Source organism: Culicoides brevitarsis, chromosome 3 (genome assembly GCF_036172545.1).
Source record: "Culicoides brevitarsis isolate CSIRO-B50_1 chromosome 3, AGI_CSIRO_Cbre_v1, whole genome shotgun sequence".
NCBI lineage: Eukaryota > Metazoa > Arthropoda > Insecta > Diptera > Ceratopogonidae > Culicoides > Culicoides brevitarsis.
Window position 1 is genome coordinate 118,266 of NC_087087.1, and position 72,089 is coordinate 190,354.

General features: G+C 28.0%; 1 protein-coding gene across 1 annotated transcript; it reads right to left on the bottom strand.

Moving 5' to 3' along the window:
* Positions 1-370: 370 nt before the first annotated feature.
* Positions 371-38,493, bottom strand: LOC134834635 (neural cell adhesion molecule 1). Its single transcript, XM_063849371.1, has 13 exons — positions 38,362-38,493; positions 18,728-18,860; positions 15,583-15,791; positions 5,748-6,065; positions 5,401-5,552; positions 5,188-5,332; positions 5,001-5,131; positions 4,417-4,576; positions 3,962-4,255; positions 1,643-1,945; positions 1,282-1,574; positions 1,004-1,225; positions 371-938 (listed from the first exon to the last, which is right to left on the bottom strand). Exons 1-13 carry the CDS (start codon positions 38,432-38,434, stop codon positions 603-605), a joined length of 2,769 nt encoding a protein of 922 aa, XP_063705441.1. The 5' UTR covers positions 38,435-38,493; the 3' UTR covers positions 371-602.
* Positions 38,494-72,089: the final 33,596 nt, after the last annotated feature.

Sequence of the window (72,089 nt, forward strand, 5' to 3'; positions counted from 1 at the left end):
CAAATAAAAACTCTTATAAATATCTTACCATCAAAAATCGGTGGTAATGAAAACAGAAAAGGAATCGATATCTATATTTTATATTTTATTTTCTTTTTAATACTAAACACAGATTACCTATTAAAGAGAAAAAAGTATCAACGAGTTCAGTCCGAGATTTTTTATTTTGATTATTCTTTGTATGTGTATGCATTTACTTTTTTACTTTAAGTTTTAAATAGACTTGTCTAAATATCATATTCTAAACATGAATAAAGTTCGATTCTTTTTGACTAATTTTTTGATCATAATTATTTTTTATTAACAATTTCGCTTATATTTAATATTTAACTATTTTTGTATACAAAATTATGCTAAACTGTTTCAAAATGTACAAAAAACAAGTCTCAATGTACATGTAGTTCATATTTGGTTTGGTTTTGTAGAACGTATTGGAAGCCTTTGAGGCTTTTTCAACATTTTTTCTCATTTAGAGAATATTAAATATTTTTAAATACATGTTTTTTTCTTACCTTGAGTAAGTAACGAATACAAACAACCGAATAAAGAATTTGAACATCTCACAGGGCCGTATCTCCAGCGACCCTGTGAGATTCCTATAGTCATACAGTGCTCTCACGTTTTAACATAAGTGGCGTTTCTACAGTTGCATCATCTTCCAATAAGCAAGTTTGTTGGTTTTGCATCGATGGCGTTTGTTGTTGGTAGATTCGTGTTGATGATCGCCCGTTTGTTGGTCCAAGATGTTGCATTGCTATCGTCGACGGCGGAGGCGGCACAATATGATTATTACTATTCACACTTATATTTCGAACACCCGCAATGGTTCCTCCGTATGATGGCCAAGCATTTCCAATTTGAGAATGATTTGAACCAACAGGATGACGAGGCAATGTTGATGTATTGTGTGTGGTTGGATATGAATTTGGCACAGGACTCTGTTCATTGATAATTTAACCTTGAATCGGTTGAAATTAAAAATAAATAAGAAGGATAAACATACCATTGACACAGTAGTTGCTATTGATTGTGATGGTAAACCACCGTTACGTAATGTACAGTACCCATATGGAGTATGTCCTCCCATTGGATTACTAAATGACATTCCTCCCGTTGGAAGCGGAACAAAACTTTGATTCGAGGAATTATTTGACGCTAATATCACTCTATTAGGGCTATTTGTATCAATTGTTGATATGTGTTGTCTCCTTCTTATGTAATCAATCTGTATAAAAATAATTTAATGAATTTATCTGCAAACATTCATTACTCATCGCATACCTGTTCATCCGTTTCGATTGTATCGGGAATAACATCTGGATTTTTCTCATCACTCTCATTACCATCGATTTCTTTACTTGTAGCGCTCTTATCGCTTGGGCCGGGTGACGCTGTTCTCACTGTTGTTCCGCCGTGCGCTCTCACAAATTCTTTTCGCTTATTTTGGCCATTTCCTCCGCAAGCACATCTCACAATTAACACAATTGCACACGTTCCTATCACCAAAACCATTGCTAATCCGATTGTTAATGTTACCATTGGCCCAAATGGATGTAATGATGGTTTAGGACGTTCTTTATTGTAATGTGCAACGAATAAAACATAAATTAAAGACAAAAAAAAAATGCATGAAAATGCTTACCATTCTCTAATCTCTTCTCTGGCAAACGCAACATTGCTGCTTGTAATACAGCGGGATCGGATCTACCTTTTGGATTGTATGCAAAAACAGAGGCAGAATACAATCCGCCGGGTTGTAAATTGGCTAAAGTAAATCTTGGAATAGGCGATGTAATATTTGCACGCATTTCCTGAGTGTGCATGTCACGAACTTCAACTAAAAATGTTTGTGTTAGCCCGCCATTAAAGCCCTCAGTACATTTAATGCCCAAAGATGTCATGGATATATTTGAAACTGTACAGTTATGCACTTGATCGGGACGACCTGATGATATAAAAGACAAATTGTCGTTAGAATTACGTCTGGATTATCTCAATTTCTCACTCGTAAATTCACTCAAAAAATTCAACATCTCGCCTGACATTTCAAGCATCACGACAATGACAAACTACATTAATGCACATATAAACGTATCGCAGAGAAATGAAAAACAACAGCACCATAAAATTTATTGAATATTGAAATAATAAATAAATATAAAATCATGAGAACGGCAGTCAACCAGCAAAATGATTTATGGAGTTTCATACAATTTATGCATCGACAGAGCAAAATATCCATATGATAAACTGATATAAACAAAGCACAAGTCCTATTTAGTTAGTTTGCATGTGTGAGAGACAAACTTAGCTTTTGCCTCTTTCGTTGCTGTATTTGTCAGCTATGCTATTTATTTGATATTTGTTAGAGTAGAGTGGTTTGTGACATTTCCTTACTGTGTTCCGATTATTGAACCATACACAACAATAATAATTATATTGAATTTTGTTTTGGTGTGTTTATAAATATTGAAAATGTCAATGAAAACTATTGCTGTTTCGTTTCTACTTTCAGGTGTTAAAGTCTTTGTTTGGATGTTTTTACGATGATAACGCTCATATTACAGCTAAATGTCTTTCAAACCCAGCAATATTTCATTTTATGATTTCGAAATTGGAACGCAAAATAATAATATTTCTCAACTTATTTTGCATTTAAGTGCATGTTGTGTGTAGATGATTGTCATTCTTTTTTCTTCCATATAAATGCTTCACACACTGTCTGGTTGTATGAAAACGAAGCAAAAACTTTCATGCAAACTCCTCTCAAGCTATTCATTTATTTATGTTTATTGTATTGTCTACGATTTTATTATTTATTATTATGAATGCTCTTTGGCAAAATAAAGTCCTTGTTGTACGCTACCTCCTTGAAAAGATCTTGCTGTGAGAGGTTTCGTATGCTTGAAAATGTCTTTAGCAAATATAAATGATATTATTATTGTATTTGTCCTTTATGCATCGCCTCTCTTGGCTCAGTCGAAACAAGAAAAAAAGTAAATATTTGTAAGAGCCCCAAAAAGTGTGTGTTTTGTTTATATCTAAACAAAATGGTTTTGTAAAGTTGTAATAAAGAGACCAGATATCATAAAGCTAACATTTCTCTCGTACATCACGATAATCTCAAGTCAATGTAATATAGCATTTCTTATAATTCACAGCGTGAAAAAGATCTATTTGCTCTGTGGTTTAATAAAACCTTTTTTCTAAATTAAATAAAACAATCGATATTCTCATTAGATTTACATTTAATTTAGGGTTCGTAACTTTAAGAGTTTTCTTCAAGTCAGTTCTAATTATTCTTGATCGTACTCCGAGTTTGTTCGAGCATGCTTTAAAAATTTAATATTTTAAAAAATGATGCAAGAAACAATTTATTTAAGGCTCCAAAAAAAAAAATTTCATTGTATCTTATTTATATTTTGAAACATATACAACGTATATATGAATTGATATGTGTAAAGAATAAAATTAATTACATAATTCATAAATTTGTATATGTACATTATTTATATTAATTATTATATACTATTATTATAATATATATCATATGTATATTATACATATTTTAATTTAAGTTAATTAACACTATTCTTTTCAAATATCAATTCATCATATTACATTTTACAACTTATCAAACCTAATTCCGAATTTCGTAAGAACTTAGAATCTCACAAACTTTGATCGATTCATCCTGACATCCGGAAAAATTCTTCAAGTAAAATTTCGCTTGCTTTTATTTTAAAAATGCTTAAGCAGATTCGAATGAGGGTCAAAAACAATCAAAGCAGAGTACGAAGAGTACTTTTATTTAAAAATTACGAACCCTATTTTTCAATTTCCTTTTTTTTTCTGAGAAAATCAATATTGATTAGTTTTTTTTTCGACGTCAGACAATAGCTATTTATTAAATTATCAGAAAATGTACACAAAAAATTTTTACAAACAAAACTGAACTCACCTGCTGCAATAATATGAAAAACACACGGTTGCTTTTGTTTGCCAATTTTGTTTGTAGCCATACACAAAAGTGTACCGTAATCAAGTTCTGTCATTGGTGTGTACGAAACAATGGATGATGTTCCAAATCTGGCAACGTGATTCGCCGCAACATCAATACTCTCCGCAGAATTATTAAATGTCCATTTGAATTCTACTTCGGGTGGATTGGCATCTACAACACATTTGATTTGGGCATTTTCTTGCTTCGCAACGCCATATATACGTGGTTGGTTTGGAGCACAAGTTGGTGCATCTGATGATTTTTGTAATTATTTTATTATTATATTTTCGATAGAAAGGAAAAAAAAGAAAATAAAGATTAATTACATTTCGGCTTGGTTTTTTTTTTGTTTAGTTGTAGTTAAGCAGAGAGGAAAAAAAATAATCAATGTTAATAAAATCGAAGATACTTACACATCACATTCAATTCAAAAGGAGGACTTGTGCCATCGCCCTCAGAATTGAAGCCGACACATGAGTAGTTTCCAGCTGTTGTGCGTGATACGCCTTGTAAAACCAATGAATGATTGCTTATTATAACACCCTTGGATACATTTTGCGGCAACATTTCTCCCTAAAAGTATAAACAATGATTAATTGTGATAAATCAGTCTTTTATTGTCTACAAACTACAATCAGAACAATCTAGTTGGCAAAAAAGGTCATGTTCTGACATTTAATAAGGAGAAACGAGAAGAAAAAAAATAGAACATACAATTGGGCACAAGAAAAAAAGTTAAATAAGGCTCTAATGACAAACAAAAAGAAAACAACCGCATCAACACGCAAAAAAAAAGACGAAAAGAGTCGTAAAATAAAAGAGAATTATTTTTCTCCGAGGCAAAACTTTATAAAATAAAACAAATTTTGTCAAAAAAATAAAAGTAACGTAAACATTGCCTCAAGTCTCTTTTAGTACCTATTCCTTTTTGTTATTCGTCCATTTACTTTTATTTTACTTTCCGCATTTTCGTGAAAAAAATTTATAAAAAACTTACATTATGTCGCCATTCTACTTTATACACAGATGGATGTGCAGATACAATACAATCGAAATATAAATCTGTGCCCTCTCGAACTGCTTCTGGATCCAAGGGTGTTCCTAAACGCACTCGAGTTTCAGGAACATCTAAAGAACATCAATTTTAAAATAAATCAAAAATATTCAAATAAACTCTTCATTACATTGAATATCTAATCGCCATCCATCTTCAAGAGCTTCTGATGGTACAGCAGAATTATGAGCTCGACAAGAAAGATATTTTCCAGCATCTGCTCTGCTCAATGTTATTGATAACGTACTTGTGGTTTGGTTACCATCACTCGATGTCTAACAGAAAAACAATGAGCTATAAAAAAAAAACTAATCGTTTCAATAAGAAACTTAAAGTATCTTACCGTTTCCGTTGTACTGTCAAGACGCTGATTATCACGATACCATGTGATAACAGCTGGAGGACGAGATCCCGAACTTTGACATAATAAGTCATAACGTCGACCTGCTGATAATGGTTGATGTGCTCCCAATAATCTAATGTTCAATGGCACGACTAAAAAAAATTAATTCAATTGAAAATGAAGCAAAAACTTTAATTTTCGAGTACGAGAAACCTTTTTACATTACACAAAAAGTAGTATTCGTTTCACAAAAAAAATTGAAAAACAAAAAAATGTGTTTTTATTCGTAAAATATTCACGATTTTTTTTGTGTAATAAAATTAAAGAAAAAAGACAAGTTTTCTTACAATTCATATCTAGTTGGACGGTTGTTTCAATCGGCGTAGATTTCTGATGATTCATACTTTTGCATGTCAAACGAGAGCCTAAGTCTTGTCGAGTAAGAGGTCCAAGCGTTATTGAACTTCGCAAATGTCGTTCATTTGGTAAAAAATTTGTTTCGGCGCCTAACGGAATTCCATCGCGATACCACATTATTGTTGGTGTTGGTTTGCCTCCATATACATCGCATTTCAATTTAATTATATCGCCCTCGCTGTAGGGGCCAACAACTGACGTACGTTCAGTATTTGATTCATCTTTTATACTAATACGTTCGGGAGGAACTTCGTAAATAAAATGAAAAAAGGGAAAAAGTGTATTCAGTATTTTTTTTTCATTTTTAATTAAATACGGAATTAAGTATGATCAAGCAATGGAAATTTATGACTAAAAATAATTTTTGCACTGTTGGATTTTTTCACTAAAAATAGGAAAAAAATATTCAGATTCAGTTAATTCAATTTTATTTTAATTTTTCAACCCGCATGAAAACATCATTCTACTTATTAAAAAAAAGTCACATGATAATTACATGTTTCATACCTTTCTTTTTATTACTTTTCGTTTGTTTGTTTGTACTTTAATTACAAACTTAAAAAACAATTAAAGTACCATTTTGTGTTTAATGTTATCAAAACATCTACTTTTACACCTTTTATATTGATTTTATTTAAAAAAAAAAATAATAATAACAAATTAAACGATGATAGAAATAAGAAAAACCTACCGAAAAATGTCGCGAAATGATAAATATCAGATCAAAGTGAAAGCTTTAGAAGATAAAAGAGAGATTTTGTCCAATTAATTTTAAATTTTTTGTTGTTATACCTATTTTTCAAAAGGATAGAAAAGAAAATTAAGACGGATCTCGTCTTTTTTACTAAATGCAAAAAAAGTATTAATAATTCTGAGAACAGAAAAAATATTCATCAACCCTCATCTATAGGGATCAAAGTAAAATTTTACGTTTTGGAGCTCGAGCTTCATAAAATTTATCTTTTACATTTGTGTTTTTATAAAATTTCAATTTTGTCGTTAAATAACTGGAATATTTTTTTTATGGATGTATATACAATTCGCTTTAAAACTTTAAAACAAAGGAACTCATGCAAAACCCTTTTGCATCGCTCAAAGTTTAATATTAACAAACCAAAAAGTTCTTTATGAGAAGGCACTAAAGTGTAGTTAATTACGAGAAACTTACTCCCGTTCGATGCACGGATGCCTTTACGTTTTTTTGTGGTTTTTTTATGTGGAGCTTTTGCTTATGGTCATTCAAAGCAATTTTATAAGAACTTTAATTAAAGAATGAAATAAGTTTCTAATAATATAATGTTTTAGTCAATTCTAAAATTTGAGCTTTCGTTGGAATAAAGCATTTATAAATCTAATGATAAATTTGTATTGTTATTATGTAATTTCACACTCCTTATCTTGAACGAAAACTTACAAATCAATATCAATTTTAAATTAAGTATGTAAAACATTTACTATGTTTCGTAAGATGATTCCTAAAATATTGTTTCAAGTTCATTCTCATACACAAATTGAAACAATGACTGAGAGAAATAGAAGAGAAACATTGTAATGGTCATATAAATTACCTTTGACCGCAAATTAATCACGAGCGACACTGATATACTTTTAAATAAATTTTTATGTATTGGATGCTCGTTTGCTGACTTGTCAGAGTATAAAACAATATATGTATGTACAGTACATTTTGTATTGAAAGAGGATTGAGGAAAATGTTGCCAAGTAAGTTTTCTTGTTTGTTTGCGAGATTTCACTCAACTTCAATTAAGATTCGCATTTACCACTGAAATACGTGTCTTGGGTTCATTATGTTGACGTCGTATCCGTGCTTTCGAGCAGCAAGCAAAATTAGTAGCAGGTGAACGATTGATTTAGTTATCTTGTTCCTATGTATCATGTGAAAATCTTCCATAAGAATCACGATAGAAATGCATGCAATCGATTTTCTGTTTCTCTCTTTCATGGATTTTCATTTCATTTTACTCTCACCTTGACACGTTAGGTTCAATGTTCAAACATAGTAGAAGTGAATTGATGATTACTTTTGCTGGTTAGGCGCAACACTGTATTCTTTGCGGCGGCGGTGATTTTGTTACATATGAGTTCTCGTCATGAATATGTTAAATGAAATGAAAAGATGCTTATTTACGACTTCCGTTCTCCTTGTCTGAGTGTGTGTTTATTCCTTTTTTTATTTTCTTTCCTTCCGTATTTGTCGAAAAGAATTGAAGGTAACCTTGTTGCTTTTGTTTCCTAAAAAAAATCTTGTAAGTGTATTTCAAGTTGGTTACCGTATTTTCGCCTTTTCCTGACTCACTCACATTCGATGCATTAAATTTATGTAATCAACTGATTATTATGTAAATATGATTAGGAAATAAAGGGAAAGGCAACACACATTTTCATTTCATTTTTTCCTTCACTTCATCCCCTGAAGAAAAATGTAAATGTGCTCCTAAAAACGATACATACATCATCGATTCATGCGAATTGCCCTGAATAAACCCCGAATTTTCTTTTCTTTCGCTTTTTCACTCATATTGATTACAAAATAATATTGATGTTGTATAAATTGATAGGAAGTTGATTTAGGCCAATTTTGCGTGAAGCGCTTCACGGAAATTGCGTTAAAATGCAACAGTAGATGTTTTGTTTTTCCTCATGTTCGCACAGGTAAAAAAAACCCCTCATTTCATTACCCAAGAGCTTATCTCTCGTTTTTATTCATATTATTTCAGTCTTTTTCCTTCTTACTTTTATTACTCTTTGCGACAAATATTGTGTCTTTTGTTGTTTTCCTCGCGAATGCAAAAATCCATTCTACGGTCTCCATATTTTTATTATTATAATTATAATATTACAAAAGCTTGTTTATACACTGTCGCGCAATGCTTTTCTTTTATTAAAAATAATAATAATCTTTGAGTATAAAGCGACATTATATCAGCACAACTTGCCTACCGTATAATATGGAATAAGAACAAGAAGTATGCGTGATAAAATTAGTGCTTTGTTGTCTTTTGTGAAGTCAAAAGGGAAAAAGCGGGATAAAAAAAAAGAAATTATTAAAATGAAGCAAGTTTTTTTTCCTTTTAAATAGGAGTTATAATAAAAAGTAGGACAAACTTCCTTCTTTCCGTATTTTTATGTTTCACTTCAACAAAGTTTTGCTTCCTATGGGATCAATTCTTTTGATTTCCTTTACTTGTTTTATTTACGTGCCAGCAATACAAAGTCATAGTTAAAAAATTATTATTAATTAGGTAAAATTTTGATTTTCTCAAGAGGCACACTCATTTTAAAAATCTTTTCGAGAATGTTTTGTTATTACTTCATTATTCTATTCAGACAATATGTATTATTTAACTACAATTCAATACAGCTCATATTAATTACAAATAATTCTAAAAGTTCATTTAAAGCTTAAAGATGAAAACTTGAAATCTATATCTTCAATTTCATTATATCTTGTAAATCAACGTTGATTCAAAAACTTACACAAAGCCATAATTTTTTGAGTATATAAAAAAAAAACAGCAAAATAAACAAGCAAATTCGAATAATAGTATGTTTGTAACTTTAGTTTCGGATGTTAAAGTTAGGCAAATGAAAACTTAAATTAATATCTAAATGCTCTCTAAATGGATTCTGATATGATACATTAAAAATTTGTTTTTTTTTTCAAAAATCATTTAACTTTTTTAAAGACTTTGAAAAAGGGATCCATACCTTTTTTGTCCAAAAAGTGTTCATCAAATTTGAGTAAATTTGTCGATGTTTTCTCGATAGAGTATCACAACATGAATCTTTTGCATGCACGAAAAACAAAGTAGTATATGAAACATATACTACAAATAGTGAACCAATAACACATTTTATCAAACAATAAATTACAACCTTTTGAATGAACATAAATCTAGAAAATTGGGAATAATTGAGAAAACTTTTTACACTGTATAGAAACATAATATATTGAATTTACTGCTACTCAATTGTGACCTGTGGCTACGTTTAACGTACAATATCATTCGTTTTGCAACAATAAACCCACACACAGAAAATTTGTATTCGCTCGATATTATATTTCGTATTTAGTAAGCGGGAGAAAAAAAAAAATGAAAATTGCGACTGATTGTAACAGAACCAGCATCATCGCACAAAATATATATTTTTACGGCGAAACTTTTAAAAACATTTTTTTGTTCATTTTCAAATTTTTTATTTTGCTATTGTGTTTTGGTGTCTGTTCGCCAGAATCAAATGAATTTATATTATCGAAGACTTGTTCAAATCTACAATCCGGGCATTATTTAGAGGAGGTAGAAAGTAGAGGAGTCGAGAATAAATGATGGTACACAATATGAGAGGTTATTTATAACTGAATAAAAGCTCATAAATAAATTTTAAAATGGCAAATGAACAAATAAATTGAACGATAACAGTTTTTGTGTGAATGCCAATTCAATGGCAAAGCAAAATTCAAAGTAGATTTACTGAAGCGTGACTACTTGTCCTGTTTGTTTGCCAATATAGTATTTGTAATATTTTTCCAAACATTTTACAAATAAATAAATATAAATGGGAAAAATTTTTTTGGATTGCAAAGCGAGAAAATAACTCGAGTGAAAATACAATCTGTTTGTTTTTTCCTTTTTTATGTATGAAATTTTCCATTTTAAAGCAGACTCAATTAACTGTAAAGTGATATTTGATTAAATTACATTTGAACTTCTAATGTCGATCAGACACAATTTGTTAGAACCAAATGCCATTATTTGATATTTGATATTATCTTGCTTTAACTGCCAACTTTAAACCCATTATGCTATGTCATCTAAAGTACAGTTTTGGCAATGAATTAAGACAACACGACACGCAGTATATTAAGAGTTTAATGGGGAAATTGTGATCTTGTTGAGTATACCTACTTGAAATATTTTTATGTTACTGTTACGTTCATCTTTGGCTTGCCTTTACTTTCTCTTTAAAAGAAAGACGACAAAATAAACTCAAACATTTTTAACAATTTCGTGTTATTTTTCGTTTCAAAAATGTAAAAGAAAATAAACTCATTAAGATGTGAAATTATAAAGTGTATATGTGTGCCTGTATTTGAGTGAGTGTATCATCATTGAGAGACAAGGATTAAGTAGAAAACAACATTAATGATGGGCCATTAACAAGCCGACTTTCAGACACATTTTCTTAATTCTTTCCTTTTGTCGCATGCTCTATTTCGTCTTTCATTTTTCAGGCTGCGCCATGTTATGCCATCATCATCATGAACAAACACACATACACATTTAGATTTAATGTATTCCTGCAGTTATCCTTGTTGTTCTTGTTGAAAATTGAGTATATTCAGTCGAGTTTTTCTTATGCTAAATTTTTTTTGTCGTGTTCTCTATAAATTTGACGAATATTTCTGTCATAAAAAAGAAATTGAGGCTAATGCCGATATGAGATTCATTTTTTTTCAATTTTGTGTGAATTCCCTTATGAAATAAAAAAAGTGTGCATTGTAAATCAGAATATAATTTTCCGGGCTCGCATCGTATGTAACCTAATAATCGTGCCAAGCTATTGCCATTCGTTTGTTTGAAAGAAAAATACAATTTTCCAACTTCAATATTTAGGTTGAAAAAATATTACATTACATTACAATTTTGCACTGTTGAAAAAGTTTGTTGAAAATATTCATAAATATCAGACTTTTAATATGCAATAAAATAAAATAATAATAATATTTTTGAATGTGAATTCATTGAAACGCAATCTATCTCAAAATTGAGGTATATTACAATACGAACGGTGCCCACAAAATACAACGACAATAAAAATGAAATGGGTAGAGTTTTGGCTCTCGCGCATTTTTGTCTGTTTTAGTTTCGGGGTAGAAACAGAAAAAAAAAATCAAATAAAAATTGTAATATTCTCCAAATTCATACATTATTTATTTCTGATGACATTTTTGTGCGCACTCATGGGATGCTTTTAAAAACGCACGTCATTTAATTTCATTGAATGTCACTCATTGTCTCTTTAACACAGTACCTATATTCTGATATTTTGATTTAAATAAAAAAAGAAAAAAAAAACAAATAAAACCCTATAATAAAAATATAAAAACAAAGTGTTGCAAAATAAAAGTAATACCTTGAACGAATGTTTTTAATTTAATCGAGTACAAAAAAAAAAGGTTTAATCACAAAATAGGTCACTCCGGGGCATTAAAGTGCATTGTAATAAATGTTGATTTGTACTAATTGTTATATCAACCGTTTTTACATACATAGTTTGATTTTGATTTGGATTTTCCTTGTGACAATTTATTGCAATTGCAATTTGTTTGGGAAAATCTAAAACTTTCAGTGATGATTTCATTAAATAATTTTTTTTATATTAAAAGAAAATTTAGGTTTTTTTTTTTTTGTCTAAAAGTAGTAAAATGATATAGAGAAAATCAATTAATTTTTGTACAACTTCTTTTAATATCGTTCGTAATAATAATTTCAGATTCTTTCTATTTTAATTTCGACTAAAGCCACATGTACTATTTAACGATAAGCCACAGAGGAGTTTTTGCCATTTATATTTCTACAAATTTCAATTCAAATACTAAAAAAATCAGCTTGAAAACGAGCATATACACAATCACATATTAAATCCCTTAAAATTCTCTGAGGAACAATCTTGTTGATTAGATTCACTTCTTCTCTATATCGTGAGTGTGTCAACTCTATCGCTTCTCCGGCAAACAAGTAGGCGGGCATTAGAGAGCGAACGAATAAGTGAAAAATATTTTATCTCAAGACTGCTGCTGACTTTTTAGCAGTTGTCAGTTTTGTCATGGGGTAGATTTCGATTTAAATATACATGCGACTTACTTTGGAATAATATGTAAATAAGAACAGCAGTAATAAGGAAATTGTACAATGTTTTTCATCAAAAAAAAAAAAAAAGAAAAAAAAATTCAAAATTTGGATAAAGAAAGTTATCTCCTTCATTTTCATCTTGAACCATTTGATGGTTTTTAAGCTTGAAATTGATCAAAAGTTATGGAAAACTTGTTTGGATGACTTTTTAATGACTCTTTAGTTTGAAAATTGAAAAATAAAAAATAAGTAAAAAATACGTAATTTTCATTTTGTGAGCCCATTTGATGGTTTTCAAGCTTGAATTTGATCAAAAGTTGTAGAAAATGTATTTGGATGACTTTTTGATGGCTCTTAAGCTTGAAAATTGAAAAATAAAAAATACGTAAAAAATACGTAATTTTCATTTTGAGAGCCCATTTGATGGTTTTCAAGCTTGAAATTGATCAAAGGTTATAGAAAATGTATTTGGATGACTTTTTGATGGATCTTAAGGTTGAAAATTGAAAAATAAAAAATACGTAAAAAATACGTAATTTTCATTTTGTGAGCCCATTTGATGGTTTTCAAGCTTGAAATCGATCAACAGTTATGGAAAATGTATTTGGATGACTTTTTGATGGCTCTTAAGGTTGAAAATGAAAAAATAAAAAATACGTAATTTTCATTTTGTGAGCCCATTTGATGGTTTTCAAGCTTGAATTTGATCAAAAGTTGTAGAAAATGTATTTGGATGACTTTTTGATGGCTCTTAAGCTTGAAAATTGAAAAATAAAAAATACGTAAAAAATACGTAATTTTCATTTTGAGAGCCCATTTGATGGTTTTCAAGCTTGAAATTGATCAAAGGTTATAGAAAATGTATTTGGATGACTTTTTGATGGATCTTAAGGTTGAAAATTGAAAAATAAAAAATACGTAAAAAATACGTAATTTTCATTTTGTGAGCCCATTTGATGGTAAGCTTGAAATCGATCAAAAGTTATGAAAAATGTTTTTGGATGACTTTTTGATGGGTCTCAAGCTTGAAAATTTAAAAATAAAAAATACGTAAAAAATACGTAATTTTCATTTTGTGAGCCCATTTGATGGTTTTCAAGCTTGAAATTGATCAAAAGTTATAAAAAATGTTTTTGGATGACTTTTTGATGGCTCTTAAGGTTGAAAATTGAAAAATAAAAAATACGTAATTTTCATTTTGTGAGCCCATTTGATGGTTTGTAAGCTTGAAATCGATCAAAAGTTATAAAAAATGTTTTTGGATGACTTTTTGATGGCTCTTAAGGTTGAAAATTGAAAAATAAAAAATACGTAAAAAATACGTAATTTTCATTTTGTGAGCCCATTTGATGGTTTTCAAGCTTGAAATCGATCAACAGTTATGGAAAATGTATAAGTCAAAATGGTTTTGATGACTTTTTGATGGGTCTCAAGCTTGAAAATTTAAAAATAAAAAATACGTAAAAAATACGTAATTTTCATTTTGAGAGCCCATTTGATGGTTTTCAAGCTTGAATTTGATCAAAAGTTATAGAAAATGTATTTGGATGACTTTTTGATGGCTCTTAAGCTTGAAAATTGAAAAATAATAAATACGTAAAAAATACGTAATTTTCATTTTGTGAGCCCATTTGATGGTTTTCAAGCTTGAAAATTGAAAAATAAAAAATTAAGAAATACGTAATTTTCATTTTGAGAGCCCATTTTATGGTTTATAAGCTTGAAATTGATCAAAAGTTATAAAAAATGTTTTTGGATGACTTTTTGATGACTCTTTAACTTGAAAATTGAAAAAAAAAAAAAATACGTAATTTTCATTTTGTGAGCCCATTTGATGGTTTTCAAGCTTGAAATCGATCCGTAAGAAATACGTAATTTTCATTTTGAGAGCCCATTTTATGGTTTATAAGCTTGAAATTGATCAAAAGTTATAAAAAATGTTTTTGGATGACTTTTTGATGGGTCTCAAGCTTGAAAATTTAAAAATAAAAAATACGTAAAAAATACGTAATTTTCATTTTGTGAGCCCATTTGATGGTTTTCAAGCTTGAATTTGATCAACAGTTATGGAAAATGTATTTGGATGACTTTTTGATGGCTCTTAAGGTTGAAAATGAAAAAATAAAAAATACGTAAAAAATACGTAATTTTCATTTTGTGAGCCCATTTGATGGTTTTCAAGCTTGAAATCGATCAACAGTTATGGAAAATGTATTTGGATGACTTTTTGATGGCTCTTAAGCTTGAAAATTGAAAAATAATAAATACGTAAAAAATACGTAATTTTCATTTTGAGAGCCCATTTGATGGTTTTCAAGCTTGAATTTGATCAAAAGTTATAGAAAATGTATTTGGATGACTTTTTGATGGCTCTTAAGCTTGAAAATTGAAAAATAATAAATACGTAAAAAATACGTAATTTTCATTTTGTGAGCCCATTTGATGGTTTTCAAGCTTGAAAATTGAAAAATAAAAAATACGTAAGAAATACGTAATTTTCATTTTGAGAGCCCATTTTATGGTTTATAAGCTTGAAATTGATCAAAAGTTATAAAAAATGTTTTTGGATGACTTTTTGATGACTCTTTAGCTTGAAAATTGAAAAAAAAAAAAAATACGTAATTTTCATTTTGTGAGCCCATTTGATGGTTTTCAAGCTTGAAATCGATCAACAGTTATGGAAAATGTATTTATCTCGAAAATGTGTCTGGAAAATTAGTTATCTGGAAAATGTATTAAAAAATAAATTTATCTCTTCGTCAAACGCCTTCCTAAGAAACTTTTTAAGTAAATCTACACGAATAAGATTTTAAAACTTTATCAAAGCAAAAATTATTTTTAAATCATTTTATCCTAATTATTCCAAATGATAAAAAACGTTTATACTTACCAATTATTGTTAAATTAACTTTAATGTTTCTCGTTTGAGCTACTTTAAAGTCCACACGACATCGATAAATACCCGTGTCAGACTCTCTAACACTTTGTACAGCTAATTCTCCGGGTAATTTTTCAAATATAAAATACGCACGATTAGCAAATACAGTTTCATCCGACCATCGTTTTGCTGATTTTGTATCACGCTCACGTACATCAACGCTGAAATGACAAAAAAATCGATTTTAGGACATAGTTTATTCGAAACTGAAATTATACAACAAAAAAACGGACTTGTAATATTTGATAAATCTTTTATTTTTTTTTTCTTGAGAGAAGCAAAATTCTTGTTTTAAAAGTTTTTTCACAGATACTATCGCATAAGTTTAAATATTAATAAAAACTACCAAACTCACAAATGTTATCATTTTCTTTTTCATAGGTTTTTCAAGTACAAAGCTATAGCAAAAATTAGAAGAGAAGTCAAAGGTAAAATTTATGTTCATACTCTGTTTTTTTTTAAATAACATGGAAATTTTTGATTTGTATTGATGAAAATAATAGCAATAAATACAAAACATGATTGAAGTAGTACATATTTCGTGGAAGTAAAAAATAAGAGAAACTTATGGAAAAATTATGTAAAATAGACAAGAATACGATCCTCTTTACAAAAATAAACAATTTTTCTTACAAGTCGATTTCTCACATTTCACTTCACACTTTTTTCTATTTTATTTTTTAAAAGTTATGATAGTCCCGAAGTTAAAATAAAAATAATTTTGTCGCCATTACACAGGAATTTTCTATTATAAACAGACACTTTTCTAAGAGATTCTTGTTAAAATATAAAACTTTACAGCAAAAACTAGTGCAACGTAAAAAGGAATAAAAGTTTAAGTTTGTCTTTTAAAACTTTTCTTTTTTTCGTCAACAACGACCTCTTGTAGTTATATGAGATTTAAGCGTTCTGTAGGTATCTATGCAAAAAGAGATAGATGTAATAAAGTTTTGTATTACCAACACTCGAGAGGTAATAATAGTCAAACTGCTGCAAGTAAGTTTTTGGTGTAAGAAATACTTTTTTGTCGTTTTTTCTTGTTTTGAATACCCAAAAAATTTATGGTATTCAGTTAGTTTTAATTCATAAGTATGATGAAAAAAAATATAAAAGTAAAATACATAAGTAAATACTTTAAATAAGTTCAGTGTTGTCAATTTTATCTTTGATTAAAAGTTTTTTAAAATACAATTGTTGCTGAAAATCAGAAAAACGGGAATTCAAGTCGTTTTTTTCTAAATATATTTTGTTTTAGAAACATTTTTTTTTATTTTCCGCCTATCATCTTTTTTCCGCACTATATTTTTGTAATGTTTGTCGGTTACATTTTTTTTTATCTTTATATCCATTGTTGAAGTTCAACCAAACATAAAATTTAATAACAAAAGGTGCACACAATGTCATTGTACGAAAAACATTAAAATGCAATCCTTTTGTAAGACAAATTCCTTTTAATTCTCTACTGTATATTCAGCTTTTGTCTATTGTTATCTATAGGCATGAACTATTTGTCATTTTTTTTATATAGTTTAAAATAAAGGTTACTTTTTGTGCATTTCATTATCAATCATTGTGAAACATTAATTGCAGATACCTTCCTTAGATACGAAATGGGTCAGCCTTGTTGGTTTCAATCTCTTATCTTTTGCGACATAAACAACGAACAGAGTAAAATTAAATGCATGATCCATGTTTTGCATGATGCATTACAATGAGCGCATTGCCAATCTACGTTTTCTCTGCGTTCAGGATGATGATAATAATAATAATAATAAAAGAATGAAAAGTTTGTGCATGCATGAGAATGGCAGCTGCAAAAATTCTCTTAGAATGAAAACATTTTAGCATTTATTGTTCTACAATTGTGATATGTATGTTCACGAATACACATACAAAAGCATAAGAGACGTACTCGGATGACATAGATTATTTGCATGATGCCTGTTTGCTATTATTTTTTCTACTGCATCATTTTTATCTCTATGACGAATTTTTCCAAGCAAACAACAAACCAAACTATGGTGATGATGATGATGAGAGGAAAGATGTACACAAAAGGAACATAGACGAATAAACTATACGCCGTACAAACATTTAAATGCATTTTCGGTGAGATAAAATAATGAAAGTTGGTAGTTGGTGAATGGAAAAAATTATTTTTTTAGGTTTCATGCGGGAGAACAATATAAAGAATAGAGAATTAAATGTTTAGGTAAAACGGTATGCGTTACATCAGTTGAATACAAAATTACATGGATTTGTATGTGATGAAGGATTAAAATGCTCCTGCTTTAGACATGTTGTTATGAGGCTTTCTATTGTATTTTTTAAATTTCAAATTTTGGTTTCAGGTACCCATGCGGATTTATAATTATTACAAGATTTGGAAAAAAGAAATTCCCATGATTGTTCATTGTTGCAGTAAAAAGTAGAGCTCAATTTTATCATTGTCTTGCAGTTGCTCATTTTTATTCTTATTAGTTTTTTGTTCAAAAACCAACTAAAAGTCTTTTAACGCGCCAAGAGAAAACAACATTTAAAGAACATAATTCATAACCAAAGTATTAATAATAAAGAAAACCAACAAAAAGCATTTAAAATATTAAGAATGTATTATAAACAAAACAGAATTGTCTCGCGAAACTTTTGTGTACGCTCTTTTTACTTTGTTAAATAGGCAGTGTACATTTTTTTCACGATCGTAAAACAATCAAGATATTTTTTGTTCGTTCCTCAAACACATTTCAAACGTCAGCTCTACAAAAGCATCGTCGTCTGATATTCATTATAATTATCATCGTCATTGCTTGTCTGTGATTAAAGAAGAACGAAACTATTGTTTTCCTCTTACAACGCGGTGCAAAATGGAAAATTCTCATTATTGTTGCCGTTGCTGTGGCATGACGATGAATCATGAAAGGAGAAAATATAGGGATGATATACGTTTATAATTTTGGTGTCTTCGTCGTTGTTTATTTGTTTCGTGGAAATAAAAGGCATTGTTTTTGACAATAATGAAGAATAGTATAACACAATATGCAAACTGCAATGGTTTTATTTTTACAAAAGAGAGACGAGAATATTTAATTACACATACCTGTAAATTGGTGTTCCTTTATCTTCACGATACCAAAGTATCAGTATAACATCATCATTTATTTCTTGTGTGCTGATATTGCATGGTAAGTAGACCGTCTCACCGATCAACGCCTCCATATTTATCATTGGAACTGCAAATAATAATAATAACAAATGATATACTTTAATATAATTTTAAGGTGAGTGAAATAAATATTATTTTATCATTTCAGTGTGTGTGCGCGTTGAAAATTAAATTGGAAATCTGAAAATATACCGGTTATGTCAAGAGGGGATACAACTCAGACGCAATTATTTCATGCTACACACACAAAACTTTCATTGAATCTGCTCGATTATTATTATATGCACCAAATGAAATGTAAAATTTTTGTTCGTGTGCCAAAACTACTTTCGCAAAATAAATTCAAATATAAATTTTGAATGAGCTAGAATAACGGTGAGCGAACGGCAGAAAGAAGATTAAAAATGCTTATCAATTGAAGTGCAGGCATTGCAATTTATTTTTTTCATTGATACAGAATATTCTTTTGTTACAATTGAAGTGAACATATTGGCTAAAAATGTCTTATATAAATAGCCCTATTTTTTTTTGTTATAATCAGGTAGTTTCAAACATTGCCCATTCATTATGTATTTTAATTTTAATTTATTTATTTACTTTTTTTTCGGTAAAATAACCTTCATATATTGGAGAATAAGATTGAATATTTTTTTTCTTTTAATTTTCATATATTTTCACACAGTCATATCTTCAAACCATACACTTTCAGAATAGACCAATTCCATTATAATTCAATCTGTTCACCGAATATCAATTTCAGACGAAATTCAATTTAAATTAAGTGTTCACCGATATAAAATTTATTTTATTATTGTATGATTTTCGTTTTGCCCAAATATCATCAACACTCTCATCGCTGCTCCATTGTTACTCTTATACAAATTAAAATGGAATTTTATTAAACGGATAGTTTTCAATTCATTCATTGTTATTGGGTTTTCTGCTCGTGGCATGCGGTACAAATCACATATAAAAATAGGAAGGTAATAAAATTTTCGTGAGTAATTTTAATATCATTATCATTATTAATACCCTTTATTATCATTATAAACTTTTCTCTCTCTCACTTTTAGAATACTTTATTATTATTGAGATAGTGAAATGTGTCAAAGTGTCAATATATATAAATTAAGGCTTTAAAGTTGTTCAATTAAATTAATTGCCTGTCTTTTGTTGAAAATGACTCTGTAGAAGATTTTATACTTGTGCACGACATGGAAAAGATGAATTAATCAGAACGAGTGAACAAGACACTCAACAGAGCACGTGTCGTCGTAATTTCTGTCAAAATATCAATGCATTCACGAGTACTTTTTTGTTTTACCCTTTTTTACATTATGCATACAATTATGAACTTCTCTTTGTATACATATATTATATATCATCATTATAAGTACTATAACACATAAAATATTTCAATCGTATAAAAAAATATAGTACATTTGCAAGTTACATGTGATTTTGACGAGACTTTGAGATGCTTTAGATATTATATCATATTATTGAGGAGAAGTTATTTCTATGTCAAATATATTTTTACCTAACATCAGTTTCAATTATTAATAATATATTAATAATCTCAAAAAGATAAAACACAAAATGACAATTTTAAAAGTAAATGCTCAAAACAAAAAAAAAATATATTTTTTTTACTCTCAATATTCCAATTGTCATTTGCACGTCCCGTAAAAAAATAGCAATTAATTAAAACATTCTCACTCAGCAACGACATAACCGTGCACTGTCGGATGTTGATGAAGTAGGTACTTATAAAAAATACGCGACTTGGCAAAATGTTGATTTTCAATGTGTATTTTTTTTTTATCAGAGAGCTGCATTTTTCTCCATTTCTGTTAAACTGAATGATATTTTTGTTATTATGTAGTTGATGCCAAACTAATAGAAAGAGCTCTTGAGTCAAGGACAGCAACGTGGAATATTAATCATTTTTTCTCTACTTAAAAAAGTAAAGAGTGATGGAAATTTTTATTAAAATTTAAAGTTGGTTTTGGTTTCTAGATAAGAACCATTCATCCTTATAATTTATTTAATAAACGTGTACAATTTATTTTAGCAAAATACTTTACATTCAAAAATACAAAACAAATAAAACTGACCCAACTGAAGATAACGGATAATTATAAGTTTTCTTATTTTCATTTTGTACTAAAAAAACAACAAAAGAAAACCATTAACATGTAGAAAAAAACCGCACAAAATGAACCACAATCAACTTGTCAAACACATCTTTTCGAAAAGATAGACACACGTAAACGTAATTGAAAAATATATCTGCTTATAGTGCATCCTTCTATCTATTCACAATAGAGAATAGAAGAAAACTTGCAAGAAGCATAATAAAAATGAATCAAAGTTTTATACTCATCTCTCTTTCTATCTTTCCTTTTTTCGGTAAAACAGATGTTTTGCATGATGTTTTCAATAAAATGAAAGAGATAAGCAAACCAAAAACATGCCTAATATAACTTTACGATGAAAGACAAGACGACTTCAAACATCACTTTTTTGTTTTAATGTAATTAATTAGTGAAACATTTTTTGATGTTTCTAAAGTGAAATGTTATCCCGTCATTATAATTACTATAACAAAAATATTTTTTTTGCAATAATTTTGGGCCATTCACGCGGAGAACAGAGAAACTTTATGAACTTTTCTCATTAATATGGATGTTTAAATTATCATAATGACATGAATAATAAAATCTATAAACTAATGTTATATATGGAAATACGACAGTTTTGATGAATAAGTTTTTAAAATGGGCTACTGTGTGATTTGATGTTTCAACTACTTGCTTATTTGATTTTTCTTAAAGTTTCGTTCAGCAATGTTGATTTGTAAAAAGCAACTGTGCAAATTGTAAGTTTTTAGTTGAAGCATTTTAAACTTAAAGCAAAAATATATTATTATATTTTAACATATACAATTCATATTTCATTATTTTTTTTAAATGAAAAAACGTAATATTCCAAATATATCTTATTAAATTACAAAATATACTTTCCTTACAGGTAGTCAACATATATTGGTCGAAGCAACAAAGAAAAAATATAAAAGGAAGATAGATAAATTTTCTCTTAAATCTAATAAAATAAAACGCGAGCATTATGCTGTAATAAACATATAAAATGCACGTGTGTACAGAAAGATTATATTATTATTATTATTATTACATTATGAGACTCCATGAGGAATATATGTAATATGTATTACCTACAAACTTTTTTTTACAGTACCAATCTAAATATTAAATTTGATAGATTGCCTACTATTAAATTGTGGTAATAAAATTATGTTTCTTTCTTTACATATCTTATGGTCTGTTCAAATGAGGCGAGTTTGTGAAATCAACAACATTCGTGAAGGCAAGAAAAAAAAAACACATAAATTGATAAAACAAATTTAATTTCGACGTAGTCTGGCATGTTTACCTTACTTTGGTACATTTGTCATGACTTGACGACGAAAGATGGTTCTTTAAAATTTAAATATAAGGAAATTTTTTTTCTTTATTACATAATACGTTTAACAAAGTAAATGTTTTTTTTTATTCAACGAAAAAGAATATTATTACAAAAGTGCGAATCGTATATTAAAAGCGTTAAAGCTGAGAAAATATAATTGTATCAAAATTCGTTATGTAAAACAAAAAAAAAATCACTTAAATGCGTAGGCAATTTTATGTACGTTATTGTTCAATTACAGACGCCTCCCGCTTTTAAAGATGTAAAAAAAATAATAAAAAAACCGCAATTATCTTATACTTATTTATTTGTTTATATTCATAACGTTACTTTTCATCTTTTTTCTTCAGAATACACAGTCATTGTGGCATGGGGAAAACGTGAGGAAAATAAAATTTAAATTCAAGCTAAATATGGTTCTGTATTATATTTTTAATAAGTTTTTCGCATGTTTGATAGATCGTCTGTTCTTAATAGGTGTTATATCATACGAAAATTTTTAAAAATCAGAATATGAGAAATAATAAATACTTTAATTTGTATACCTACAGATGATAAAATTGCTCCCTATAATGTAAATTTTTTTTCGTACCTCGAAAAGTCAGTCATAAAAGATAAGAAAACCGAAATAAATCAGTGAACATGCGAGTGCCATCTACCATCCAAAGATCTAGAGAAAAAAAAAACATACTCGAGAAATATTTAGATAAAGTAAGTAAAATTGTATGCTCAAATAGAAGGGACGAAGTAAATTTATGTGAATTTTAGATGTACCGAATGTAGAAAAAACGGAAACTGCGAGTGATAAATAAAAGCATTTTTTCTTCATTTTCGTTTTTTATATTAGCATGATAGATATGAAAACAAGCTTAAGAAAGATAAGGAGTCTCTTTGTTAAAATTGCCCTATGAAAAAATCCAATACATCAATTCTCATACATATTTTTTTGTTGCATAAAATGTTTATAAACATATCAATTTGCTTACTTTAGAAAATTACTTTTCTCTCATGTTTTCATCTTTCTCTTCTATGAAATTACAAAAGCCTGAAGAGGATGATTTGCACTTATTGAAAATTAATGTCCAAACAATCAAGCAAACAAAAAGAAACCGAGTATCCGATGGAAATTCGTAGACTTAATTGACCTGTTTTTATATAAATGACAAAATTAGTACTTTTAAATATGTGAACTAAATATAGCTATCACACATCAAAGAGACATGAGAGGACCCTCAAACACCACAATATACACAAACTTGGTTAAAATATCAAAGCTAAAAACCAAGAACAGTTTCTATTTTGTCTTATACAGTGTTGAGTTGAATATTGTATAAATGTATAATATGTATAAAAATTAGGTTTTATTAAGATTCTTTGGAAAATCTAAATTTAATTTATCAGTTGAAATAGTTTTATTACACATCAAGTGAATACGCATAAAAGTTGCTAAATGTTTCTTCTTTCTTAAATTTGTTTTACAGTTTGTTTTGGATTGTGAAAACCACATATATGCATTAGAAAAAATGATTCTGAAAATCTACAAAATTAAACATTTTCCTGTGTGACGTGTGTATGTTGTTGTTGTTGTTTTTATAATATTGCATCTGCTGCTGTTCATAAATAAAATGGTGCCGACACAATTTTTCAGCAAGAGAGGGACGGGAACTTCTTGTTTCACGCGTGTACCTTTTGTATTTGACTTCGATAGTTGTATTTTGTAGTTTATATAAAGTACAAATAAAACAACTGCAAACATATGACCTACATGTTTCCTCGCTACTGTTCATAAAAGGAATTTCTGATGTAAGAGAGCATGTTTCGAACGACAGATTCATAATGGAAGTACCTATTGTCTTCGAGATACAACAACAGGAAGCAAGTTGTCTACAAAAATATGAGCGTTTGGTATGTATGTATGTTGATTAAATTTATTTGTTTGTATTTTCATTCTTTTTCTTGTATTTATTGTCGCTTTCTTTTTTTATTTACAAAGGGTTGCATCCTTTAAATATTTCACATACTTATATATGATATCAATTTTTCAATTTTGTGGCTTTCATTGTTCAACATTTTTTACTTAATTGCATTCAGTATTTTTATACGTTGCAAGCAAGCTTATTCAACATCATTTTAAATTACACTTTCAATTAACACACCAATTAAAACTTTCCTTTCCGCATATTAACTGCCTCTGGCTTTCTTTGTATGTTTAAGGATATTTTTTTATTATGTTTGAACTTTTCTACTGAAATTGATGTTGAAAATGAAGTAATAGACACAAAAACTCTTTACACTGTGCAATTTTTCAACAACTTTTTTTTCCCTCATTTTTATTTTATTATTGTTTACTTTGCGTTTCTTTTTAACTCTTTCTACATTTTTGGTTTTTTTTCTGTAATCATTATAATTATTAAGGTTGAAATTATATAAGAAAAAAGAAAAATAAGATAGAAACATTAAAAAGAACCAAATTATCTTTTGGTACATTTGTCACAATTTAAAAGTTTCGAGAACATTTTATTATCAAACTTATATAAAGATATTATTTCTTTTTATTAAATAATTATTTTTTTTAAACTCTTTTATATAAATGTGTGATAATGTTATATACAACTTGCAAGAAACTAATTAAATTACTATTTCATTTGAAAACACATGTCACAAATAATATTATCAAACATAATTGGCGATATACAGCAACACTTGTAGAGATTTCATCAAAACATACATAATAAATTTGATTTCGACTGACTGATTGAATTTAAATTTGATTTGATTGATACTTGAATTATTTATTAATCTATGGAATGTTTTAGTGTGAGAAATGTTTCGATATCATTTTGTAAAATTATTTGGTAAATTGATTTTAGTAGTAAAAGACAAAGGAAATAATTGCTTGTCGGAATATCATTCAAATTCAATTCTGCATTATATTTAAAAAAAAAGACTCATTGAGATAAAGTGCCATTTCATTCATTCTAAATGCTTTATATATTCGAAAACTTTCTTAACTTATTATGACGATACGAGTCAAAAATTAAATTTTAATGAATCAGAAGCAGGTAAAACCCTTCGAAGACGTGCTTTGTCGTCACTTTTTGTTTAATGTGGTTTTCCGCTGAGAACATTGTATAAATACTGCACACGAATTCCAGCACCTTTTTCAACTACTCGGTTATGCCTGAAGCAATGTAGAGGCATGCAATAAATAACATCACTCTCTTTCTTTATTTTAACATTGTAACAAACATGAACACGAACTCTCTCGCACACTAACAAAAGTTTTATCTTTGATGTTCCTACATATTTTCAGTAGGTACACAATGTAAATCATAGAAATTGCACACTACGAGCGATAATATCAAATGATAGACATATGACAGCATGTGTTATAAACAATATACCAAATAAAATTTATATTATTATTATTGTTACGCTTAGTTGTGTTACTGATGTGCCCGGATTGTGTTTATGTCAAGGCTGGAAAGCAAATGCTCATGTAATCGAATATAAAATCATTTTATGGTCCATTTTCTTCAACAAACACGAACCATTTCAATATGTCACGAATATATAAGCACGTTTCTACTGAATTAGCAAGTGAGACAACAACAGGTTGTAAAAAAACATTTAGCACAGAAATATATAAATGAACTATCTTTTCTCTTAAAAATTTGTCACATAAATTAGAAGTGCTTTGCTCTTGGTTTTTATTTTATCTTTCTTGTGAAAAAAAGGAACAACTAACAGTAACTCACAAAAGACAGATATGGATGGGTTTGATATAATATTTAGTATTTTATATCAGAATACATGGCGTCTTCTCTTTACTTGTTTGCGTGAGGATCTGTAACGATGACAACATTTATCTCAATTTTATCGCACAACTTCTCTTAATTTTAACAAGAAAATCTTGTACAATTCATGAGCAAAATGTACATCAGCATATGTCGTACACATTGAATTTATTTACCAAACAAACATGAAAACAATAAAATTTTGTTTATATGCCTGTATTATATACAACTGAATTTATATATATATACATGTGTATAAACATACACAATTTTCCAAAAAAAGGAGAAGTGCATTAAAAGCAATGCTCTTGCAAATAATAGCTTCTAAGCAAATAAATTTTATCTTTAATGCAAATGGAAAGAAAATGCAATCATCTTTTCAGTTACTGCCATAGTAAAATTCCTGCTTTGTCAAATTTTAATTGTTTATAAAGCATTCCATTTCGATGATACTTGAAATACCTCCAGAGGGAGACATTCCGGAAAATTTGGACTGAAAATGGATTGTTGATTAATAAATTTTATCTTTACACTAAAGAAATCCATGTACAATATTGTTGAATGTATTGAGCACATCAACAATTTTTATTTTTATGCTCGCTCATCGGCAATTAAATACTCATTTTTTTTAGAATGAATCGTGCAATGAAATACATTAAAATTTTCCATTTAAACATTATATTCTCATTAAAATAATCAATATTATCCGCATCATAATAATAATAATAAAATAATCATCACAAAAAATTGAAATGGAATGTACATCATTGGGGGACATTCACAAAGTCCATACACAATTTATATTCATAAAAAATCGAAATAATAATCGCATGCGGTTGACAAAAAACCTCGACGAAACATAATTCTAAGCATTTATTTATAGCACAGACAATGAAGAACCAATATGAAGCAGTTTTGGTAGTAAATGTTTTGAAAAGAATTATATTGGACAACACTGATGATATTCGAAATTTATCAGAATAAATATTACAAAAAAAAAACATTTATTCCAATCATTAATATCGAATTAAGTTTTTTTTTTGTTTAAATTTATTTTGCAGAAAATTTATTAATGTAGATGAAATGAACTATAGGTATGAATATTTTCTTTTCACTATTGCTATAGAAAAAAATAAATGAATTAAAATAAATACTAAATTGAAGTAATATATCAGGCAAATAATTTCAGTCAAATCGTTTAATGTTTTAGCTTATTTCAAATCTCAGTAAGCGACACAACTTCACACGAAATAATATAAAATTAAATTTTAGTTTACACTATCAGAAGTGCATTGCGATAGACAGATATACATAAAGCCAAGTCATAAATTTCTATTGCGTATAAAAACAGATGTACAGATTTGAGGTCAGCTTAAAAATAATTGGCGAAACTTTTTATTTCATCTTCTCTTTTCTCTCTCATATCTTCCCATTTTGTTTCAGGCTTTTGTATTTATATAGTACTTTATTTTATTTTAGGAAATTCAGTCTCGACAAAAATTGTCTGTTTGTAACAAGCGGCAGGAGCAACGTAACCACACTCACATACACAGATATGTATAAATATAAGTCGTTTTTCGTGAGTTTTAATGTAAATTGGAACAATGAAATTCGTATATTTGCACAAGAGTCGACTTTAAAGTGGTAACATCGTTCGTTTAATGTGCGGAAAATTCACATTTTTCGGAGATAGACTGTTGAACTTTTTCACATATTCACATTTGTGTGTGACGTTGATTAAGAGCTCAAGAAAACATGGATGCGGAAATGAAAAAAGTGGTAAAATAACATAATAATTATATTTAAAACATGATAGTGTCTGAAATAAGAGCAATGCAGGGTGTTTAATCGTAAACCATCATAGAGAGCATAATATTTGAACAAGTAGAAAAAAATTGTGGAAAACTTCAAGTTTTAATCTCTTATTTAATGTAATATGAGAAATTTTTTTTTTACGTAGTTTATGTGAGAAAGTTATGTTACAAACTTTTGTTTCAAATAATTTATTTATATGCAAGCATCAAAAGTTAGAGAAAGTTAATAATAAACAGGTGTTATTTAATTTTTTGAAAATGTGTGATTTTTAGAAAAAAAAAAAAAATAAATAATTTAAGGACTTTCAATTCCTATAAAAATAATTAAGTGCAAAATTAATTAATTATAAATTTAATAATTATGTTAAATATTAATTTTTGAACAATTTTTTCTAATTGATCATAGATAAAAAACAGGACACAAAAACTGTTAAACTTCAAGATATGTAGTACAAAAAATCACAATATAATGTAAACTAAGAAAGTTTTCAAGAACGTGTAACATCAACATAAGTTAGAGATGTATCGAAACTAAAAGTGTACTAATTAACAAGAGAAAACCATCTTTGGACAAAAATATAGGTAGTATAAAGTTTTCACAAAGAAATTACCTATGCGTTGTTTTGTTTTTCAAAACTTGTCTTCATTTGTTTTGTAGAACTTCTCAAATATGACTATTCTTTAACTTTATGGAAGAGAACTTACTGTGAAAATAATAATCAAACATTTTTTTCAATTTTCATGAAAACTTTGCTATTAAATTTTTGGAGTGGCCTGTGAAACTGAAAACAGTTTTAATTTTTGTATCGGCCTAATTAAATGTCATCCGCCATATTGGATTTAGGAGCAGATAAACAAGAGATTGGTAAGAATTTTCACTTTATTTAAAATATTTGTTTTTAATAAATATATTTATTTTTAATGGATTTTGTAGTTAAGAAGGCAAGACAAAGCAGGATAGGAAATGACGAAGAACAGCGAGAAGAGAAAACACACACAAAAAGGAAAACATGATGCAGGCGAAACATGATGGGAACGATGGCAGGCATTTAGGGTAAGTTATCAATTTCTAAAGAACACATTGTAATTTGGAATTCTTTGCGGCAATTTGCGTTGTCAAAAAGAGTTCCGAAAAATTTGTTTTTTAGCAAAAAAAAAAAAAAGAATCACATCGTGACGACGACAAAGACAACGAAAATGGCAACGACAGGAAAATTGGTAAGTTCTTGAAACTTTTTAGTTTAAAGTAGAAAAAATCACGCACTTTTCGTAAGGGTAGTTTTAAGTTTTTTTTTTCAGCTAGAATTAAGTTTAGAGCATTTGTCGCTCTAATAGGGAAAGTTTTTTTTTTTTAAATCAGGGAGAGCTTCAATTATTTTTGTAACGGGAATTGTTTTCCTCAACAGATTTTAAGGGTTTCTGCTATAGAGCGTTAGGTAGTTTTAAGTTATCTCAGGGAATTACACGAAAAGTGCGTTTTAGTTCAGGTTAGTTAGGTTCTTTCACAAAAAAAGTACAGAAAGAACTCTTGGGCAGCATTTGGGAATAAATTTCCTCATATTGCCTTCTTCTTTATTAAAATACAAATTAAAAACTCAAAAATTAGAAAAAACAAATTATTTAAAATGTTTTTGGTATGTTTTTTGAGAATTTCTTAAAAAAGGTAATTAATTTTGAGTATTTAAAATGTATTGATTTTATTGCTCCATTATTAATGTTTTAAACCTACATTGAATTGAAAAAAAAAGTTTTTTTTCGACCTTACAAATCAACATAAACAGATAAACAATAACAAAAAAGTATTTCTGCACAACTCAATGAACCTGTTCGACCTGTGTTAGGCATTTTTAAAAAGTCATAATATTAAAAAAAAACCTTTTCATACAATATTTCATAATTTAAATAAGAAGCAGATGTGACCAGTTACGTCGCAAAAATACATTACATCTTATTATACATTATGGTAGTTAGTTACACGTTAACATGGAGTCCACACATATTGAGTAACAAGGAAAAACTATGCGATGTGAGTGAATTATGTACTAAAAACATAGAAAAATTAAAACAAAATGACCAAATATTATTTCGACTTCCCTCAGGAAATTCAGTTGAACTCACTAAAAAAGTTTAAAATAAAATAAACGTTGGTTCGTTTATCTTTTATTATATATACAAAATAAAGAGACACATGTAGTAGGTTTTTAATTATGATGTGACTTTTCTTCTTCATAGAATGCGGAATTCATTAGAAAAAGTTTTTGCTTTTTATTAATTAACAATATTATTTTTCGTTTTATATATCATGAGGACAACGACGTAACATATGAAGCAGTGAAAAAAAAATAAAACTTTTTTCCTTACATCATCTAACATACATATATTTTTATTAGAGAATCCTTACTTGATACGAGTCTTCATTTTACTTCACAAAACCCTTGAAATTCACTAACTTAATAATCTAGTCAGTAATATAAAAACTCTTAGAAACTTTTATATCATCGTAGGGATGAACATTTTTTTTCGTTTCAACCAGCAAGTAAAATGTCAGTTTTGGTCAACCTACTTCAGTTGAGATATTATTAATTTTTCCTTGTATAGAGTTTCTGTTTACGTGTGGCTTCTTTTATATAAACATAAACACAACACACATACGAATGTGAGTTTAATAAAAAGTTTGTCTTGCAGATTTTTGCTTGAAAACACATATTACTTTACAACTATACAGGACCAAATAATAAGTTTTAATCAAAGTGTGAGAATGGATGAGAAAGAAATATAAAAATCTGTTGAGATTTTTACTTGAAGGAAAAATCGATCGCAATGAAAATATTTGATTTTGACCTTTGTTCAGCGTGAACATTGAATTTGTTCTGAATGAAGCTTTTAATAGGCAATGAGATTTATCCGAACATGAGAGTATTTCACTTCTTTCTCATACAGATTTATTAATATTGAAAATTCATGTCATATCGAGAAAACCGTGTTGATTTCATATGCATCGAGTAAATGTTAGAAGTAATTTTTGTCCTACTTTCACATAAACATTTTATCTCGATAACAACGACGAAGCAAAAAACCTCTAAAAGTGCATCATATTCGAAACAACTCAAAATACTGTAGATGTAAGCCATTTTACATAATAATACAAACATCAAGAGTGTGGCATCAAAGCAGAGTATACTAAATAGGAAGTCATTTTGGCATGAACTGTGAATACTAATGATATCTGACGTATATTTATTTTTGGATAGCTCTCGAGTGCAAGTCTGTGAAGAAAAATACTGAACTTCATAAAATACGAAATGAAAACGAGTTGAAAGCTAAATGAAAGAAGCACAAATATTATTGTTAATGAATTTTCAATTAAAAACCACTTAGATGATTGTATTTCCTTTTTGAATACATAAAATGACCTTTCCTCTAATACAGATAAAGAGTTATTGACCATGCAGAGAACAAATCCTTTGACATAATAATTTGAATAGCATGTGCAACAAGATTATTTAAGTGGAAAATATGGAATTAGACTTTAAATTTAAATAATGCATATTTGGCGTTTTCTGTGTAATTTTGTATTTTTGGCAACGAACTGAACTCCCAACTTTGTGGCTGGATCGTCGTACTACATGAAACATTCAGGGCAAAAATCGATTTTCCTACATATTTAACAGAAGCGAAATTTTCTTGTGTGTAAATAGTGCTTGAAGTATTTTGCGGATGAAAGCAGTGATTACAAATAAAAGAAAACAGACTTGTGATATATGATCATCTCATTACTAATGTTTAAAATAAATAATGATAAAATGTAAGAAATCTTTGAATAACCAGTCATGCGTAAAAAAGGTACTCAATGTGTATGTAAATCCAGAAAAGGAGTGAAAGGGACAAAATGATTGAAAGCCCTATATTCCGGAGGAATTTTGAACGTTTTCAAACAAACAATAATTTGTATTTATATTTAGAAATATACTTTTCTTCATGAAAACTAAAAAGGATACAACCCTCGTTAATTAAATTTACTGACACAGACTTTATTCAATCTATCATCATATATCATATGGTAATCCGTTTGCTTTGACTTTGTAATCTTACTTACGCCATATACTATGAATTGAAACCTTTATGTTTCAGTATTGGCTACCTGTAGACAGAAAAGTCAGTTTATGAAGAAATGAAAAAAATACATGTTACAAAAAAGTTCCTTTCAAAAACAAAAATATTCTTGTAACAAATGTAATGATGCTAAAATAAAAGTGCTTTCTTCGAAAATTGTGACATTGACTGTTAATGTACAAAGATGTAGACGAAAAAAAAAAAATAAGGAAACGCATTAAAGAGACCCATTAATCACTTAAAATAAAGTTGAAACGTTAATCTTATAAGTAGAGTAGACCTATTTTGTGTTGTTCGAACTCAATTTCTGCTTCTCGCAAGTTTTTAAGGCCTACCATTGCTGCTGACGAACAATAACAGGATAAAACAACACGACACGCTAATTCCATTAAAAAGTGCTTAGCAACTTTGACATTTATCTGATTCTCTGATTACAATAGTCGTCACGTCATGTTTCTCGAATAAAGGCGTAAACAAGATTACTACTTGATTTTTGCTCCTACAAAAAAAAATCTCAAGGTCGTTTTCAAAACCGCTTTTTGTCAATTGTTGCTTACTTCTTTACAAATAAAAAAAATGAAAATAAACAACACAATAAGTAGTGTCATGTTTTTTCCTTTTGTTAAATACGTTATTTGTATGCAGGAATTTCAATTATAATCCGTAATAAAGGAATATTGAAGTACCAAACGTGACGTTACTTGGTTATTTCATGAAAAAATGCAATAAAAATTAATGATTTAAATAACAGATAAAGCAAAATGTGACATCTTTCACGAAAACTAAATCGAAATGAATACAGATGCTGTCAATATCGTATTACATCATACAGTCAAACAAAAAAAAAAGGTTTGAAAACAAAAACAAGACAATAGAAAAGGATAAAAAACGTAAAATGGAAGAAAATGAAATGTTTGTTCAACAAAACTCAATATTGATACCCTGCTTTCTTTTTCTTTTCTTTTTCTATCTGAGCTTTACGCTTTGTTTCTTGCAAGTACAAGCAAACACATATAATGAATCGATTTTCAAAGAAAACAAAAGAAAGTGCTTCGTTCGCTATCTTTTTTTTAATGTAAAGAAAAAAATATGACAAGAGTTGGAAGAAAAAAATGTGTAAATAAACATTGAAAAATTCCTTGACGTTTTCAAAGTAATTGAAATGCGTGCGTATATTTATTCCCTTTGTGTGTGCATCAATTTTTTATATTTTGAATAAATTTTAATATAAAATATAAAAAAATTCAAAGATATAAAATTTATTTGATTCAAATAAGTTTTAATTTTAATGAAACGTGATTCCATTAAAATTGTCATCACATCTCATCATTTCGTGTCAGTACACCTTTCAACAGAAAGAAACCGGATATAGCACATTTAAAATAATTAGAACACTTAAGGATATCCTTAAAATCTGCCAGCTACGTTTTCCTTCTTTTATACGAAACGGTTAGCTTAATTCGAGTCAAAAAGATTAAATTTTAATTTGAATATAATTATCCTAATTTTATTGTGTCGTTTTTAATTAAAATGAATAAAATAAAATAAATTAAATGGAGTTGGACACACCCATTATTATTTTAATATTAAAATTTGATTCTTCTGCATTGTATTCTTTTTTTCACATAATTTTACAATTGTCAACGAATTGAATTTTTATGTGAAACAGTAACATAGCAAATAAAAAATTGAAATATTTATAATTATTTTTCATAAAATTAATTAATTAAAAATTATTTAAATCCATTTGCTTGTATTTTTTTTTGTTCAAAGTACATATGTTATTTTTTATTTTTTTATTTTTTAAAAATGAACAAATAATAATATTATTCTAATATAAAAAAAAATTTGGGTCAAAACTTTTAACATAGCTTAATGCAATTATATTGACGAGTAATTAAATCTCTATGTGTTTTTTTTTGAAAGAAATGATATTTCATATTTTTTTTAAATGGTTCATTTTACAGAATTAATGATAACGATGACTTTAGTGTTTGCTCATTATTTTTCATTTGCCACGAACTTTTGTGTTAAATGCATTTTATTTGTTGGTTTGTGTGTGATGAGGTTTTGATTGGGATTTTAACCACAATCAATTTTCATGTATTTTGTTTAATTATGTTGTTCGTTAAATTTAATTGCCCTTTTTTATGGAAAATGGTTTTTGGAAAAAATCCGTACTTACATCAACGATGAAAGAATGTCACAAAATGGGAATAAAAAAAAATGTGTTTTTTTGCTTCTTCGTTTAATCTAAAGTTATTGCTGTTGTCCTCAATTTCAAAAACAAACTTAAATATCAGACAAAACAAAAAAAAAAACATATTTTAGGTCTTTTGTCCTTTTTCACGTCAAATATTTGTTATGCAAAAAGACCCGAACGATATAATAAACACGTGCCATTCAAAATAAAAGTATCTCGTTTTCTTTTTATTCTATCTACTTTTTGTTTATTTTTATAGGAGAAAGTTGTACAAAATAGAAAAAAGTTTTATTTAAAAAGAAAATAAGCATTTTACCACAGAAAGTGGCTTCAGGAAGCAAACGACTTATTTTGCGTACAATAAAAGAAATAGTACATGTGTATAAATTCAAATGAGTCAGAAAATAAGTCTTCTTCTTCTACTTTTTAAAATACATTGCTATTTTATAATATATAAGTAAAATAATATAAATAATAAACTATTTTATAGATCCTTTATATTTACTTTATATGTACTAATTATTTTAATATTTTTGGAAGACATGTGAAAAAGTTTATTATGTTAAATTTACATAAAATATTACAATTTTTTGTTCCAAAAGAAATAACTAAAAAAAGCATTAAATTTATTTTTATCTTTGCTATTATTAACAATATCGATCCAACTCAAATCGAAACTTTAAAGTGTGGCGTTGATAAAAAATAAATACAGCGCAATTGATCATTGAAGTTTTTTTTGTATCAAAAACAATTTTGTAATATGCAAAAACTTATTTGCAATTAACACGATTAAAAAGGTTGTACTGAAAAGTATTTGCTCTAATAGAAATAATTGTAAAAACTTTCTGGGATTGTGACCTTTTTATTGTTTAGAGGTTATTGTTATTCGTTATGGTATTATAAGAAATGTTGTCATCATTATATTCTTTATCCGTTATGTCAGAAACCAGGCGTCTCCAGATAAATACCCACATAATGAAAATTTGATCCGCTTGATAAAAGCAAACACATTAGTCACTCTTCCATTAACTTAACAAGGCTATTACATTGCCATATAATGAAAATAAATAGAAATAAAACGAATAAGAAATTACATTACACTGAAAACGAAAAGCCCCAAATTATGACAAAGACAGACATGACGATTGACATATCATTTATTTGATAAACATTAACTGACTGCCCAAAATGAAATACTTTATCAGATATTCTATTCTGTTTTTATTATCATTGATATTTGCCAAGGCACCAAATAAAGATTTTGTCTGTTTTGTTTAAATTGAACATAAAACAATTATATTTTTTGTTAAAGTGTAAGAAAAATTGATTTTTTATTTCGAATGTGATTTTTTCCTTAAAAAAAGAGAAAATTTAGTATCTTACAAAATCCTCATTTTTTTGTCCAATTTTGTGCTATTTTTATTTTATCTTTTCACATTTATATAGCAAGTTTTTGCTTGTCATGATGCTTGACATTAAACCACAGTGTCAATATATAGCACTGCATAGTTTTACGCTTCTGTGCAAAAAGGTTGATATAGATAGAAAGAGGAAACACTTTTCGTTCAATATCCTTCATAATATTAAACTTGTTAGTGTCAATAATATCTAATCCAATGGATATTGGATTGCTGTTGATACTTTACCGCCTGATTTTCGGAATGCAACATCGTGCAACATCCAACCGATACCATAAAAGCAAGCAACAATGAGGCAAAAGTAAAACCATTTACTCTTGTTTGCTGTGCTGATTCTTAAATAAATACGGAATGTTGGATTGCACATTTTCTTCGTCTTTCACATCACATTGATTTTGCACGTGTGCTAATGTTTCAAATTGAATGCAAATCAAACACTTTTTAATTAACAAAACCAATTTAGAAGAACATGCTCAAAATGACCATATAATTAAGTCATTTACACAAAAGAAAACTTCAATAGCTTCCGGTTGTGCAAGTCTTTGTATTCCAATTAAAATAAATGTCATGATTTTAAGCATGTTTGAGTTCTTTCAAAAGAAACGTAAATTTGTTGCCTTTGTTATATGCAATAATAAAAGAGACAGAAAGTCACAAAAGATTTTACTGTTACTATTCAATTGGCCATAGAAAAGTATAATTGTTTGTTTTTTATTTTCTTTAACAGATTTTATGCTGCAAGGATTTCATATATAAAATGAAAAGAAAACTAATACCTCAAGGTATTTTGTGAATAATTTTATCTAAATAGATTGGCATCAAAGTTTGTTTCAGTTCAGGACCATTAGTTCTAAACCCATCCATTCATGACAAAATAGAACACAAGAGCATCAACATCGCTCGTTTGCTATCTGTTCTTTGTTACTCTCTCGTGCATTTAATCAAAAACATGAACCTCTCCATTCATGATTTAACAATTTTTGCAATAAAGAGATGGGTTGGAATGCACACTGTTCACTGTAAATTTCACATTTTCCATGCAAAGTGGATAATGAGAAAAATGTATGCCGCAGAAAGAAGTGATATGAGAAGGAAGTGCGACAAGATCGAAAACGATGACAAGTAGAAAAATATGTGTCTCCTTTGTGTATTTGTTCTCCGTTGTCTGTACTTACGGTTGGGCTGATACAGAATATAGAAAAAAAAACCGAGTGGAAAAAATGTTGAACAAAAGCAACTTTTTAATAATGCCGCATGCTTGCGTACCATTACCACATATATGACGTGTCCTTTCATGCCCGAACAAGGACTTTTCTCGTTTCATTCTTTTTTTTCTCATGTCAGCAGAAAAAATTTGCCACACATTTTCTCATACGATATTGATATTGAAAGAACGAGGATTCGATTTTTTTTTCTTCATACTAAATTTAACATTGATTTTATTTATTCATATATGAGTGAATGAACGAGTGTACAAGAAAAAGTGAAGGAAAGCAATATCTTCATTATTGCAATAACGATAATAATCTTAAAGCGACCCAAATTTGTGAAATAAAGAGTAAACTCAATAATTTAATTCATCTCATGTGGAAGTCATTACTCAAAAATATTTATCCCGAGTGAGATGATCACCCTCAATTCGGAAAATTGATCCTTTTGCTCATCAGTTTTATCAACAGCATCACAGAGAATGTCACAAAACCGTCATTTCACATAGTCTTAATATTACTTGATAATGCTCTTCGTATGTGATAATAATAATATGTGGTTGAGATACTTATTTATGTCAAGATGAAAATCATTACTTAATAATGGTAATAATAATGACAGACTATCCGCACGGAATTCATAAAATATTTATCTTTTTCCTTTCGACATTTTGGTACGTTTGATAGACGTACCAAACGATTCCTTTTTGATTTCTTTTTACTTACTGAGAATATGACAGAAAAGAAAACGTACATTAGCAAAGCTAAAAAAAAAGAAACGAAAAAGGACCAAGCAGAAGACCAACAATCAACGGTAATGGCAAGGGCATGGCAAATAGCTGAAATTATTACATTATTTGTAGAGGAGATGACGAGAAACATAAAAAATGTCATCAGAGACCATGGCTACGATAACCGTAATAACGATAAATAAATACAAATATGTTTCAGAAGGCATGCAGAATTTGGAATGTTTTTCTGCCGTGATTCTCTACCTAAAAAGAATATTTATGTTCAGAACTATCTTTTTATGGCATCCGATTTTGTTGTTTTCGGTTTTTTGTTATTTTTCACGTGATACGGTTTTTAAGTTGAAAAAATTAGGAATTTTTGACGGTTTACATTTAGTTATGTGAAAATTGCGGGAAATGTAAATTAATAAAACGAAACAAATGAAAATTCTCTGTACCTGCTTTTCACATTTTTGATGTTTGTTCATTAGTTCATTAAATAAAAAAAAAAATTAAAATGTTTTTAAAAATTTTGAAAAAAAAAAACAAAAAAAGATTTTTGAAAAAAAAATTTAAAATAAGAATTTAAAAAAACAATATTTTGTAAGTTTGCTAAATATACTGAATATGAAATATTTTGAATATTCTGAATCTAAAAGTTATCGGTTGAAATTTTCGTAATTTTTTTTAAAATTTCATTTGGATCTGCAAACTATTTTCATTTATGTATATTTAATAAAAAAAGGGAAGAACAATATATTTTTAAATAAATCATGTAAGAATGCTAATAACACTTACCATCTTTTACACTTGTTGAAATATCCACAATGATCATTAGTAAGAACCACACCTGAATAGTAATCCCCATCATAATTTGATCTCCAGATGTTACATCTGGCAGATGAATTATTTTTCTTCTCTTTCCTTTTTCTTCTGTTTTTTTTTTACTTGAATAACGTTTGATACTGAGTATGACGTTATAATAATAAATTATGACTTCTTTTCTGCATTATTAAAGAAGATTTTTCATACATATGTTTCTTCTTTGCTTACTTTAAAAAAACAAATAGTCAGACATATGAAATTATTTATAAGATGTTTAGTTTTACCAAACTTGAGTTTTACGTATTTTTAACTTTACTTCGCAATTATTTCACATTGCCAAAAGTTGTACTTAGAGAACGATTTTTGATCTTCTCTATTTCCATTCGCTCTACAAATAAACAAGTATTCCATTTTTCTGCTGTTGCTCCAAATATGAGAAAAATGTGTTATTTCATTGTCTCAAATGCACATTTATCCGTAAGTAGTGTATTTCTATTTTATACATTTTTCTTCAATTTATATTTTTGTCTCGTCGTTGCACACATTGTTTTGTTATCTACACAAGTTTTATCTACTTCCTCTGCATGTAGTACAAAATGTGTGCCAAGGCGTCTTTTTTCAGCAGTACACACAAAAATATGCGGTCACATATGTGATCTTTCTTTCTTTTTTGTACAAGAGTTTGCTTATTTGATTTGATTTCTTATGCTTCTATGTATTAGATTAGACTGCATTTAAACTTGTGTGCAAATCTATGTCAAAAAATCACAAGTTTCTGTTTTGTTCGGGTAAAAGTTTGAATTTTTATTTGCTGCTGCATACTTTTTCTCTTTTCCTTTTCAATTTAAGTCATTCAATGTCTGTGACAAAATGTCCCTTTTCGAGCAGCTTGTTCACAATATATTAATAATGAATGTTTATCTAGTTGTGTTATTGATTACAAATTGAGAATTTCTGGATTGTGATCTGAAATGAGAAGAAAAAAAAAATAATTAGCAAAATGAAATAGAAAGTTGCAAATAAGTGTAAAATTTTTATTTGACTCGAGGCTTTAATTTTTATTAAAAAAATTCTTTTAACAATTCCATTAGAGCTTCAATTTTTTTTTACATCTTCATAAATTAGTAATCGAAAGCAGATGGTACCCTATAAAATGTTGTTCCTCTAAACGGGGCTTTACAGAAGTTTTTGAGCAAGAGTAAACTCGTAAACTCGTTAAAGCACATAATTTAAATAGTTTTCAAACCATAAATAAAGTGTAATCAACTAAAGGGTTTATAAAATTAACATTTTGCATGCGATGTCGTATTTTTTCACTTCTTAGACAACGGCGACATAAAAAGGCATTAAGTTTATATATGTATCTCTAATTATGTAATGTGTCTGGAAAGGCTTTAGTAATCTCTTGTGCATTAATTTTTGTTTCAACAACAAAATGTCTTGTAAAGCAAAACAAACACTGAGAAAATACATTGATCTTATGAGCTTACATGAACAAAAACTCCAAAAGTCATTAAAAAAGTTTTGATATTTTATGATTGTTTTAATCCTATATTTTAATCTTTTGGATTTGTTCGTTATAATATGCCATCAGTTGCCCACACCTTCCCAAAATTGTTTTGATTTTTTTTGAGTAAACAAAAAATATTAAAATATTTTTAATGCGCAATCTGTCTGAGATACGGTTTTGGTTACAATATATAGCGACAAAATAAAATAAGCAGAACGCTTTTTATTCTAAATAGTACAGCGCTTACAAGAGTCACAAAAATTGAATACTTTCTTTTTTATCTTCAACCATTGTGCTTTAAAACAGGGATTAGCAAAGATATTGGATTGTAATTGTATTATATATAAATGGAAATGTCCTTTTATGACGTAGTTTGTATACTTAGTGAACAAAATTTGTTTTTACGTGTGGCATTCTATGTACTTTTGCCTGTTTTTAGCTAATTAGTACTTTTCTTTTTTTTCAATTTCTTTTTATTTGAATAAAAATATGCAAAAACAAATTAAATAAAAGCAAAATTGAATAAATACTTATATTTTTGAAGAGAGAGAGAGGGAGAAAATAACATTAAAAAAATAAAAGTAAAATAAATATATAGGGTTTTCTATAGTTGTGTATGTATTGACAAAATAGATGGATTTTAGAAGGATATAACAAAACGCCTGCCTTAAATTTATTAATTATAGGCATTGCAGTTGCAATTTTTTTATATTGAAATCTGATCAGAAAGCTCATTAAACCAACAAAAGTTACTTATCTTTATATTGGAAACAAATTCTGTATTTCAATTTCCCAATACAAATACAAACATGTATGACAAAAAAAGCGACCAAAAGAAACACAATTTAATCTCATTGAAATATCTAATGACGATATGTTTTTTGCTATTACTACATCGTTACAACCATATTATTACTCTCTGTTGTGAAATTGCCACAGTATCATTTTCAGTTTATTGCCAAATATATATGTTTAATTTGGAGAGACAACTAGATGAATTTAATGGTATCATCGTACAAACTCACAAAGTATCTGATTCAGTGATACAACAAGCGAAAATCAATCATGAACGATTCTTGCGTCGCAAACTGCCAATTTTGGAGCTATCATGATAAAATATCTAAATTTCTCATCTTATTCGCGCAATAATAACTACCGTCAGCATAACAATACTTTATGACAAGTACAAGTAGTATGAAGAGACATTATTTTTGCTTTGATATAAAAAAAAAATAATGGAAACACGAAAAGAACATGATCATTTTGCTCTTTTTTGCCCTGTTGTGATATTGATATTGCGTTCCATTCATCCATATCAATCAAATCATCACAAAAATTTTAGAATTTGCACCTTGCTCCCCCTTTTTGTAGTGTCATTCACAAAGTTAATCAAGATGATGAATACACTGAATACAGAAAAGAATATACGATAGGGTGTCTACAACATGACCTAATTTCATTAATTTCAGCATGACAAAAGTGTTTGCTTGTAACTGTCCTTATTATCAATATTACGTTGAGAGAGGCATACACTAACAGACGTTAAGGAAAACCCAGATATTCAATATTTTTGAGTGCTTTCACAGAAAGAAGAAAATTGACAAACAGTAAAGCTGTTCTTTTCAACGGAAAAAAAATCGACAATGACTACGCCTCAAACCACGAATCCGCATATACACAGATAATATTACTTGAATGTCATTCAAAACCAATCTTTTATCGAATTTCCCATGAGAAAAGCAAATGCGTAGAAAAGTGGATAGATTTATTTTTGAATACACATCTCAAGAGTAGACACGATTTTGTATGTGTGTGTTTTATGTATGTCTGGGGAAAAGTTTTTGGTGTTGTGAGAGAAGTCTATTTTTATTTTTAAAGGCAAGATATTGATAGTAATACGATACTTTTTGATTCGAACTTTTTTCACAGTGATTTTGATCTAATTTCATTCGTCAGTGGCGAGCAAATTTAAAAAAAACAGTATAATATTGTATTATGCTTTCGAGGTATAGTTGAGAATGTTGAATACAAATCAGTTTCTTAAAGCCGCAAGTTCCTTTGTATAAATAATAAATAAACGAAATGTTGGCGTGTTACAAAACTTTTTTGATTTGAACATAAAAATTCAATAAAACTTGAGCACGAGCAGAAAGGGACAGATCGTGACTGTAATTTATAGATAAAAACTTTTGAAACAATTTTTTGAAGCTGTATTTTTTCTCATAATTTGATTAGTTAAATTTGGCTTCAGGCGTTAATAATAATCTTGCATGTTTTCCATCCGGTAAAAATCTCTCTTGTGGCTATATATCTAAATTACCGAAACATAAATTGACGGTTCCCTTCACGTCACATAAATATTTACAAAAACAAAAAAGAGCAAAGAACAAGGTCATATGAAAATTTTTGGTAAAAAAACGGTAAAGTGTTTGTATAATTTTAAAGTAGATAGATCTTTCTTTTCCTTTTCACTCTATCATATTTGTAAATTGTAATTAATCTATTATACTCATTTTTATTCACGTTCCTTTATTTATGTTCTTTAACTAATCTATTGAGATTTTGTACTTTTAAAATTTAATTGACAATTTTTAAATATTTTATTTTAGTTACAAAATTTGTGTAAACTTTTATTGATTTTTTTAAATCAAATAACGTCTCTAAATATATTGCTACATATTCAACAATACATATAGCCCAAAAAAGTAGCTGCAAACGAATTTTGTAATTAATGATTTTATGGTCATAGTTTAATGTTAGTAAATTTATCAAACCATTTTGCTAAATTAGTTAAACTCTGTGTAATTTCGACGTATCAAACTCTTCTCATCGCACTCTCGTACACCTTTTTAATATAGTAACATCATTTGTAACAAAACGTGTCCTATAATAAGTAATTAAGCAAACGGTGCACAAGAGTCACAAGACTAAATTAAAAGTTTCCTTTTTCAGGTTTCTTGTTTCCGTACGCATATACCTTTGTCCCTTTTTTATTTTATTAATACATTATTTCATTTCATTTACTATTCATTTTGGGTACCTTTGTGTTTTCTCCATATATTTTACATGTTAGAAAGGTGAAAAAGCATCAAAAGAGCACCGAAAATTTAAGTAGGTTGTAATTTCTTAAAAGTGTATCAGATTCGTTTTGGTATTCACTTTTTAAAATGAAAATTATAAAAACTTCTGATTGTGAGAAAATGTAGAAATATAAGTTGGAAAGTTTTTGGCATTCAATCAAAGTTGAAACGCAAAAATGTGGTTACTCTTCAGTAAACCAACAAATGACAAACGATTTTTCTCTTCTTTTCTTTCAATTTTTTTATTTCCAACATTTTATTCTATTATTATGATAATGTTAAAATAAAACAAATGTTCAACTGACTACTCAAATTATTCTATTTGTCTACAAATGTCGTACGCCTAATGAATTTTATCTAAATTATTTTCCCTCTTTTTTGCTATTTCAGTCGTGTCTTTGCATTCCAAAAGCAAAAATAGCATTGAATATATGTGTTCCTCATGAATTGCAGATGATATATCAAATTTTTTTTTGTGCATACAAAATGAATGAGTGTGCCTTTCTCTCGTTTCTGTTCAAGCAAATTGGGTTGTTGAATTATTTTTTTTTACTTTTGCAGACACAATGTAAAAATGAAAAGGTCAGAATTGTTCAAGTGAAAAAGTGTTTCTTGCCATTTTTTGACAAATTTTGAGATTTTGTTATACCTACGCATAAATATAATGTAAATATTGATCCCGTTAGAGGGTAGGTTTTCAGCTATTAAATAATGTAGTTAACTAATGTTTGTTTCACAATTCAACCTTACCTACATATTTTTAAATTTATTACCAACATTTGACAAAATTTTCAAAATAAAAATCGAGTTTTGCCGATAAGTTTTCAATTCAATTTCTTTTTGGAATCAAATTCTATTATAGAAAAAAACTTTAGTCACGCAATGATCCACAAACAGAAAATGCATTTGATTCAATTTCTAAAACACATAAAACATTCTATGGTATATTTTACAACATCACGTTTCAAGTCTCCCCGAAAAAATCTTTCTATTGTTTTGCAATACACTGAAAAAAGTAAAATGAAAGGAAAAAATCATTCGACATGTATCGACAATGCCCATTTTCCGCCCAACTACATCGAAAATTAGGTCGTTATTCGCATATACGCGCACTAACAAAGCCGGCATAACAGTCAGGCACACAATAAAAGATAAATACTAAATGACAAGATATATGAGTTTTCAACCCATAAAATAGATATTTTATGTCATTTCATTTTGCGAAATTTTCCCCGGCATTGCGAAATGTGACTCAAATATCAAATATACGACTTTTGTAGAACTCGAAATGGTTGAATGACGACGAATGGTAGCTAAGTGTTCGAATGAAATCTCGTGTGAACATAAAGAAAAGACGTCTATAAATTTACGCTTGTGGTTTTCTGTTCAACTTTATTCCGTTCTGTTTAGATTGCAAGCTCAACTACAACAGCAAAAAAGATATGTTCTCACTTTCATGGTCGCTGAACTGCCGAATCACTTTCTTTAAATCAATAAGGGTTAAAAATATGTAGATACTATAAAAGTTTAAATACAATATTTCCTTTATCATTTTTTTACTCTAAAGAAATTTTAAACAACTCGTGAGATTTTGCTAAAGTGTACTAATTTTTTATATTCAAACCAAAAAGGACAAAAAACATTGTGGATTATATTAACAAAATAAATTTAATTTTTACGATCAATATCTCAACACTTTTACAAAATATTGTTTTTATTTAAAAGAAACAAAAAATAAAAAGTTGAGCACAACAAAAAAGTGATGATAAAAAATCTACAAAACATTTGTTGTATCCTCGTATACATTATTAATATATATACAAAAAGAACGAAAAAAGAGGTAGCAAAACACACACACCGAAGAAAAAGTGAAAAATTTCCTCTGCTTCCTGATAGGGAAAAAAAGTAAAAAATTGTTAAAAGCAAAAATATTCGATTAGGATATGGTCCTGTTTCAGTTTATTTCTTCGTTCTTTCTCGTATACTTTGAAACTTTTTCAAGAGGAAGCACATGATTTATACGGTTCTCAAGCGTCGGCAAAAACATATATGTTCTGTTTATTGAAGTCGAAAAGTATACGAAATATTAAGTACTAAGAAAAGAAAAATATTAAAAAGAAGAAAAATGTAATCTAATGTTCCGTTACGTTGTGTTTTATTCTTCATCTGATGATGTCTACTACATCGAAAAATATATTAGTTCAAGGACAACTGTAAAGAGCATGTCTACATTTTTGGGAATTGAAATGTTTTGCAAAATAAAATAATAATCAGTTACGAAGAGGCAAATTGAATTAAAAAATATATGTTTGAAAAATTTTCCAAAAAGAATATCATAAAATTAAATTGGACAGAAAATGTCATTTGATTCGGCTTTTGGTATTTTCATTGTGGTTATGATATGATTATCATGATGTACAGAGTAATTTCAGTTTATTTGACAAAGGTACACATTTGTTGCTTATTGAACTCTGACAAATTTTCCACAGATGCCACACAATCGATTATATGAACCATGGAGCAAACACAAACTGATAGAAAAGTATTTTTGTACAAAAATGTTTGACAATAATAATTTTTTTGGTGCCGTTGGCATTATCTCTATATTATATTATTATTTTTGTCAACTCGTATTCGAACCTTTTTTTTTTCGAGTGATGGTAACACAGACTTGCTAATAGGATTGAATCATGGTTTCTGTGGTTTATGATCCGGATTTTGCTCAGTACTTTCAAATTGATTGAATAAAAACTATTAGCAATGTGTGAAAACAAGGAATTCGGTTTCGTTTTGAAGAATTATGGAGGTACATAAAAATCTTCTCGTTTTCAATACAAAGACACACTCAAATTCAGCAACATCTTTCAGGTCAATTTTTTTCCCATAAAAATCATCTCATCGTATTAGGTATATAATAACCATAAGCAACCCTTTGTTGGTCATAATAAACAATCTGAAACAGTAACCTACAAGACTCCCCATTTTCAAGTATAATAAAATTAAAATAAAACAAGAGAAGAACATTAATTTTTTATGACACTCTGCATGTTTCGTGTGTAACTTCCATTCCAGCTCGAATAGTGTAAACACATCATTTACATATTCATCATTTATATTATATCCTTTTTCTGCTAACCGGCAATACTAACTGCTCAAACCCATTTATGGAAATGTAGGTGCTTGCTTTAATTTAGTAACTGTTGTATTGGATTTTTTCTTTATATATCAACCGATCCAATGTCATTTTATATGTTTAATAAAATATTCTGTGACCACAATTTATTATTATTTATTTAATGTTTCAACGATATCAACGTATGATGAAAGTATCTTTTAAGTATTCTTCAGATAGCAGCGCGGTATTCATTATATATTATTATTACTATGATCATTACTAACTGTCGGTGTCCAAATTTTTGCCTCGCTTTACTTCCGTAAATAAATATATTTATGTTTACGAACGTAATCAAGATCGACCCTCTTGTATGTTACATAAACATTAATGTATGCGGAACGGAATCAAAGAGCAAAGCAAAAAAGCTAACAGCCCAAAAAATAATAATTACATAATGATAACAATTTAATTATAAATCAGATGCTTTTGCCAGACTTTTTTCCCTTCCTTTATTTCATATGAAGTGAACAGACAGTTGTCGAAAATTTTCGCGGTTCATGGAGATTTTCCAAATGAAATACTACTGAAGAAATACTTGTCAAATTTAGCAAAATTTTTCTATTTTTTTTTCAAATAAATACAGGCATGTTTTTTTTTGTCGTAACTACATTTACGGTAGATCTTTACATTCATCTAATATTTGACTATTCTTTTTTTCGTTTTGTTTTTGCCTTATCAACTTTACCCTGAATTTATTGCTTTGCAAACTCGTAATATTGTGGTACGCTGCTTGCGCCGCTAAATAATTGCAAAGTTTATATCCCTTCGGTACACGATTTTAATGAAAATTTCCGTTTCATATTAATGACTTGAAATTTTATGAAACAAACGGGCTTGTTGATGGTTTAAAAGGATGAACTTTGGTTTCAGCTTGTTTCAATCCTTTACTCAAAACTAATATCATGAATACAACTGTAAATAAATTTCAAAAACCAATTTCTCTTACGTGTGTTAAAGGTATGAAAGGTTCTTATATGCACATCATATAATTGACTAAAAAAGTACACACATTTCAAAAAAAGATCGAAGAAGCATATTTACGTTAAATAATTAACATGCAATGACACATTCAAAAAGTGTTGACAAAACTGTGCGTGGATACATACTGAGAACAAGCAATTTAAATTGATCTACTCGAAGCTTTACCATCATAATACTCATAAGTTGTCATTCACTTCTGTTCTTTTTATGTATAAATTTGGCGCAAAAATAATTTCAACCAACTTCTTCCTTTCTTAATATTTATAAACCTAAATTAGGAAATTTAAACTCTGTGGGAATTATAAATAATGAGTTTTATAAAAAAAATTAAGAAAAAGAAAGTTGAAGGCAAAATTGTGTCATACAAAAGAGTTTTTAATTAGTTGAACAGAATTGTTTGCTCTCTTGTTTGATTATTCCATTTGCTTTGCTTTAGTTTTGTTTTTTAGGTTTTTTGAATCGAAAATTTAAAAAAAAAAAAATGAAAAACAAACCAAATGACTTTTATCTGAAATTTAAAAATTCTTCTTAATGATTAATAATTTTTTTTTAAGTTTGAAAAATAAACATGAATTGGAAAACCTTTGAAAAAAAAATTATTTTATATGCCAAATTGAAAATATAATTATGTATAAAAAATACAAGGAGATTTTCTTCCGAATCATCTGATACCTACATTAAAATAGAACATTCTTTAAAATATTGAAGCTTAATTAAATTTGTTTTGAAATTTACGATAAAATAAAGAATATTATTATTGAATAAAAAAAATAAAATAAAAAAATCTCAATTACATATAATTTTTATGCATTTTAGATATTCGATTTCAAAATAAAAATTATGCAGAAATAGTGGCTATCAAACTCACACGACTTTTTTTTACTCATTTATTAAAATTTCAGTTCGAACAACATTTTCATAATCGTCATCATTTTATTAATAATGCATAATATAAAACTTTTATGTTATGTTTTAATATAGAGAGAAGGATATGCGTAAAATTAGAACACATGCTTTTACCTGTTTTGCACACAATCAATATCATTCAATATAATGTTAATGATTTATTTTTTTTGCATATTTTCTGTCGTTCTGAATTTTTATTCATTAACTTGATTGAAATTTTTATTATATTATTATTTATTTTATTTTAATTATTATTTTAATGTCAAGATTATTTGTGCGATATACCGTATCAAAGTTAATTTAATTAAGCCAATCACTTGTTTATTACTATATCAACGTCGAAAATTTCAAAGTAGTATGAGATTGAAAGCAGCTTTGATAGTGATTTACTCATCAAAATTTCTCTCTTTGATGTTGTTGTTGATGATTAAACCAATTATTAAATTATTTATTATTAATGAAATATATTTTACGAAGCAATATTTTGAGTTTTCAGGCTCCTTTGTTTGATTATTATTGCATTACTTTTATCTTATTTTAACTCACTGATAGTTATAAACTATTTCAATAGTAGATTCACAAAAATTATTCTTATAAAATTAAATTTGTCTATTAATTATTATTTTCGATATCAAGCCGGTTTAGATATTCACTAATTTCTTTTTTCATCTTATCCCAAGTTTGAAACACCTGTCACATTCAGGAATTTTACATCTTTTGGTAGCTTTTCTCGTAACGTTTAACACGTGAATTTTATGACTTCACTTCACTTTTCTACTAAAAATAAAAAAAAAATTACACACATCTCTTTTATTATTTTTATGTCGTATGTGTATACGATGTCTGTATATTTGTGTATTTAATGTGACACAATCATAATAATAACAACCAAAAATGTGATGCTAGAGATGAGAGTTCCCTTACACGATCAACAAGAGCACGTCCGATACGAAACGATGTTTTATCTAAACTAAGTTAAAATGCTTGTCTTTTCAACAACAACTTACCTACCGCACCCCAATGTAGGTATTTCCATGTACTATATGATGGTGAGATTGCGCATTCAATATGGTACATGCAAAAATTACACAAACTTGACGAAACAATTTCCCCAAAAACTTCCATTTCATCGATGGAACATGCGCTTACTTGTTTTTCTCACTGACAAACATAATATACGCAAAAACATTTATTGGAAGTTCTCCGCACTTTTTCCATTTACTATTACCATTCATCTCAACTAAAATCTGCGGTCTTGAAAATATGAAAGAAAATATCGATAAGGCTCAGACTGTAAATTTTCGATCAAATATTAACAACTGTTATAAATTGTAAAGAATATTATTGATACCAATAATTTTAGAAATCACTTGTTCTGATACTCACACTCAAAGAAAAAACTCCCTTATCGGCGTTGTTAGGAGAATTTTGCAGCAACTTTTTACTCGCAGTCGGATTGCATTCAATATACGATCCGTATTTTGCTGATGATGACAAACAGCTAACAAGACTGACGACATTTTGTTGGTTCCATACCAATTCGCATACGCTTTCTGTCACGTCGACATGGCAATGCATCAAATTTCCATCGTCATGTATTGTTTAAGCATTATGTTTCTTGTGCTTTCGTGCAATTTTGTAAATTTACTAAAGAGCTGTTTATTTTGCAATAGTTTTTGTCCAACTACAATGCCTCGCTGGAATGCAACGACATCAACGACGAGACTGAAATAGTAAGAGCCTAATGTTTTGCATTTATTTTGTAATAATAACAAAACATTGTCGAAAAAACTCGAGCACAGTTTTTCATTATCCAAACAAAATCATTTATCTTCGTTAAAATTAATAATAGGTCGGATAGAAATATTCGTTCTCTTTGCATTTGGTGCATGTTTTGTATGACTCGCTATCTTCATTTTCTAATTTTATGCATTTTTTGCCATAGTCTCGATGAAGAATGAGTTGAACCGTTTAATGCGTTTTTAACAGAGACTGTGAATTGTAAATTAATGCATATTGTAATGCAGTAGTAATTTACTGTTGGACAAAAGATTATTTCAAGTCATTTCATAAAAAAATTTGATTCTCAAAAATTTGTGTTCTTTCGTCTTATAGATAAGTTGTTGTTACAATTTTACAACGATGCTACATAGATGATATTTCATTTCATGACTACTGTAATTGTATTGTAAGCAACAAGAGAAATAAAAATATAAAATTACGTGATGAGTTTTTTTTATAAAGTTTATCATCAGTTGTGTTCGTTTCTACATCATTTGCGAGTGACTATAAAAAATTATTAAAGAAAAACTGATGTAGTTGTTTTATTGGAACAAAAACTGCAATAAAATATCATTTTACTAAAGTATTTAGAGTGCTAACTTAGTGTATATTTTATAGAAAAAATGTAGCTCTGTGTTACAATTTATTTGTATTTGTTTTAAGAGGAAATTTATGTTGGGTGTCAAGTTCGATACATCAAATAATATTCATACCATTTGATCAACTAATAAAGAAGTATTCAACATAATATCAGGAGACAATTTTCGTTTTTAAAATCCACGCGTATTCTTTTAAATTTTATACTTAATTTTTTCTTTAAGTGCGTACAACATAAAACGAAGAAAAAGGTAAAATAAGAAAATGGTTAATCCATTTCCGATACATAACCGATTGAAATTACCTTCGTGCACTGCCAGATGAAACATTCTGATCCTTAAAATGCCAATAAAAAACACTGAGTCTGAAAACAGCAAAATTATTTTATAGTACCCAATAATTGTTATTGCTTCCATGTTCCTGAATAACAAAAGCAACAATATTCGATGAGATATTTTTTCAGTACAAACTACAATTGGATTTCAAGTATTTTTCGACACGCACTTTACGTGAACTGTGTTGTGATGATGCATGCTCAGTTGTGCTTTTGTCTGTAGGTGCTAACAGTAAAAGAGAAAAAAACACATAAAAATAATGGAATGAAAAAAGGTATGAATGGCAATATAATCTTTAAAGGTGCCCTTTTTCCCTTGATATCACTCTTTTTTCGTTGTCTTATGAAACTGAGACAAGTATGAAAAAAGTACATAAAAATGTTGTTCTAAACCCAGAATGTGTGTACGAACAAATAATAGTACTTAAAGCAATAATATTGGGTTGAATCCATTCATCCTTTCAAGGGACCTTCAAATATAAATCTTTATACATATGTATATGGATAGAAGCAAAAAAGGGCAAAGCGTGAAACGATTTTTATTTTATGAGCTTCCTTTTAATTTATAAAAAAAATCGAATATCGAAATATATGTATTTCAAATGCTGTGTTTAATAATTTACAGTACTTGATTTTTTTTAAATAAATCATATTTTGCCTGACAAAAATGATTTTCTTATTCTTTATAAATAACATTATTTGACCCAGTTTTATAAAAATCCCGGTTCATTCTTTAACACACTCATAAAAATAAAAATTGTAGTCATTTGATTACAAACGTCATAAAACGACGTTCTTTTTTCTTTATTGTCTAAAGCTTACAATGAAATATAATGAGATGAGCCATGGTGAAACAATAAAAAGGATTTGTAAAAAGGCAACGGAACAGAAAAGTTTAAAAAGAACATATAAAATAGATAATTTTTTCGGAAAAATAAATAAAATTTTAATTAAGACCTTCTGAAGACCTCCGTTAAATCGTTAATTAAAAACACTACTGTTTTTTCCATAATGAAATCTCTGTTTGTAACGCAAAGGAAACGTTATATTGAAATGCTTGTAGCTGTCAATATTGAATACATCGCAAAAAAAGGTTCGATTTTTCAAATGAAAATGCAATCAGGCATTGTCAAAGAGAATGCGTGGAACGTTTTTTAATCTATTGTCTCAATGCTTTGGTAGTTTTTTGTATGTTTTAGAATGTCATATTTCTTTGTGAAGTTCTTTTGAATTCGTTTTTATTGTGGATGAATTTATTATTCGAAATAAGTTTAATTAACCGCAAAACTTTGATGTATTGTTCAAAATATTTACAAGCTTTATCAAATGAACTTCTTTTTCATAGAAAAAAAAATTATAACAAAAATACAACATCATTAAACGATGTGCTATTTAACCTCATAGAATGACCGTCTGACGAGAAAAGATAAGACAAAACACTTGAACGTGTAATAAAATGTGATGTGCCCGAAATAATTTCTATAAGACTTTTGTCGGCATTAATTCTTCTTTATTTCATTATACATATAAGGGAAAAAAACATTTCCTCATAGTTGTTGTTGTTGTTGTTGTACAGCTGAGGAAAAATAGTTACTTAATGCTCATTTCATTAAATTAAGCTAAAATACTCGATTCTGACAATAAATACTTTTTTTCATTTTGTTGGTCGAAAAGAGGTCTGTAAATGGTTTTATTATGTCCTCAATTTAGTAGATAATTGCAGAAAATACTTTTATTTTTTTGTGAAGCATCAACAACTTTTCAAGATATCATAAACATGGTCTGTACAAAAATTTGTTACACAATTATAAGAAGATTATTTTTCTTGTTCTTGATTTTGACAAATTTGAGAGTTTACCTATTTTTGAACTCTCTAAAAATAATTAAATTCTTGACTTAATTATCTAACATTTCATAATGTTTGAAACATTTTGCCAACTATATACAATTACAGTACTATAATTATCACTTAATAAAATCAGTAAAGTATCAAAAGGCAACAAAGTGCTGACACGAAGGATTTTATTGTCAGGCTTTTAGAGAAATGAGCGCGTAAAATTATCATTATTATTTTAATTTCAGTAAAACTTGATGCCTCCAGAAAGGACAACGACAAAAAAGGGTTAATTTAATTACTATCCTTTTTTTCATAATAATTGAAAGAAAAATAATTCTTCAAGGTCATTGGTTGCGGAGAGTAAATAAACCACAATATTCTAATCAAACAATGAATCTTGAACAAATTTACGCCTATAGCTTTTTTAAAAATTTTTTTCTAAAAAAATATACTAAAACAAAAATTTATCAATTCATTTTCAAAGTTATCTTTTTCATGTGACGAGCAAAATTATTTTTTTTATATTACATATATGTATATTATATGCTTATAATTTGTATATTATAGGATGTCATACAAGGAGAATGAAAGAATCAGAAGGATGAGGAAAAAAACGAGACGGATCGAACGACGAAATATCAATGGGTTGTTTCGCTGATTGTACAGCAGGTAAGACACAAAAATTGAAATTTTAAGATTCTAATTTATTCCTCGCGATGATTATTTGATTTTTTCATTTAAATCGCGAGGAATATTTTTTTTTAGCAAAAACGATTAAAGATGGATACAACATCAATGTTAAAAGCACATCTTTCGACGATAGGATGACAACGAGACACAGGAAAAATCGTAAGTTCCTACCCTTTTAGTTTTTTAAGTTAGAATTTCCCCGCACTTTTCGTATTAGGGTAGTTTGTAAGTTTTTTTTCAGCTAGTTTTAAGTTTAGAGCACTGTCGCTCTAATAGGGAAAGCTTTTTTTTTTTTTGAGGGAAAGCTTCAATTATTTTTGTAACAGGAATTGTGTTCCTCAATAGATTTTAAGGGATTCTGCTATAGAGCGTTAGGTAGTTTTAAGTTTTACAGGAAAAATGTACGAAAAGTGCTTTAGATCAGGCAAGTTAGGTTCTTTCGAAGCAAATAAAAATTAAAGAAAGAACTCTTTGGGTAGAATTTGGGGAAAATTTCCCTCATAACACCTTCTAACATTAGTTTCTTTCAGTAGAGACTATTTAAAAAAAAAAACCATCTCGAATGTGTTGAATGTTTAATTAGTTTCGTTATTTTACAAATGGGAGTCTAAAATGCTTTTCTTCTCATTGTGTATTTGAAATGTTGTTTTTCAAAATCGTATTATGCTTATGATTTTTAGTTGAAGAAAAATCAAGAATGGGCAATAATGTTTCTTTTAAAGCTTAAATTGACTCATTTTCACGCATTCATTTTGTTGTTGCTGAAAACAATGAAAATGAATCGAACTTCAAGGTCTTTTAGATGAAAAAAATTTCTGAAATTAATATAAAATACATATAATATAAAAAAAATAATTTTATCCGCAGCTTCATGGTACATAGATAGAATTTCAAATATCAGCAGTTTTTAATGAAAATGTTTATTATTGGCATAAAAATTATTACGTTAGGACCAAAACTAGCACAAATAAGCGAATATTAGTCGGGAATTACTGTGAAATTATTTTGTTAATAGGCTAAATATTTTTATGTTTATTATTTTAAATAAATAAGCTCATACCTACTGAAAAAATTTTTGCTTCTAACCGCAAAATTTTAATTTTTACCGTTAAAAAGGGTTGACAACAGAGTTGATTTTTCTAAATTAAAGAAAATAAAAATAATATGTAGAAGAAGTTGTATTAAAACCCTTGAACAGCAATGATCACAAATAATTTCATTATCAAAGCATATTTTATGCAAGTTGTGAACAGAAAACCTCAAGAAGAAACGCCGCGGTCTGTATGTGTGCTTGTGTCACTGTGATTATGTTTATTCTGCTCTAACTGTGTGAAAACATTTGATATACACAACTCATGCTAAGCAAAATACTCAAGTAAAAAGAGAGACACAGAATGAAAATTAAATAAAAATCTTAATTTATACTTTCAAGATAATTTTTCGAACAGGTGTCTTAATTAAAAGACATAAAAATAAAAACGAGCGAGAGAAAATTAAAGCAACAGTTTTTGCAGAGTATGCGAAAGCGTTTTATAAAAGAAGAAAGTCGATTGAATTTTGATGATATTTCGGATATGTTTCAACTTTTATGTCTTAATAAGGATAAAGGCAAATGAAATGTCACCAATACACATTATTCTGGTAAATCATAAAATTCTCATTTTCTACTTTCGTTATTGCTTCTTTCATATTTTTATGTGTTGCTGCAAACCATCATTTTGTTAGACAATATATTGATGTTTGACGTCGTAAAATATAAAATACGCTAATATCGCACAAAATTTCAACCCATTTTATAGATTCTCTTCTACTCCTGCATTAAATTTTGTTTAACATGCAGCCAAAAAGCTGTAAAGACAATTTTGCTGAAGTCTCGAAATTCATTATATATTTTTACATAATATTACAAAAGTGGTCCTTAATATACTGTTTGTACTTGCGGTATATTATCAATTTTCTGAGGATAAAACCAGCACATATTCAACTTCAAGTATCATTCAAAGTATTATAAGAGGAGAAAAAGATATGCATGCGACAAAGTTTTATATATTTTACCCTTACGTCGCCGTTTCAAATAGTATAGAATTTACGCATTTTTGATTGAATAAGCAATTTTCACCCAATGTGTTATAAAAGAGACAGAATCAGAAAATCCAACATCTAAAAAAATATTTATTATGCCTGAAATGTATTTCATTTCATAGTAAGAAGAAAAGTTGATTCATCAAATTGTAGTGTACATGAAGAACGAATTTAAAAATTAAAAGATTTTGAAATAATTATTAATATGAAAATAAGGAGAAAATAAAAAAATTTTCTTTGAATATCTATTTGATGGTTCTTAAGCTCAAAAATTGACAAATAAAAATATGTACAAAAATTTTTTGAATGTTAACTATTTTGTTTAATGTAGACTATGAAACATGCATTTCAACATATGTCGATACATAAATGCATGCATTTTTTCATGCTACATAGTGTTCTCAAATTGTTTTTTGGCTTTAATTACCCTTATCATTCGAATATCTTATCTTTTCAGAAAAAAAAATGTTTTTAAATAAATATTAAAATGGATATGTAAAAAAAAATGTTGGAGATAATCAAGAGTCCTCTTTCACAGTAACAACCTGTAACAACATAGAGTAATTCTACAGAGGAATAATAAAAAAAGCATAGACAAACCATTTTAAATATAAATAAATTTTTAATCGGATTATATGTTTTTTTTGTCCACGTTTTTGTATTTGTCGCACAGGAACCTTACTATGAAATTACCTGATATAATCCACTCACATTTATTTTATAATAATATTAATATTAAGCGTAATAAAATGAAATGAGAAAAACATATTTTCTGTTGTTGTTGGAAACATTTTACAAGTACGCTTCTCCCTCTCTTCTTTAGTTAAAATTCATTTTTGTTGTGACATTTTATATTAAAATAAAAAATAAACTGAAAGCCCCAACGATGATTATTATTATTTTAATTTTGAAACTGCTGATGTAAGCTATTTAAAAGGGATGAGGATCGCCACAGGTACGAAGCTCATTTTGCTTAATTGAAAATTATTTTTTAAGATTTGATAACGGGCAACAAAAATCAATAAATTTTGATTGTTCAGTGCATATCTTATAATCTAAGTCATTGAAAAAAAAATTGTTGTTATTACGCGTTGCCTTATAATACCTATCTGCATAAAAAAAGAATGATTAAGAGCTTTCTATTCATTTAAATTATTTTACTCACTTTTTAAGAGAACCAACTGAATATGCATTCACGCATCATGAGTGAAGGCGACAATAATATTTTGTCCGCAACACATACTGTCAGGCATTTAGCGTTAGTTGCAATACAATAATTATAATAATGCAACACTTTTAAAATTTCAAATTAGTTTTTTCCTCCATGCTTAATTTTCTTGATAAAGTTTATTTTTAAGTAGTTGACAACTATAATATTAAATTAAATTTGAGGAACGTATCAGGAGCGTTAAATGTATTGGAAAAGCAAGGAAAAAAAGAAATCATAATATCAGAAGTGCGACTGCAGAGAAGTGTGTATGTGTTCCGAGGTAAAAGTTTTTAATTTTCCTGATGAATAGTGCATTAAATATTCATGAAGTACCTACTTCTTTCATTTAGTTTTTCTTCGTGTATAAAAGTATGAGAAAAAGATTAAAAAAGTTGCGCTGCGAGAAATCTATATATCTATAAGAGATTGAACAAAAACGCTTTTCTACTTGATTTGATTTGATTGAATTGTATCATTTGCATTTGCTTTACTGTGTAACTTTTATAGGAATTTTCAATGATGATAGTGTAGAAATGTGACAAAACTTTGCACTTCGATGTTGAGTTAATTTCTTTCAATTGCCTGAAAATTAGATAAAAATATATTAAAAGTGTCCTGAAAAAGTTGATCCTACGAGAATCCTTTAAAACTTTTCTATTAAAATATGTTAATTTAATATTGAGAGATCATCTTATTTTACTTTTAATGTTAAAATATCTTTCAAATGCATTTTTGTGATGATGTTTAGACACTTAAGGAAATAGAAAATATGTCTTCATTAAAATTTCATAAAAAATTTCTTTTGACTACTCTTTTGGAATAAAAATGTCTATGTAGTTTGATTGAATGTCTTTTTATAAAGCAGAAAAACCCAAAGACGTATTCAATGATATGCCTTATTTAATTTCTTCTGAAAAAATCATCAAAAGAAACATAAAAATATTTTCTCATATTTGTATAAAAATGCATATGAAAGTCAACTTTTTAGAGTTTAGACTTTTTTCATTTGACACATTTGTATTTTTGATATTGCAGAATTTGATAAAGTATTTTAGTTCGCGTAACATAAAGTATATTTTTTTCATTTCAAGTCGAGTTAGACTCTTGAAAAATCTCGTTCAAATTTTCGATCACAATTTCTTTTTTCAGCTTAACATCAGCCGCTCATATTTATTCAATTTGAAAAAGACATTGCTAAATTGGTGTAAACATTATAATTTTTAATAATTCATGAATTTTATAATGGTCTCTCGTTTCTTTTCAATTTAAATAGATGATAATAAAAGTCATCGTCTCTCGGTTTCTTTTTTATTTTATTTATTTATTTTTTTGTGATCATATAAATAAAGTGACAAGAAAAGTCAAGAGAGTTGTTGTTGATATTTTAAATGTATGAAGGTACAAAATAAAAATAAAAGAAATTTAATTGGCCGAGGAAAAAGGGTGATGATAATGGAATTCCATTAAAACCCACTTAACTCCTTGCTCTATGACATCAAAAACATACGACTTAATTAAAATTGCTCTCAATTAGAAGAAAAATAACTTTAGTGGTCATGCTATGGTTATTTTAGTTCAGGACTTTATTTAATATGGCAAGTAAACTTCTTGCTCCATTTATAATATTTGTAGTATATATCCCATATACTATTTTGTTTTCGATGCATGAATTTTTAATAAATATTCAAGGCAAAACTAAAAATTCGCAAATTTGATGAACATTTTTTGTACAAAAATATCCTTTTTTTTAATAACATATCGAAAATAAAATTTTCAAAATATTTATTCAAAAATTTTTAATGTTTCAGTTCAGAATCTAAATTTCAAAAGCATTTAGACTATCAGCATTAAATTTGCAAAGCATTTAATTTGCTTAATTTTTACATCTTAAACAAAAAAAAAAACAAATACTACCATTTGAATTTCTTGCTAATTCAAGGTAGTTTTCTTTGGTTTTTTTTCATTTTTTATCAACATTTTTTGCGAGTAAAGTTAAATTAAATTCACCTTAAAAACCTTTTAAAACTTCAGCGTCGAATAATGAATAAATCACGTATTTCATTGCAATAAAATACTTTAAGTGCATTTATTATTGAAAGCAATTTCATTTTATATTGAGCTCTAACACTCTCGTTTCTACTCAGTGCAATTTCCACTGACACAAAAATATATTTATAAAATAATAAAACAGTTTGATCACAACTGCCATATTGCTCTATTGTTATTATTCCTAACAAGGAAAGCGGCAAAGTGAGTCCATTTTATGAAAAAAAGTGGACTGCATTTTTGATAAAATTGAACCGCACGTGTGTCGACAGTAAATGCTTTTTCGTTAAATCTTTTTCAATGAAACTGCCATCGATATTAGTCCCCTTTTTTATTCACCTGCATATTTATTCAGACAGGCACCTTCTATTTCCGAGTATGTTAGGTTGGTGTGTTGCTCATCAGTTCTTGAAAAATACTGAAAGTTGTGTCAAAATGTCATCCTCAATGGCAGCAAGCAACGTCGATTCAATTTGTTTATTATTGATAATAAAACACTTAACACTTTTGCTGTATCAACATCGTATCAACTGTATATTTTATTCGTTGAACGTATAAAAAAAAATTTATAGAAAAGCAAGTGTGCAGGTGAATAATATAAATGAATGCATGAAAGGTTGACATGAAAAATGCATTTATTTTAAAGTCGACAGAGCATTATTTTTTCCTTTCTTCCTAATCATATACCTAAAATTTTTTAAGTCAAATTATTTGTTTTCTTTTTTTCTCAAAAAACAAAATAAATAATAAAAAGTAAGACTTTTAATAAGAAATCTTGTGCATGTATGTTAAATAAATAAAATTATACGTAAATAACAAGAATAGATTCGGAAAATTAAAAATGATAAAAAATATAGGTACATTTATTACATAAAAATTAAAAGAAAATACACATTAAAACAAATTTATTAACTTAAAAAAATATAACTATATTTGTTAGCAAACTTAAATTAAGACCAACAATATGTTGTTGTGAAAAACTGTTTGTTGAATGGAATTGTGCAACTGATGAGGTTAAATGTAATGTGTGCCGTTGAAAAAAAAAATAAAAAAGCATTGAAAAGTATCGTATCTCCATAAAAATCGATTATTTTTTTTCAATCAGTTTATAAAATTTTCTTCATAAGTACTGATAAAATGAAGTAGAAAACGCAATGGAGCAGACAGGTTTAATCTGCAGACATTGTGGTTGCCTCCTCCTGTTTTCGTTCATATTCTTCTTAGTTTGGTTTTGAGATGTTGTAATATGAGAGCAATACGACGATAAGAAAGAGATCTGATAGTTTTCTTTAACATACAGCGACAACAACAAGTAACATTGTCGTTTCGTCGTGATAGGTATGAAACTATAAAGTGGGATAAAATGAACTTGTCAAATAAATTAAATGTCACTATTACTCTTTTGAAGATAACATGCGATAGAAGGATCAAGTGATTTTGTGGTTTGTTTCTCCATACCGTGCAAAGCAATCTTTCTATGATGACAATACGTTATTCATTTTCTCTATGAGTGAACAGCTAAAATTGATGGCTTGTACTTTAGTTTGGCTGATTTAAGCATGAAAATCTACGAAATAAATAAAAAAAAACCAAAGGAAAGCAGAAGAAAAAGTTGTGTAAAAGTTTTTAAAAAGACTGATGATTGAGTTATGAAATTTATTTTCGCTATACACACGGATTCAAGCAGATTGGCAGAATCATCAATGTAAAGGATATTGAAACTGTATGAGTGTGTCTAACTTTACTTGTGTCAATAAATCTATCAACGAAGAGACTGCTTTTTAAAAGCCTATAATGAATCTAAACGTACGATAATAAATATAAAAGGAGGTGAACAACCGTTTATATTTCTTTTATGCTCACAAAGTTATCGGATTTTTATGTTACATTTTCTTAAAAGTTTGTCATTAAACAAAAGCTACGTGTTTTGTATATCTAGTTTAACGCGTTAACAATTCAGTCACATGATGTATTTTTCAACCTTTTGCTCTCTCGCAAAGCTTCAATTTTACTTTCTATCAATTCAAGGATTTCTTTAATTTACAATTCAATCGTTGACGTCCTTTTTCAACTTCTAACAAAATTCGCTTAAAGGCAATGTTCGTGGAAAAAATGATGATAATGTGAAAACATTTGTTCGCATCTTTCGTTCATCACTGAAAAAAATGAAGAAAATATAAAAAAAATAAAATTAAAATTAAAAAAAACATACTCTGTCTTGTCTATGTTGTCAAACATAGCGCATATACACAACCAAGCACAAAGAAAATTAAATTAATTGAGTAAATCAAGCGGAAAAGGCCCGAAAAATGAAATGATGATAAAAGAAATGATTTCAAGCTGCTGACGGCAATACTAAAACAAACTTTCATATATATTACAATGCTATAAACAATCGGACAGATGATGATGATGATGAGAAGAGATGCCTCCGAAACGTCTCTTGTCTTCGACTCTTCTCTGTCTTTGGCTCGTACAACGTCTTGTAATAAAAATCAAGAAAAAAGCAGAAAAGAAAAAAATATATCAGGATGAAATTAAAACCTCTCTTCCTTTTACCGTTCAAAAATTATGAGAATCAGTAAGTCAAAAATTCAAGATAAAAAGACATGTTTTTTTTTATTTAAGGTTATAACTCTTTCATTTTGAATATAATTAATAACTTCAAAGTTCTTAAATCAAAGAAGCGAACATCAGGTGTCATAATTTCTAATAAAAAAACTTCTCTCATTGACATCTAAGATAACAATAACGAGAATAATATAGGAAGCAATTTTCCTCAATTGTTTATTTCTTTAATATAAGTCTCATTCCATTTTTCTCTTTTTTTTATGCATAAGCATTAACAATATATTCCACTCTATTTACAGGCAATAACAAACAAAAAAGAGGAATAATAAATGAAAGAATAAATGTTGCCTCACGAATGAATAAATGAAAAAAAAAGACCGAAAGAGAAAAACACACAAAATGCCTCAGTTTAAATATACAAGAAACAACAAACAAATAAACACAAACGTTAATTATATGCAATTCAAACTAGAAAGTAATCAAAAGTTTTTGCTTTCCATTGTTTTATAATTATGCTATTTGATGTGTACTTTAGCAATAGCTTCCAGGCGGCTGTTATATGAAAAATCCATGAAAAGAGCAGTGAAACTGGACCGATGAACAACGCTTCCAATTATGTTTTTGTTTTTCTGAAAGTACGCTTTTTAGCGAAAAAAAAAATCGTAAATTCAAATGATTACACAGAAAAGTTATTCATTCAGTTTTTTTTCTTTTTTGCTCTAATTTGTTAATAGTGAGATATTATTTGAAGCTTACATCATTGCTCTGAATTCAAATAGATTTCGTGCCAAAATCATTTTTAATAATTATCAAAGCTTAAATACAATTAACAAGGATGATTTTTTTACTCAAGAGAATAATTTTTTTAAGCGTTATGCTGTTTTTTTCTCAATATTCAAACAAAACAAAAACTACATTTATTTTTTGTTTCTTTATTAAATATTAAAGTTGTGTTCCATAGTTTTATTCAGCTTTTTTGTCTGCCGGATGTAAAGTTAAACAAAACATGAAACTAAAATCAATTTCAACGTACATATTTTTCTCTTTCTGAACACTATACAAAAAGTATGAATAAATTATGCATTCAAAATCTGTTGTCTGTTTTAACAAAAAAAAAAAAAAAAATCCATGACACATTACTTCAAATATAAAATAACGGTTTCAAAGTTCAAGTAGTTCAAAAAAATTTTTGTTTATAAAAAGTAAATAAATTTTCTCTCATGCAAAAAACTCCAAATGACAAAATATCATTATTATTTATCAAAATGTGCAACTTTTTGGCTTATACCGCTTGTTTTAGCGCCATAAAAACTTATTTAATTTATTTCTTTCTGCCTAACTCTCGAGTTTTTTTTTTGTTTTTGGCAAATAAACATGTAAATGAACTTTTTTCCTCTGCATAAAACTCGCTTGACCCAGAATTTTTTTTGCTGTATGAATTGTTTAGAAAAATGTTCGAGGGCGACATCAAATTGAAATTTATGTGCCTCGCTGAATTGACAACCATTCCACAGGATGATACAAAAGATTATCAGGTGCAAAATTTTTACATGGATTTTTAATCCCATTGTAAACACAAATCAAATTTTTTCCTGAATCTCCGGTTTGTGACTATCTCAGAGATATAAACGAAAATGCGCTTGGGGAATTTCTTTCTCTTATATTTTGCAAACTGAAGTTATATGTATTCAATAAAACATATATTTTATAAAATAATGATAAAATTTATGTACAAAAGTATCTGAATTTCATTTTACAGCCACAGTCACATTCACAGAGGGGACTGAATATTTTTAAGCTTATCGAGCATGTTTCCTGCTTGACATTGCCGAATTTCTCTGCTCAGTTATTGCAATGTTGGCCTCTTTTTCAATATATTATTATAATAATAATTGAAAATTTTCCATCACAAGTAGTGTTTTCAAAAGCGAGCTATACGTAATCCCAACAGTAAAATACAAATGCAGTCTACTTGCTTACTCAGTATATCTTGCTTACCTAATAAATAACGATTGAGAGGATGCTCTTTTGACCTATTATTGTGGCAATATAATTACCGGAAACTCCGAGGAACTCGAGTCACCTTATTCTGTTACTCATTCACAAACCAATATATATTGTATATGCTTATATATACAATTTCAGGATAATTATGGATTATATCGTTGTTACAAAACTGAAAACTGAACCACCCAACGTTTTTTGCATGTACATGTATTAAATATGAAATGATTTATATGAAAATAAGAAAGTGATTATAATCTTTATTAATTGCCTGTGAGCGAAAATATCACTTGTGTGTAATGTATTGTTAATAACACACAGAAGAAGAATAGTTTAAAATGTTTTAAAATTTTAGATGATAAAATTTCCTAAAAAGGTGCATGTTTGTATGAATAAGAAGAGCCAGACACTCATAAATTCAAAACTTACACAGAGGATTATTGGTTAAAATTTATAATATACGAAAATTGTGTATGCGGCGTTTTTGGGAGATTAGGTTAGTAAGGCACTTAGTCTAAAATATATGAGAGACATCAATCTCTAACAAATCCAAATTCGATTCATTTATACATGATACAAACTTAAAAGAGTCAAACTCTTTAAAATCATGGAAAATTTATGTTCTTCCAAAGAGCTACTTTTAAGACAGTAGTAAGAAATGCGTTGCTAAAAATAAAAAAAATTATAATAAACATCAATTAAATTAAAGTAACAAATTAAGTAAAGGAAAAGTAAACCAGAAAAAACTTTAAATTAAAAAAAAAATATGAGAACGTTGAAGCCACAAATATTTATATATACGACAAAATTTAATTTAATCATCGGAAAACCTCTTGATGCCTTTTTTCTTTTCAAAAGTTGTCACAAAAGAAATGTGGCTCTTCTGTTTTCAGTAAAGTTTTAGAAGAAGACTTTTGGTGTTTTTGAGGTAACAAGTGTATTAAATCAAAAGCGAATATTATAAATTCATAACACAAACATCGACACACACATCAGAAATCTCCTCAAATTTAGGAACACTCTTCTCATCTCTTTTAGTGTTGATGCATCAAGGTATTTTTCAGACAGGCAAGTTTGGAAAATTTTATTATAAATAAAGTTTCGGAGTAACTTTTACATCAGCATTGTATAACGTACATCATGTAAATTGACTGGAAGTTTCTTGTTGTTTTTACCTTTTTACCCCAACAGCAATATTTACTCCTTCTCTTGCATCGCAGACAACGCACATTGTATGACATTCACTTAAAACTAAACAAAATCCAATAATAAACAACAATAAACTTTGTTGTTGCTTGCTACTTATGCAGTTTTATGTATTACTTCAATGTAGTTGTTGTAATAACAATAATAATAACAGTTTAAATTTAATTTAAATTCAATTCAAATTTTAATTGTCTATTAAAAAAATGAGTATGTATTTTGTTCGTATGAAATTAAATTTAGTTAAGTGAATATTATGTCTTCATAGAACGAAAGAGTATTTTTACGATTTCAAAATTTAATAATTCCTCATCAATCCATTAAAGAGTTTTAAGGCAACCAAACTCATGAACTTTACAATTCAAAAATAAAAAAAAAGGTATCTCAATTCTTTTCATGTAAGATATATCTTTTCTAACAAGAGGAAAAGCAAGAAGAAAATGAAACTAATGAGAGAAAAGTGAAAAATATTCTTAAAGTCACGTACTTGTCAATGTAAATCATTTTAAATGACAGAAAAAGACAAAAAGCTTAAATTTACTGTTAGTTGGTAGCATGAAAAAAAAAATATAATGAGATCGAGGTTGATGTAGAATTATCATGCAGTGCAGATATATTTTTTTTTATTTTTGCTTTGGAATAAATTTTTTCTCAGAGAAAGTTTAATGTTTTTCTTTTTCTTAAACTTCAAGTTGATTGTATGAAAAACATGAAAAATGAACCGCAATAATATTTTGAGAAGAAAGATCGAAGTTTGATATACCCGAAAATTTTCCAACATATTATTATCGATATTACTTCTATTATTATTATTATGAGAGAAAATATGAAACTTTATCTATGTTTTTCGATTGTTATTTCACGTAAAAGATATTTTTATATTCAATATTGGAAGCACATGAAAAAATACAAACAACGAAAAATTCTGCAGGGAATTCGTTTTTATTATATATGCATCATTGAAAAATAGACAGGACAGAGTTATTTTTGTTATTTTTCTTTAACCAAGCAACAAAAGAGATAAACGTTCCTCTCAAATCCATACAACAAAGGCAAAAAGTAAGTGAAGTGCATGAAAAGCGAAGGCAATGCAGCATATCGAAAAGCTTTTTACATTAACAACATAAACATGTATTAAATTTTATTAGTATCATCATAGATAGAGACTCTTAGCTTTGAACATTTATTCTTTTTTTTTAATTTATCTCCAATGAAAAAGACGTAGTTAAACTGTTGTCTTTAGATAAAAATAAAACATGGTTATCTTATATTTTTCAAACTCATATTATTCAGACGACAGACAACAATTTACGTTAATAAATAGCAAGACCAACAATTTAAATTTCAAAGGTAGACAAAATAATTTTGCTATGCGGTCTTGTCAATATACATTTTTATCAAAACTTGACTTGGCTGTTTATGCATTTTAGCTATTCATATTCTATATAGTTTACTCTGTTTTCATTTCATTCAAAAAAAAAAAACGAGAGAGAGAAGAGATAAAGAAATTAAGACATTAAACTTTAATATAGGAATCCCATTGCTTTTAGCAATCCATTAAATATTTGTAACGCTGGAGAGTATACGAGAGAATAGAAGCAAAAAGGAGCAAAATATTGTATTAATAATGTAGAAAAATTATGGTAAGGGACGATTTTACTTGTGTTTTCCTTTGATTGGAGTACATGACCCGAGTTAATTAAATTAGGGATTCTTTCAGTCGTTTATATATAAAATTTTTGTTGTTTTTCTCTATTCTCTTTTTGCTTATTATTATATTGTTGTTTTATTATATGGAAATGTATTTTGAATTTGTTCTGGCATGATGATTAAATTTGAGCTAAAAATAACTTTTACAAACCTTTCAACACAGAAAACAGATTTTTTATTAGTTTTATAAAATTATCATGAACTAAATAATTTTTGTGGCTATTCTTAAAAACGAATTAATCATTACAAAGTGACACATTTCATTAGATTCTGTCATTAAAGAAGCACTTACTAATTTGCGTGTTTAATCATGCAAAATAGAAATTATTAAAACTCGTGCTTACCTTTTGTTTGGTTGATTAGTCATACTTTTGTGTGCTATCCTTTCAAATAATTATAAACTAAATAGCTTTACTATTCAGAGGAAAATCTGATTAAACGCGTATTTACACATATTTTGACTGCTTCATACAATTTAATAATTATAAAGGTTGTTGATTAATTCAAACAATTATTATTATCTCATCTAATTATTGCATACACAATAGGCATAATGATCCCTGCACATGCTACCTAACCCTATTGTTGCTCAAAAATAATAATAATTTCTTGCTGGCAATTTCAGATAACATTGTTTTTGTGTCTCTTTTGTGTCAAATCAATGGCTAATGAGTTTTGTTCAAATTGTGGATTGATTTTAAGGTGTATCTAATTAATATTTATTGCCTGCGTTTTGTTCTGTTTGCTACAATCTCATGTAAGCGTTTGTGATTTATTCGCAGCAACGATCAAGAGTAAAAAAACGAGTGCCTAATTAGCAGAAACTTATCAGCAATCAACCGACATGCCATCTGAATGCAAACACACAAATGGTTTGTGGATTTTTTGTGTAATAATCAAACATGTCATGGCTATGTGTATTTTTCGCTTAGTCGGTGCCGCTGTTTCGCCAATAATATTTAATCGTGCGGATGTGAACAAAAATATAATATAAAAATATTTTGGCTGCTGCGTTATTTGTGTCTATTAATCAATTTTCTGCTTACAGGCATCATCACATACACATACGTTAAACGAACATGTTTTATTACAGCATATCACATAATAATATACAAATCTATATAAAAATCAAAGTTTGTGCGCTTGCTCTTATTTATTTAATTTTATTTAGTTCCTAACCATATGTGTGTATAGATATTGAAGAATTGTACAAAATACAATAAATAAACCAATATGTTTATTTAATTGCCATAATTAATGATTTCGGTTTTAGCAATGTTGCCTATTTATCGCACCTAACGATAGAGAGACTCAGACTACACATTCAATGATCATATCTGAACATCCTTTTTCTTTCGATGATAAAAGATTAATATTACATATTGAATGGCTTTATTTTGTTGAGGCTTTTGGCTATAAATTACGATGAGATGTTCAATTAAGGAATGTTTGATACAAAAGCAAATTTTTTTCTATTAGACAAGTTTGACAATATCGAGCGAAGAGTTGAATATCCCCTTGAATTCACTCAATATTAATGTCCAATAATCTGTTAAAATATCTTCATTAATCTTCTCATCAGATGTCTTATTTCTATGTGAACACACGTTCAATCATAAAATGCTATCCTGGGGGATCATTGACCTACTTTTTTTTTTACTATATCTTTTTGAAAGATCTCGCCGAATATTATCTCGAAAAATTTGTATCTTACAAGATTTTCGCACCATATCCGTATGTCATACAAAATTGTGCTTACTATAAGATATGCAGAGTCAGTGTTGATGATGAAAACACTTTTTTCTCACTTTAATTCTTTTCTATAACAAGAACCAAATACATATGACTTTCATGTTAGAAAGGCAACTCGAAGAAGTTGTGCACATGTGAAGATGCGGAAGAATAAAGTTATAAATGGAAAATGTAAAACTTGCTATTGAGCAAATCTTTAATATTCATACACGAAGAAGCTCAAAAAATCTTAACGCGTGTGTATTTTTCGGTGCAATTTGTGTGTGTTTGCTCAAAAATTTTGATATTCATGTTATTTCATATGTATTTTTGCTGGTTACAATTTTTGTTATGTTCATGTTTTTTCTTTGTATAATAAATGGTTTCGAATGTAAAAGATATTTTTCATCTTCATGTGATTTTGATGTACGAAGTGAATTGTAAGGTTTTCTGTCTGCATTAAAGACAGTTTATTATTATTAGTGTGCATGACAAGAGAGAAAAGTGAATGGAGTACAGGTGCTCAAAAAAAAATATTAAAAACATAAATTTTATAAAAAAAAAGAATTTCAACAAATACCAATTTTTTATGATATGGCAATACATCATTACAAGTGAAGAACTTTTCCTGCTCTGATTTAATATTTTTTTATTTGCTTCAAAGCAACATTAATTTGGTTCAACAGCAAATTTTTATTCCAAAGAGAAAAAAAATGTTTCTTACTCATCCAACTTTAGAAACGGTCCATCTGTGCAATTTCTCTTACGTTACCTGCCTTATAATACTTTTCTTTTTTGTTGTGCAAACTGTAAGTACACTATAAAAATGCAAAACTTTTTCAATAAATAATAAATAGTTGTTTTCTTGCTGTACATATTGCGAGCATTTTACATAAAGATAGGTATAAAAGATATATGGAATTGAAAAAATCATAACACAACAGAATCTTGCCATGAAGAAACAAAGTCTGACTTAAACGACAAAGTTCAAAGCAAACGAATGGACTTTCATTGTGTACCAATTTCAAAATTGAAATATTTTTTAAGAAGATACAATTGAAAAAAATATGAAACCGTTTCATGTTTAAGGCCTTTTAACTTGAACTTATGCTTTATATAAATAAAATTATACTTTACAAATAGTTTTGTTTCTTTATTGAAAATTTTAGAAGAACTAAGATAATCACTCGTTTACTTTCAAAACAGGTATCGTTTCAAAATGTATGCTGATTCGATCCATCGAAAGATGAAAGCAATTAAATGCACTTTGTCCTCTGCTTAAAATTCATTGAAAATTAGTGTACGTAGAAATGTTTTAAAAAGAGTCGAAAAGGTGAAAATAATTCTTTTGAACACTTATATTTTTTGCGCCTTGCTACACACACTTCGTTGATATATGTTTCATTCCTTTTTCCTTCAGCCTTTTGCTTTTGTTTTTACATAAATTGAAAAAATCGACTGTTACATGATTCTCATTGAAACATACAATATAGGTATGTATGTGTATTTATGAACATCAACAGAGCCGACATCCATCTTATTGTCATTTGAATATAAAGACATTGAATATTTTTGCTCTTTTGCATTTGATTTGTATCTGTATCCGACACCTTTTACGATAAACAAAAATGTAACTTCCCTTTTATGTTCGTCAATGAATCGATATTTAACAGTTTTAGGCACGGATCACAAAGGTGATGAAAGTAACCATATTTTTCTTTTGTAACATAATGTCATTGATCAAATAAATTTTACTGACATTTTATTTGTCCATCAATTTCATTCTATATTCTGCTGATCCAACAACATAAAGTCGTATTTTATTGATTTTTGACCATTTTTCCCCTTTTATTTGATCTCATTTTATTTCATTTGTACATTAAAATGATTTTTAATAGAATTTGTTCCTGTCTTCTCTTTAATACACTACATTCAGAGACGTCAAGTTAAATCAATAGTTTTTATGGGAGGACAGGTAGAGAAATTAATTTTTCTTCTGTAACCTTTTTGACCATTTTTTGCTTCTTCTGTCTCTGGACACAAATAAATTGTTCCATTTGGTTTTTCTATCCAGCCAGATAATTTGTTTTATTTGACACATTGATGTTCCGATTACATTTAATTAATTGAAATCAAGAGTCAGACCTTTAAAGAGATTGCGAAAGAAACACTTTTAAAGAGACTCTTTAAGTTCGTAAAGTTTGCTTAATTGTTTGTGGTAAGTCAACAGGAAAAATTGCATTTAACGATGATAATAAAATCAATTCAATTAAAAAATACGTGAAAATATCTTTCATTTGCTCCCTATGAAAGGCAAGCAAGGCAACAACACAAAAAATTTAAATAATGAAATTTTTCGAATTAATTTGATTTTTATATTATTTGATTATGTGCGTGGATAACGCAAAAAAAGGAAACATTACCACTGTGCTTTATAGGTGAAAAATGGTCGAGAATTTTTTTATTATTTGTTTGTTGGGCTTAATTTGATCGCATTGGCGTTTAATATTGAGGCGTAATTGTTAAATTTATGTAATGTACCGGAAAATGGTTATTTGTAGTTATAAAGCAGAAAAGATACGTTAATGAAAAAGTGAACGTTGTTTTTCTATAAATGTTGATTGACATGATTGTATTAATTAAGAATTTTTATGTGTTTTACAAAATTGGATATACCAAATATTTGGTAGTTTTTAATATCATACTTATACATAGTATATGATTTCAATCTTTTGCGGTACTTTAACATCAAGCAACGCAAAAATAATAACAATTACAAAGGACTCGTTTGCCTCGGAATACAAAATCATAATACACTGTAGTATAGGAGTTTACAACAAATAAAATAAACAAAATAGTTACGGGTAGTTTATAAACAGGATAAATTAATTAAATCTAAACAAATATACAAGCAAGTCTCGCTCTTTCTCTCACATACATGTTTTTGCAAATGCGGTATGTTATGTATGCAGAAACGGGAACAAATGTGTTTTATATGAAGCCATTTCATTGCTTTACGGCAAACAGGTGCAAAGATTATAAGTTACCTTGTGGCTGCCATACGAATACGCAAACAGACACAAAAAAATAGAGAACGCAGCATCACAGTGGCAACAACAATGCAGAATCTGCATTATCCCAGGTAATCCATATGCGGCATTGTTTCAAGACAACAACAACGATGACGGTATTATGTTTTCAGATTATCATTGTTTTTATTTCATTTCAATATATTTTATTACAAACACCATTACAAACTGGTTTCTCTCGCTCGCCCACAATGGAATATAATTTTGTGCGCGTTCGCTCCTTATTATTATTATTACTGTTTTATTATTATTTGAGCTAAAAGAAAAACAAAGCAACACAAAAAAATAAATTGGTTTTTAGTTTTTTTTTCTGTGATACATTTTGGAAGGTTTGAAAATGACAATAAAAGCTTATTTTTCAACAGCAAAAATTTCACAAAAGTTTAAAATCAAAACCATTTAACGTGTAAAATAAAAATGTAAACCATGTTCAAAATATATTATTGATTCAATGAAGAAAAAAATAATTTATCAATGAAAAAATATTTTGGAAAAAACAAATAATTATGAAGTTTACATAACTAAGAACAAAATTAAATTGTAAAGATCATTGATAACAACTGACATTTTTTCAAAAAATTTCAATTTATCAATATGTTTAAGAATCACTTGAGAATTTCATTCACCCCATTGAAGCTCACTCAGTCAGAATAACTTTTGAAAACGTTCAAATACAATAAATCATTTTTAAAGTACTTATTCTTTGGTCTATATTGAGGCAAAAAAGTAAATACCGTTTTGCTCTGACGAAAATGCTTGAACTGCTAAATCTCAGAATGACCTAATTATGTAAGTCTTCATTTACTCAAACATGCATGAAAGAAATTTTAAGTACCATAAAATAAATATCTGTTTTTTGACGTTTTTATTTATTTTTTTTTTTGCAAATTTCTTTACATATATTTTTCTTGGTTTCTTTTTGTAAACATATTTCTGTCTAATTTGGGTTTTCAAAAGTAAATTTACGTGTGTCGCATATCACGTTCTCGTTAAAATAATGAATAAATAAAAAATACATTCACGGCGCATAAATTCATATGGTAAATTAAACACAAAATTTATCCCTCAAGTAATTATAATTTTATATGGCTGTGAGCAAAAACAAATATTTCTTCCTTGATCATCATCATCTCTTATTTTATGTAATGTATATTTCGTCATTG

Bases quoted from the DNA above. Each gene is read 5' to 3' on its own strand.
- LOC134834635 (XM_063849371.1), bottom strand. From the start codon at position 38,434: ATGATGGGGATTACTATTCAGGTGTGGTTCTTACTAATGATCATTGTG. The intron at 5,333-5,400 runs GTAAGATACTTT...TTTTTCTGTTAG, and splicing joins TTGACAGTACAACGGAAACG to ACATCGAGTGATGGTAACCA. The intron at 5,132-5,187 runs GTAATGAAGAGT...GATGTTCTTTAG, and splicing joins ATGGCGATTAGATATTCAAT to ATGTTCCTGAAACTCGAGTG.